A 72,089-nucleotide genomic window follows, 5' to 3' on the forward strand; every position below is an offset into this window, starting at 1 on the left:
ATGTATGTTATGACCAACACAAGGCCTGATATTGCATTTGCTATAGGAAAGCTTAGTAGGTTTACTAGAAATCCTAGTACTCATCATTGGCAAGCAATAAGGAGGGTGCTAAAGTATCTTAAGAAAACCATGGATTATAGTTTGACTTGTGTAGGGTTTCCTTTTGTCATAGAAGGATATTCAGATGCTAGTTGGATTAAAAATATTAAGGACCACTCTTCTACAAGTGGTTGGGTGTTTCTTCTTGGTGGAGGTTTTGATTTCATGGGCTTCTAAGAAACAAACATGCATCACAAATTCAACTGAGGAATCTGAATTTGTAGCCCTTGCAGCTGCTGGAAAAGAAGCATAATGGTTAAGGAATTTGATCTATGAAGTTCCTTTGTGGCTAAAGCTTATATCACCTATTTCTATACACTGTGATAATCTTGCCATGTTGGCAAAAACATATTGTCAAGTGTATAACCGAAAGTCGCAGCATTTAGGTGTTAGGAACAATATGGTACATGAACTCATTACTTATGGTATCGTTTCTGTAGAGTTTGTTCAATCTCAACAGAACTTAGCTGATCACTTGAAAAACGGATTACCTAGAGACTTTGTAAGAAAGTCTGTTATAGGGATGAGTTTAGGGCCCACCTGATATCTCTATGGGTGAGATACCCAATTCCCTTCTAATACATTGTTAGAAGTTGAATCCAATGTGGAAAGCTTGCTTATGGATATTGGAGCACATTTATGTTGTTACATCCCAATGTATGTGCTTATAACCTGTAGAGTTAAGTTTTTTTTTAAACGACAAATCTACACTACTCCTAACTACTCCTAATACCACCTATGTCTCCAATGAGACTTGAACCCTCAACCTCTAGGAGGGGGGGGGGGCAACATCCGGTACCACTGGGCTATAAGCCCTTTGGTACCTGTAGAGTTAAGTAGGTTGATTAAATTCTCAATAATTGTTGGGCTATGCTTTTATGTACTCATGAATGAATATGACATGGTTGTAATAGTGTCAAGTATGAAACATTAGGTTTTGTATAAAACTTATGTGTATGATATCTTCAGTTACTCAAATGAGTTGAAGGTTCCAATCCTTAGCACGCCCTGATTCTCGAGTATTTAAAATGTGTATTATACTAATGTGAAAATTCAATCTTCAAGACATTTACGTTTATGAATGAGTTTGGTTTTGTGTTGGCTTTCAGTTAATTAATGATTACACCAAAATGTGGGAGGAATGTTGGTGATTCTAGTATTATCAACATATTTTAGTATAGTTATTATTAACTTTAAGATAGACCGAGTTCTATTTATTCACCGAGGTTGGAGGTGCAAGGTGCACACCGAGGTTGCAGGGTCCAAGGGCAGAGCCCCCCGACCATGCATTTTCCCACGAAAACCAGGTCGTGACATCATTATGATGTAATAATTGGTTATGTCTTATAACCATATTTCTAACCACTATTTTGGTGCCAAAATGCATTTAACCATCGTTTAACTACTTTCTTCCCTGCATAAGAACATAGTGAATGTTCCTGAAAAGGGTTGGATTTTTCATACTCAAAAATTGATCATTAGATTCTCTCTGTCTCATCAAAATGCAAAACTGCAAGGTACTTTCTATGTTTCGGATTTAGAAGTGGCATGACTTCTAAATTGTCATTCTTAGATTATCCCAGACCTGATTTCGTGATACCCCAGACTATAGGGTCGGAATCATAGATTTTGGAAAGTTATTACAATCACGATTCTAGAATTATCCAAATATATATTAATATTCTTAGACCCAAAATCTAACACATAGTACAACATTTATATTGAGAGGCTACACTGATATATAACGACTAGGCAGGCTCTCAAGATGACTAGAAGAGTACAATTGCAACACAATGTTGCATTATCCTCCATCGAGGTTGATTATGTGGCTGACACAAGCTCATTCAACTCAAGTTTTTTGTGATAATCAGTTAGATGTACCATTAACCAGAAATCCAGTGATGCATGGAAGAACAAAACACAACTAAATAAAGCATCATTTCATTTGTGACTTAGTTGCAGAAGAAAACAATCACATTAGAAATATACATGATTGATGATTAGCTGGCAGACAACTAACCAAAGCGCTAGCTTCAATGAAGTTCAAAGAACTACGAAAAAGATTGTGTTTTAGCAGCTTTTAATAAAAGCTGATTTAGCTCCTTAATTGTAGTTCAAATTTGTTTCCTTCTATTTTAGAATCAGTATGTGTTCTCTTTTCATGTAAGCTATTTATAGTTGAGATTTCTATGAATAAGATCATCCGTTTTTAGGTCCCACAAAATATTTAATAATAATTTAAATTAAATGAAATGAAAAAAATATATATAAAAAATATCTATCACGGGCAAATTTGTCATTTCATTTAGGGCACTAAGACGTTTATTTGTTTTGTAAAAATAAAATTTATTGAACTTGATTTAGAGAAGACAACAAACCACACTACCATGAGAAGTTACATTAAATTGCTATATGAGTGCCCGGTTTTGTGCATCTCTAGTAGTGCTCATGCAAATAGTTTGCTTTTGAATCCTTGTGTATATATTCCAACTTAGGTTCCTTTTTTATTGCAAATGACTAGCTAGGCATTCCTGCATATTCTCAACTTCATGTACACAACCACATTTTTGAGTTCCAACACATAATATAGTTTCACATAAAAATCGTACTAGAGCTTAGAATTTCAACTCAAAACCAATTGACAAATAACAATCAATGTAACTAGGACTATATACACTCACCAGTCACCACATAACTTTTATAATTCTAACGTGTAATCACCTAGCCCCTTACACAACATTACAGTTACAATAGCAGCACTCAAGCTTAAAAAAATAATAAAAATCATGTGTAACAAGACCATTATTACGTGAAGGATGTAACAACCGATGAAGTTGTAACCAAACCCGATAAAAGCCCAACAATAACCGCACTATTATAAGTACTCGGTTCAGTCTGCATAGAATTGTTACGTGAATCCACAAATGTCTCGTTCAAAAACGGTCCTCCAACAAGCGCTCCGGTTGCAACATTAGGGTTCGGTGTATCAGATTCCAGCCATTGCCAACCATTAGAGCAATTTGTGGTTGCATCAACAGGTATCGAAGCTCCTCTATGGTGCACAAATTGTGAGTATTTGTCACCATATCCAACTAAATAACTCATCTTCATTGGATTGTCTCCCAACACATAGTTCGCCTAAAATCAATCAATTTAGGTTATATTTTATGTTTATCTCTAAAATGTCAAATAGAGAAGAACGAGTCAAACCTGTGACATGGCAAATTTTCTAAGATCTGCTGCTCTGAAAGAGTTGGAATCACAGTGGATTTTTTGAGTGCTAGATGTGAGCATGTAATCGCTGTAAATGACTGCTAAAAAAGCAGAAGCTACTGGATGCTGTAAAGCGTTCCATTGGCTGATCCACAAAAGGCCACCTGTGTTGTTGAGATTATAATGAGATATAAAAAGGATGAACACATATAAACATGAATATATATTGACATAGAATGGTAACATACCTTTTGTTCTGCTTTCTGTTGCTGTTGGGGATTTTGGAAGGAGGCCACACATGACAGCCTCAGCAGTTTTTTTGTACTTTTGGAGGTTTGCATTTGAAGCAACTTTTGAATCAAAGAAACTTACCCTCGATAAAAGAACCTATCAAGTTTAACGTGTTGGAGTTATAATAATCACCAAATCATAATCAGCCAATAATAAGACTGTGTTTGTTACATGGGACAATGTTTTTCTGTCCGTCCCACTTTTTTGATGGGACAAAAAGTTACAATTTTTGTCCCATCAAAATCAATTGTTATGCAGAACAATACAATGTGTTGTATTGTTCTGTAGTGCGTAACAAATTGGGACTTAAAGACTGCTACTGGGAACGGACATTACCTGGGTCCCGGGGCGCTTATCGTCCCAACTGAACCAAGTAGGACTTCCCCAATTAGCATAACTTTCACCGTTACTTCCCGTTACATAATCAAGATACGTGTGATCTTTTGTTGCATGATAAAGCCAACTAGCTGCCCACAAAAGCTCATCACCATAACCGGTTGAATTGTAATAAGTCTGAACTTCAGGGATGCTTTCACTATAAAGACCTCTATTTTGATCCGCAAAAGTAAACAGCTCTTTAGCATGTTTAAGAAGCGAGCTTGAATAACCAGAGTTAGACTTAAACACCAGTGAAGCAGCTGCCATTGCTGCTGCGGTTTCAGCTGCAACGTCTGATCCTGGGGAAGATGCGTTTATTTGTATGGCAGGCCTTTTTTCAGTCATATCTTCAGGTCGATCCCAACATTTGTGGTCAAGATCTGGATCACCGACCTGAATGTAGAGCACATTAGGTTCAGGGTGAGCATTGATGAAGTAGTCGGTGAGCCATTTGAGTGAGTTTCTGGCGGATTCTAATTGACCCGCTGCATTCATCTGATCTCCATACTCGAGGATTGCCCATGAAAGAACGGTGGCTGTGTAAGCCATCGGAAATTGAAACTTCATATGATCTCCGGCGTCATACATTCCTTTAGAAAGATCTAAATCAGCGTCTTTTCCGTCTTGTAGAGCTGAATCCCCCCTCCATGGTATTTCGTTATTCTCCAACTTACCAGCTACACAAAGCAATAAAAGGAAGAAACTTAAGATCTGTAGGGATTTGAATTGAGATATATCTTCGAATCTAGCATGAATAAGTAGTTGTTTTTAAGATTGCAAGCTTACATTTTTGGATATCGAAGAACTGTAGGGCAACCTCGAGAGCATCCCCGTATTTCTTCGTAACAGCTCCGGGAGGACCAGGAACGGGAGCATCACCGCCACCCTTGTGAAATTTGTTCCTCAGTGTGAGCCCTAATGCTAACGCGATAGCCCCCACTACAATCAACACAATAAACCACCCGAAACATCCACCGGATTTCTTCTCCTTCCCCATTTCCCCCCTCCGATCTAAAAAACAGTAGATCAACAATGTAACACTGTGATTAGGGGTTTAGGAGATTTGAATCGAATCAATGTTGCTTACTTTGAACGAAATCAAAAGATTTGACAAACCTGAAGTGAATTGGCAGGCGATAATGTATGGATCTGAAGATCTAAATCCAATGTGATTGAATATTTTGCCTTCAGATTCAGAAGATGGAGAGGTTTTAGGTGGTGGGTTTGTGTCCTTTTGCAGGGCACGGAGATGCTGAAATAGAAATGGTCACCGACAAATGGCGCGCCGCATTGGTTTTAAGCGGCTTATTGATTTTGGGAGTTGGTAGTGGACAGGAAACTATTGGAGACACTCGGCAGTTGAAACAATCAATCTTGGGTTGCCCCGTTGCTTTCGCTACCATTATTAGGTTTTGGTAATAAAGTATAAACCCAACATGTTGTGCGACAAGGTAACCCAAAATGTCCTGACCAATATTATTTGAAAGATAATATACAACGTAAAATGTTTAAATTTTATTTTGATTATACAAACATTAGAGGAAGTTATTCAATTTTAATTTGAGAGATCGAGTCTTCAGAGTTTCAATTAGGAAATGGTCAAAAGAACGGTGTGCGCTACGGTCCTAAAAAGTAGAAGTGACAATTGATGATACGATATGACAACGAATTGGGACGAAATTGGAATTTGAATTCATGTTTGTGTTGTGTTCGTATCTAGTGTAAAAAACACGATGTCATGTCGTGCCGTTTCGTGTTCAAAATTCGACATGAAATTGACACGATTTAATATTTTTTTGTCGTGTTTTTCGTGTTATGTATGATTAAGTATTATTTGGATAAACTAATTGTCATTCTATGTTATATTTTTCGTGTCGTGTTTATCATTTTTTATTTGATCCGTTTTCATGTTAGTTAAACAAAACACGACAACATGTTTGTGTTACATAAAACTTGTTATATTGTGTCGTGTCAAACAAAAACAATGACATGATTGCCCCATTTTCCACCCTTACTTGAATGGGGTTGTTTAGATCATCGCCAAAGACAAGGTATCTTCCCTACACCTTGTAAAAATGGAGAACCATAGTGAGCGGTGAGGAACTTATTTATTATGTTAAAATGACGGAAATACCTTAGATTTATTTAGTATATATAAACATAAAAAGGTAAACTTTAACGATCGAAAAAGGTTAAAAAAACTTGAAAATGGAAAAACTGTTGAGGAAGACATCGAAAAGTCATGTGTGTTGATCTTAAGGGGAGGCAAGGGCATAGGTGGTGCACAAAAGAGGGATGGGGTGAGTTGAATGGTGATTGTTTTTGATGAAACGTTTCTAACAGGTTTGGCTTTTTTGTGAATGGTAAATATTAAACTAGCAAGGTGCTAGAAATTTACATAGACGCTAGCTAATGTTGGGTTTTGTAACCATCCAGCCCAATTAACTTTAAAATTTGGATATCATATTAACCATTAAAGTAAATCTAATCTCAAATACTAACCATCATTTTACAAAATAAGTACTTTTGATCATGATTTTGAAAAAGCTAATTTTCAAAATCTGATTTTTTAACATAATGTTGGTTCAAAAATAGATTTTGTGAAGCTCGCTAAATTTTTGAACACGAATCAAAATAAAGTTTTTCGAGAGGGACTATGACATTTTGAGGTTTGATTTTTACATCACGAAGTTCATGAAGGTTCAAACGGGTTCCTTTTAGCCTCAATATGAAGATGAACATTTTTTAATGTAATTTTTGATGTGCATATTTAAAACTTAAATAGTTAATATTTAAATTTGATGAACTTATGATTTAAAATATGAGAGAATGTTACTAATTGATTATAGTTGGCAACAAATTATGCCTAATATGGCATATGATATTGGGAAAATGACACATACGTCCTATGAAGTTTTTAGGGTTTACCCTTTTAGTCCTTAAACTATTTTGATGACTTTATGAGGGAACCAAGTCCTTTTTGTCGGGTCGATTAAGTCTTTTTGGCCAAAGTGAAGGGGTCACCCGGCTACCCTTTTGCCACATTGGCATTTGTTGACCAATTCCCCTAAATTGACTTTGAATTTTTCCAATTTGTTGACCAAACTTTCCACATCACCAACTGTGCTCTGTTTGAGTTCTTTAATTTGGAGAGTTCAAGGAGGCTTCTTTGATGGCGGTGCTTTTGACTAGACCTCACTCCATCAAACCCTATTCATCGCAAAATCAAATCTCAAGGAAATTAGACTATGCTCTCGTTTGTCTCATTTGTCTAGCAGAAAACGTGAAAGGAAAAGGGCCAAGGCGGATCAACGGCTTCAGAGGGGGTGTTTGTCTTTGAAGTCGACCGGTAAGGTGGAGGGTAGGACAGAAACCGATTTCCGGAGATAAAGCTTTTAAATCAACGTTGTAGAGACTGAAAACGATAGTAATAGTCGTAGGGATTGTTCTGGTGACCTCTAGATTGTTGCCTTCCGGTCCGACCAACAGGAATGCGAAGGGAAAAGAGGCAGATCGGTGATGGGAAGACTGAAAAGACCGAAATAAAGAGGTGGGGAGGTCGATTTCCGGTGGCCTTCAACTTCGATTTGGCCATCGTCATGGTCGATCTGGTGTTTGAGGGTAGAAGCAGCGTGTTGCTCGGCAGGAAGAAGATGGGAGGGGCCCAAGTTTTGGGTATGTGACACTCAAATCGGTTATAGCAAGTCAAGAGGACTAAAAAAACAGGTAGACCATGAGTTTGTTCCCTCGTAAAGCCACTTAAAAAGTTAAGTGACTAAAAGAGATAACCCTAAAAAGTTTATAGGGCGTATATGTGATTTTCCCTATGATATTAATTGGTTGAAAGTATTTATCTATTTTCCATCTAAAGACGATACTTATATTAGGATATATTAGGTGCTCATTTATGATTTATGAATCGAGTGATATTTAGGTTATGTTTTGTAATTTGCATACCCCTTTGATATAATTTTTTTTTTTTCATATTTGACTTAAAAAATTGTTTTTTTTTCTTTTTCTATTTGTTGCTTTTTCATATATATATATATATATATATATATATATATATATATATATATATATATATATTCTTATTTTTGTTGTTTTTTATGTAATAAACTCTTTTCAATTTGATTTTTTTTTGTTTTATTATTATTATTATTATTATTATTATTATAGTTTATATATATATATATATATATATATATATATATATATATATATATATATATATATAGCTAGGTTCAGGTATTTAAAGTGATTATTGTGTTATTGTATGCATAAATGTGGGACAATCAAAACTTAAAATAAAAATAAATAATTAAATAAATAAATAAGGGTAAATAGGTAATTTGATAATTAGTTTCCACAAATAATATCCTATAATTATGGTAACCATTGACTTCTTTAAAACCACCTCCAATGTAAACCGTAACCCTAATCAAACCATCTCCAGCCGTCACCTCCGTCCTTATGCCTCCCACCATCGGCGCCACCCTACCCTCTTGCTCCTCCGACCACCGTATCCATGCCATGTCGAGGGTTGTTGTTGCTATATTTTCGCGAAGGCTGAAGACAGAGACCGACGAGGGGTTGCGCCATTTCAGTCGTGTGTAAGGAGGAATGCACCACAGCCGCCTATCGCTGCAGTTGCTGCCGCTCGGAGACGCGTCCATCGCCGGACGCCGCGACCTTCTTGCCTGAGAAGGGAGCTGTGGAGGAGTCGCTGCCATTGGTCGAAGTCCGCTGCCATCATTCTTCTTATTCTCTTCTTCTGCTAGCTGCCACCTGTGTCAATGACCTTCTTCTTATATGTAAAGTACAAAGTGAAGGTAGTTTGTCACTATTTTCATATCAAATTTACTTCTTCTTATATGATAAAAATCAATTTGTTTATGTAGATGATTCAATGGATGATATTGGTGAGATTCCAATTCTATTGAAATGGAATCATGAATTCCAATTCTGTTGGAATGAAATCACGAATTCCAATTCTGTTGGAATCACAGAAGTTGATGCTTGAAGAATGGACCACAAAATTGAAAGTGATTCTAAGCAACATTATTCTTTTAGAATGTATTAGTGTCGTTGTTAGATTTTGATGTTTTCTTTCCCGTTTTGAAAGCTTTTTTAGTTTTATTCTTTAACAATAAATGTAATTCTTAACAATTGTTACCCGTATTCTATAAGAAATAATGTATTTTTTGTTTTTATTCTTCAATTGATTGTTCAAGGATTTGTTATTCTACAAGAAGTTTTTAAAGTCATGATCAAGAAATAGGTTCAAGAATCTTTTTATTATTTATGGTTCAAGAATATTTTTATTTTTGAATATACTCATAAACATATTCTGTCAGAATGTCCGAATTAAAAGAATTATAATTCGTAAAATCGGATTTTTAAAATTAATAAAATCTATGATCCCTTAAAAAAATGCAATTTTCCTTTATTAAATCTATATTAATTGACTAAATGACTATTGTAATTAATTAAGATGATATTTTTCAATTATATTTAATTCAATAATATATATTAATCACTTTCTTAAAATAAGTAAATTTGATTGGCTCACATTTATGCATACAATAACATAATAAATACTTTGAATAAAATAACCTAAGCCAATATGTGTATATATATATATATATATATATATATATATATATATATATATATATATATATATTCAAAATAGGAATTACCATATGTATGTTTATGTATGGATTTTGTTTAATAATGATTGTATTTTATATATTGTCCAACGATTACAAAAATCGACACAATATAGATTAGGGGTGAACATGATACGGTACCGATTCGTTTTTCCTTAAACCGTGTATTGTACCAACTATAGTTGATACAAAAAAAATTCTACCAGTGTCTTACAAAATATACTTGGTACCAATATATTTTGCTACCAACAAGTTTGGTTGGTACAAATTGATAATAGTATATATCAGTTATTTTAATTTTCTATTGTTAGATTTAAATATAAGCAAAGAAATCGTGTAATTTTGACGTTTAGTAAATAAATTAGTTATATAGTTTTTTTTTTAATTTACTAAAGAATTCTATTGAAGTGACACTAATGTAACTTTTTTGATTTTGTAATTGAACGTAGTAATAACTATTTACTAATGCGACCAAATGGCTTATATCATATTTTAAAGTGTAAATACCAAACACAATTGACAATTAAAAATACGATTTCATTTATATATATATATATATATATATATATATATATATATATATATATATATATATATATATATATATATATAGGGAAGGGTTATTTGGAAAACAAAAAAACCCTAAAAATCATAAAAAAATACCTAGAGATCACAAAACTTTTTTTTGACATTTTTTATGAAAAAATCTCAGGTTTTTAAAGAAATTCACTGAAAAAAATTTTGAAACTTTCTTTTTTTTATAAAAAAAAAAATTTTGATTTTTTATTTTTTTTCAGCGAATTTTAATAAAAAGCTGCGATTTTTTATAAAAAAAATTCAAAAAAAAGTTTTGTGATCTCTAAGTATTTTTTTTATGCATTTTTATGATTTTTAGAGTTTTTTTTAGAGTTTTTTGTTTTCCATAGAACCTAAACCTATATATATATATATATATATATATATATATATATATATATATATATATATATATATATATATATATATATATATATATATATATATATATATATACCATTTTATCAAGAAAAAATATAAAGACATAGAATTTCATATACAAATAAATTTCATATTAAAATACAAATAGTTTTGCTTTTAGATAACGTATTTGCTTGTAACGAATTTTAATACTAGCTTTTATGAACTGTCTAACATCATGAATATGATTATTGTTTAAAATCGTACCTAGATTATTAGGTTTGTAAGAATCCTTGAGATTTTGCTCAGAATTATTTATAGATTCTTGGATTTGTTGTATTCTTACAAGAATATCTTTATTAGGAATACAATTCATCAAGATTTTATTAAACATATTTAAATAATTCAAGCATGAATTTGATTAATTTGATTATTAAAAACGACTACTATTTTAACAAATATTTCAAATCTTGTAGAATTAATGGTTAGAACAACTCGAAATGAAATTATCATGGAGAAATAGAAGCAATACAACAATTGAATAAAATATTTTAGATAATACCTTCTTGAATTAAGCTTGAATTACAATCAGTACATACATCTGGAGAAAGAATTATCTGAAAATCTAGAGACTTTGAACATCTGCTAGTAGAAAGAGAGACTCTTGGAGATTTTTTAGACATAGAATGAACATTTTTTAGAGAATGAATATTTTTGCCTGCCTTCTTCCACTAACACATGATGTCTATTTATATTGCTTTTGAAGTCTTCAAAACCTTGAAATCTTGTAGTGAAATCTTGCCGTAAGATTCAGTGGCCAATCAATTATTTTTAAGTGGTTGTCACTTTCATCTTTTTGAAGAAATTGTCGTTTGTAATCAATAAATATCACCTTTTGATAAAGCATGTCTTCATAGAGCATCTTCTAAAGTTTTTTGTCTTCATATTATCCATCATAGAGCATCTTGTAAAGTTTTTTGTCTTCATATAATTATTGATGATGAGAACAAATAATTTTGATAATAAATTTGATAATATTTGTTTTTTTTATACACTATAAATACATATAGTGTATAATCACACAGTATATACTCACTCGTATTTGAAAATAATGAATTTGATAAATAGAAGAAACGAAATACCCTACATTGAAGGTATTACACCAAATTTAATGATAAGAATTTCTTATTCTTCATAAGGATCATCAAAAGGGTCTTGAGCGTCTTGAAATAAACCATTCTTTAAAGATTTTGGAGAATCATCAGAAACTGATGGAGTTTGGCGGATTTCTTGAAGTAAGTTTTGAAGTTCTTCAGGAGAAGAGGTAGCAGCATCTTTAATTCTTGAAATTAAATCCACATCACTTTGAGGAAGACTTTTGATAAAAGTGGCTTCAACCTCCGATTTTTGAATATATATTTCTTGATAATATTTAATTACTGCTTGTTCACTGGCTTGAGAAATCTTCATTTTATCCCACCATTTTGAGCGAAATTGTCGATTAAGCCAGGGAGGAGAGGTATCCTTTGCTTATTGATAATGAAAAGTCCAAGACATTATCCATGGAACTCTGAATATCATAGTGAATTGTAGCATATATTCAAATTCTGGAATTTGTTGAATAAACAATTCCTTAAATTTGAGATATCCATCGTAAATTTCTTTTGGTAAACAATTTGGAAGAATTCCCATATATTTATACCAATTGATAAACCATCTTGGGTATTCACAATTGAAGTTTAAATCAAAGAAGATAAACCATGAGTGTGAATAATTTCGAATAAAGAACGCCTTAGTCCAGGCATCTTGATAATCATAGTAAGAAAATCTGGGATAAGCAGGATAACTTATAAGAGGTTTTTCAGAATGAAGGTTTGGAACCCAACTTTCTGGAGAAATGATTTTGATGATGCGAGCTTTGCTAAAATCAATGTTTCCTTCTTTTGAATTAGAACGATGAACAAAATTGACCGAACCAGACTCTTGCAAAATAGCTTGATAATATTCTCGAGTTTTATATGAATCAACATAAAAGGTTTTCCCTTGACCAAAAAGATGATTTGTGAGAATATGAAAACCTTGATGTAACTTATGGATTTGAAAATCTTCAAGAATTTGAACTCTTAAGAAATTTGGATTAAGAACATAAGGAGTTTTTGTAGGAGGGCTAGGAGTCACAGAATTTTGAGTTTGAGGAGTAAAAGGTCTTACAAAAGGGCTTATCGTGTTTGTTGAAGTAACTTTTGGAGTAACAAGTTTTGATTGAAGGATATTAGAATAAAGTTGTGAGTTCTTAGAAGTAGGGGTTAAAGGAGAAAAACGATTTTGATTTTGAAATGGAACAAGCTTTTGATAGACGGGTTTCTTGTCATCATGTTTGGAAGAGGACGATGAACTCATTTTCCCTGCAAAAATTCTCGAGAAAGAAAGTCAGGAAGCGAATTATTTTCGCCTTTTATGAATTCTATTTCGAAATCAAAGTTTCCTAAAAGGGCTTGCCATCGAGCAAAAATTTGTTTGGAAATAATATTTTTCACATCCTTTTCTAAAATAGTTTTTGCAGATTGACAATCTATTCTTAATAAAAAACTTTTCATAAATAAATCATCTTCAAATTTTTTAATACATAAAACAATGCTTAAAATTTCTTTTTTGACAGTTGAATAATTTTTTTGTGTATCATTCCATGCACCAGAGTAATATCGAACCAATTGTTCTTCTTTTGAATTAACAAATTTTTGTTTTAGAATTCCTCCGAATCCAATATCACTAGCATCGGTTTCAACTATGATATTGGCATTTGGATGAGGTAAATTTAAACATGGCAAAGTAGGAACCTTTTGTTTTATATATTTAATTATATCTGTATGTTTTTGAGTCCATGGTTCAGGATTATCTTTTAATCTGTTATAAAGTGGTTTACATATAATCCCTAAATCTTTGAAAAAATCATGGATATAATTTAAGCATCCTAAAAATCTTTGAAGTTGCTTTTTATCCTTAATTTCATCAGGAAATTTAGTGGAAAATTGCAAACTTCTTGTAATAGGTCTAATAGTGTTTTTGACAATATCATGCCCTAAAAAACGAATTTCATCTTTAAATAAATGCATTTTTGCTGCAGAGACAGCTAAACCATTTTGATAAATTAAATCATAAAATTGATTCAAATGTTTGAAATGTTGATCAATTGATTTTGAAAAAATTAGGACATCGTCAATATAAGCAATAGCAAAACCACTTATAGGAATTATGATATCATTCATAATATTTTGGAATTCAGAAGGGGCATTTTTTAATCCAAAAGGCATTACATTCCATTCAAAATGCCCGAAGGGAACATTAAAACCAGTTTTGTATTTATCTTCCTCATGAAGTTGTATTTGCCAAAATCCTGATTTCATATCAAACTTTGAAAATATATTTGAATCATAAAGTTTTTTTAGCAAGTCTCGTTTATTAGGAATAGGATAACGAATCCATTCTAAAACTTTGTTTAAAGGTTTATAATTGATAACTAGTCTTGGTGATCCTCTTTCTAATTCTGCGGCATTCATAACATAAAATGCTGAACAGGACCATGGTGATTTAGAATGTCTTATAAGTTTTTTATTTATTAAATCTTGAATTTCATTTTTACAATGACTTTCTAGTTCACTATTCATGTGAATGGCTCTAGATTTTGAAGGAATATCCTTTTCATCAAAAAATTTTATATACGGTAATTTTACAATATGTTGTTTTCTATTCCAAAAGGCATTAGGAATATTAGAACATACATTTTTTTCAAATTTTAATTTTAAACCTATTATTTTATTTTGAATATTATTGTCATTTAATTGATTAGTTATTCGAACATTATTTATTTCGTTAATAAGATATTTAGCTTGTTGTGTTTTATAATTAAGGACATTAATGGTTGAATATAGAGGAGGTTCACAAAATTTAAATATAATTTCTTTTCCAAAAACATTGGTTCTTATACCATCATCATGAACCATAAAAGGATATAGTTTTGTAATAAAAGGTGTTCCTAGAATTAAAGGGGAAGATAGATCTTTTACTAAAATTAGATGAGTTTTATAACAGTAATCTTGGTTATTACAAATATGAACATCGGAAACTTTATAATTTACAATTAATTTTGTACCTCCGGCACCAGTAAGTCTAGATGCAGTTTTTTCATAGAATTGTGTAGGAAAAATTCATTCTTGAATACAATTCATATCAGCACCACTATCAATTAAAGCAGTTAGGTTGATTTTAAAATTATCTTTGACTAAAGTAATTTGAGTGTTCCATTTTTGAGAAACTTGATTATTTATAATTTTTCCAATAGTTACATTTTCAATTTTATTTTCTTCTTCTTTATTAATTTCTATATTTTTGTTTTTAAAAATAGAAGGTTTTTCTTTTTCTAAAATTAAAATTTTATTTTTTATTTCTTTTATCTCTTGTTTTACTATTTTTAATTCTTCTTGAAGTTCTTGCATAGAGATTGGCTTTGCTTCAGTAAATCTTTCATATATATTTTTTAAATTAAAATTTTCATTATTATCAGGAGTTATGTTATTAGTTTTATTAAGCATCTGCTTTATTAATAATTCTTGGATATTTTTATCTTTTATAGAATCAAGAGAGTTTAAAAGATCTTTATCATCTTGTGAAAGAACGTTAATAGAACTACTAGTAATTACATTGATTAAATTTTTACAATGACATTTACCAATACATTCGCAAACATCAGAATCTTCTGAACTTGAAGTAGTATTTTCGAGAATATTTAAATCATTTGTTTGAAAATCAGAAATACTTTGATCGGAATCTGAATCAGTATTTAAAATAATTTTTCTTATTTGTTCTTTTAAATCATCAGAAACATTTAACTCATTTATTTTTGTCTTAGCATAACAATTATTAGATGTATGACCATTACGCCCACATTTATGACAAATAATAATGTCTTTTGATTTTCTCTTAGATTTTTTATAATTTAGTTTATAAGGTTTTTTGGATTTTGACGCATAATCTTGGCCTTTTTTATACTTTTCTGGAAGATTATAATTCTTTTTTCTGAAATATTTTGAAGGTCTTTTCTTATATACTTTAGATTTTGAAGTAGACGGACCATTCAAGGGCTGATAACCATATTGTTGGCAAAAATTTCCCAATTCATTTTTACTGTTAATTCTATCTTTTTTGAGCTTTTCTTTAAACCTAAGATCAGCACAAACTGCTAATCCCTCTTTATTAATGTAGTTTATTAGATCTCCATAAGTTAAATTTTGATAAGGAATGGTATTATTAAAGCTTTCTCTTAATTTTTGTCTAACTCTTTCAGCAAAGAGTTTTGGAAGGCCAGCAATAAAACGTTCTTTCCAATAAGACTCTTTACAATCAGGTATTGAAAAAACTTTAACAAGATAATTATCTTTATACCATCTAAAATCAGTAAGTTTTCTGCAATGTAAATTCATTAAAATTTCTGAAGTTTTTTCTTGAAAAGTAGTAGGATCTCCTACAAAGTTTTTGATAATAGCAAAAATTAAAGTGTTAACCATATCATCTTCAAACGTTTGTATTTGTTGATTATTTTCTTGTTTTATAATAGTTTTCTTAGCAAATAAAATATAATCTTTTTCTTCTTGTGAAATATAGAAATCCCACCATCCTTTGAGACTACCAGTAAAACCAGAAGTAATAATATTAACAATTTGAAGTTGAGTATTATTATGAGCTTTATAAGCATTAGCAGCCATAGTCATTTCTTGTACAATATTCATAATTTGATGTTCAGAATGGCCATCAACATTCCATTCATAAACAGAATTACCATCATATTGAGAACGATCAAATTGAAAAGTTCGTTCTTCTAGTTGAACATCTGGAAAAGAGGGCTTATTCCAATAATTTCTTATGGTTGGCTTTGGATTCTTTCCGAAAGAGCTTCGCTTTGATTGATGAATTTTATTAAGATTTGAAAACTCATTAGTGAGTTGACTGATATCATTATTTGAATTATCAAATTGTCGAGCAAGGGTTTCAAAATTTGTTTCACTATTAATATCACTATTTTCAGCTTCATCATTTGTAAGGGTATTAATACTGTTAGTGTTTGAGATATGGAGTTTTGAAAGTCTTTTTTCTAATTCGTTAATTAAATCCGTATTTCCTAGATTAAAATTACCATCGATTTGACAAGGAACAAAACTTATATTGCTAGTGCTTGCCATATCTTGCTTATTATCATTCTTGTCTTTGAAAATTTTTTCTTCAATTTTAACTAAATGCTCGGTAATACTAGATAAGGTTTCGTTTGCATAATTATTTTGGTAAATGATTTTTTGAAGACCCTTTTCTGTAGTTAATTGATTTGGGGCTTGAACTAAAGGAGTCGCAATAAACATATCGTTAATAATAATTTCTCCTTTTGGTGGAAAATTAGCAATAATTTCTTTATTAGAAATAATATCTTTATATTTTTTTCTCTAAAATGGGAGTGATATAATCATTTTTAAATGGGTAATTTATTTTATGTTTAGGGGCATAAATTAACTCAAACCATTGAAAAAAAGGAGAATGAATTTTATTTGATAAAACATAATCTTCCCAAAGGCCTAAATGGAGAAATCTTAAGTAGTATGAGAAATTTTCTTCATGCCAAGCTCTTTTTTTATTATTGTAATCTTTGTAATACTCAATATTTTTTAAGTAATCAAAGTCAACTTGATATTCTAAATTCGAGAAATTCATTTTAACAGGTTGTTTTTGTTAGGATTGAAGAAATATGTTTTATTGATTCTAAATTATGACTTCGTGATTTTTCGTATTTTTTTATTCCTATCGTTAGCCTAGAAATTTTTTCTATTTTTTTATTATATTTATTAGTATATGGAAGTATTTTGTATAAATTATAATCTTCATGAGTTCTAGTTTCTTCTAAATGTTGAATGGTTTTGCATATATTAGAATTTATCTTCCAATGTCTTTTTAACATATTAGCCCAAAACTTATTATTTTTTGAACAATTAATTTGTACTTTAGAACTCATATTTGTTGTTTAAAATTTTGAAGTTCATCAATAAAATCTGATTTAGTAGGACTAGGAAAACTATTTTCACTATTTTGATCATCTTGATATAATGGTTTGGGAATAGAATTAGTATAGTCAACAGTTTTTAGTTTTAAAGATCTTGACTTTGATAACGGAGATTTTGAAGAGCTTGTTTCTGGGATAAAAGAAGTTGATAATCTGGATGATGAAATTTTTAAGGACGAAAAATTTATATCTACTGAACCATCATTATATTCTATAATATTTGAGATTTGTTTTGAAGAGTCTAGTGGTTTTGGATCGATAACATTTTGTAAATTCCAATTACATGATTGAGTTATATCAGACCATTTTAACCTTTTTGGTGTGTGGACTTTGGTATGGTTAGTATTTGCTTCAAAAATAATTGTTTCATTTTTAGGACTTGATAAACGTGTTTTTGGTTCAAGTGTAGTTGTCATAGTTTTGTAACAGACACGATAAATTATTGCTAAAGGCTTTGTATCATCTTTAAATTCTAAATTTTTTGTTTCTACAGTTAACACTAAAGTATCTAAAATATTTTTATCAAATAACCCTACAGAAAAATTTGGATAACAATTGAAATAAATAGGTCCGTTAGCAATATTTGTTTCAGCCATAGCTAAAATAGAATTTTGATAAAATGGTATCAGAGCCAAGAAAATTTTTTGGGGTGGTTATGCATGATATATTTATTTCATATTTATTTAATTTGGGTTTAATATTCTCTAAGAAATTTACAAGTTTTAATAAGTATGATTCAGAGACAAGACCAGTGATTGGTTGGATTAGCGTAAAACGCGCAGATAAGGACGTAAGTCGCGGTGCCGGACCACAATCATCGTCGAGACAATTCGCCTCTGTTCATCGTTATTAAAACAAGTAAGTTTTCTTAAAGAATTTTAAAGCAAAATTATTTAAATATGAGTAAATTTTCACGCATACTATCTAAAAAATATATTCCTGGTAAAAATATCGATAATGAACAAGATTATGATAATCAAATAAATTCTATTGAAGAAACCGTTAATGGCATAGAACAAAGTTTGAATGATTGGACAATACCTAAAACTAATGTTAATACAATATAGAATATGAACTTTTGACTATTTTCAAGGTTATTCTATTAAAATGACAGAACAAACTTTGTCTATTGGTCAAAACCAACAAAATTTACATTTATTATCATCACGATCTATTCTAGAACATAGAATGAAATATAAATTTTTACATGTCGGTTTAGTCCAAATTGCTATCAAGCCTCTATTCAGACTTGGAATAGATGCCCCTGTTCTCCTTATTTTAAGAGACAAGAGACATAAAGATTTTCAAAATTCTATTTTAGCTATGGCTGAAACAAATATTGCTAACGGACCTATTTATTTCAATTGTTATCCAAATTTTTCTGTAGGGTTATTTGATAAAAATATTTTAGATACTTTAGTGTTAACTGTAGAAACAAAAAATTTAGAATTTAAAGATGATACAAAGCCTTTAGCAATAATTTATCGTGTCTGTTACAAAACTATGACAACTACACTTGAACCAAAAACACGTTTATCAAGTCCTAAAAATGAAACAATTATTTTTGAAGCAAATACTAACCATACCAAAGTCCACACACCAAAAAGGTTAAAATGGTCTGATATAACTCAATCATGTAATTGGAATTTACAAAATGTTATCGATCCAAAACCACTAGACTCTTCAAAACAAATCTCAAATATTATAGAATATAATGATGGTTCAGTAGATATAAATTTTTCGTCCTTAAAAATTTCATCATCCAGATTATCAACTTCTTTTATCCCAGAAACAAGCTCTTCAAAATCTCCGTTATCAAAGTCAAGATCTTTAAAACTAAAAACTGTTGACTATACTAATTCTATTCCCAAACCATTATATCAAGATGATCAAAATAGTGAAAATAGTTTTCCTAGTCCTACTAAATCAGATTTTATTGATGAACTTCAAAATTTTAAACAACAAATATGAGTTCTAAAGTACAAATTAATTGTTCAAAAAATAATAAGTTTTGGGCTAATATGTTAAAAAGACATTGGAAGATAAATTCTAATATATGCAAAACCATTCAACATTTAGAAGAAACTAGAACTCATGAAGATTATAATTTATACAAAATACTTCCATATACTAATAAATATAATAAAAAAATAGAAAAAATTTCTAGGCTAACGATAGGAATAAAAAAATACGAAAAATCACGAAGTCATAATTTAGAATCAATAAAACATATTTCTTCAATCCTAACAAAAACAACCTGTTAAAATGAATTTCTCGAATTTAGAATATCAAGTTGACTTTGATTACTTAAAAAATATTGAGTATTACAAAGATTACAATAATAAAAAAAGAGCTTGGCATGAAGAAAATTTCTCATACTACTTAAGATTTCTCCATTTAGGCCTTTGGGAAGATTATGTTTTATCAAATAAAATTCATTCTCCTTTTTTTCAATGGTTTGAGTTAATTTATGCCCCTAAACATAAAATAAATTACCCATTTAAAAATGATTATATCACTCCCATTTTAGAGAAAAAAATATAAAGATATTATTTCTAATAAAGAAATTATTGCTAATTTTCCACCAAAAGGAGAAATTATTATTAACGATATGTTTATTGCGACTCCTTTAGTTCAAGCCCCAAATCAATTAACTACAGAAAAGGGTCTTCAAAAAATCATTTACCAAAATAATTATGCAAACGAAACCTTATCTAGTATTACCGAGCATTTAGTTAAAATTGAAGAAAAAATTTTCAAAGACAAGAATGATAATAAGCAAGATATGGCAAGCACTAGCAATATAAGTTTTGTTCCTTGTCAAATCGATGGTAATTTTAATCTAGGAAATACGGATTTAATTAACGAATTAGAAAAAAGACTTTCAAAACTCCATATCTCAAACACTAACAGTATTAATACCCTTACAAATGATGAAGCTGAAAATAGTGATATTAATAGTGAAACAAATTTTGAAACCCTTGCTCGACAATTTGATAATTCAAATAATGATATCAGTCAACTCACTAATGAGTTTTCAAATCTTAATAAAATTCATCAATCAAAGCGAAGCTCTTTCGGAAAGAATCCAAAGCCAACCATAAGAAATTATTGGAATAAGCCCTCTTTTCCAGATGTTCAACTAGAAGAACGAACTTTTCAATTTGATCGTTCTCAATATGATGGTAATTCTGTTTATGAATGGAATGTTGATGGCCATTCTGAACATCAAATTATGAATATTGTACAAGAAATGACTATGGCTGCTAATGCTTATAAAGCTCATAATAATACTCAACTTCAAATTGTTAATATTATTACTTCTGGTTTTACTGGTAGTCTCAAAGGATGGTGGGATTTCTATATTTCACAAGAAGAAAAAGATTATATTTTATTTGCTAAGAAAACTATTATAAAACAAGAAAATAATCAACAAATACAAACGTTTGAAGATGATATGGTTAACACTTTAATTTTTGCTATTATCAAAAACTTTGTAGGAGATCCTACTACTTTTCAAGAAAAAACTTCAGAAATTTTAATGAATTTACATTGCAGAAAACTTACTGATTTTAGATGGTATAAAGATAATTATCTTGTTAAAGTTTTTTCAATACCTGATTGTAAAGAGTCTTATTGGAAAGAACGTTTTATTGCTGGCCTTCCAAAACTCTTTGCTGAAAGAGTTAGACAAAAATTAAGAGAAAGCTTTAATAATACCATTCCTTATCAAAATTTAACTTATGGAGATCTAATAAACTACATTAATAAAGAGGGATTAGCAGTTTGTGCTGATCTTAGGTTTAAAGAAAAGCTCAAAAAAGATAGAATTAACAGTAAAAATGAATTGGGAAATTTTTGCCAACAATATGGTTATCAGCCCTTGAATGGTCCGTCTACTTCAAAATCTAAAGTATATAAGAAAAGACCTTCAAAATATTTCAGAAAAAAGAATTATAATCTTCCAGAAAAGTATAAAAAAGGCCAAGATTATGCGTCAAAATCCAAAAAACCTTATAAACTAAATTATAAAAAATCTAAGAGAAAATCAAAAGACATTATTATTTGTCATAAATGTGGGCGTAATGGTCATACATCTAATAATTGTTATGCTAAGACAAAAATAAATGAGTTAAATGTTTCTGATGATTTAAAAGAACAAATAAGAAAAATTATTTTAAATACTGATTCAGATTCCGATCAAAGTATTTCTGATTTTCAAACAAATGATTTAAATATTCTCGAAAATACTACTTCAAGTTCAGAAGATTCTGATGTTTGCGAATGTATTGGTAAATGTCATTGTAAAAATTTAATCAATGTAATTACTAGTAGTTCTATTAACGTTCTTTCACAAGATGATAAAGATCTTTTAAACTCTCTTGATTCTATAAAAGATAAAAATATCCAAGAATTATTAATAAAGCAGATGCTTAATAAAACTAATAACATAACTCCTGATAATAATGAAAATTTTAATTTAAAAAATATATATGAAAGATTTACTGAAGCAAAGCCAATCTCTATGCAAGAACTTCAAGAAGAATTAAAAATAGTAAAACAAGAGATAAAAGAAATAAAAAATAAAATTTTAATTTTAGAAAAAGAAAAACCTTCTATTTTTAAAAACAAAAATATAGAAATTAATAAAGAAGAAGAAAATAAAATTGAAAATGTAACTATTGGAAAAATTATAAATAATCAAGTTTCTCAAAAATGGAACACTCAAATTACTTTAGTCAAAGATAATTTTAAAATCAACCTAACTGCTTTAATTGATAGTGGTGCTGATATGAATTGTATTCAAGAATGAATTTTTCCTACACAATTCTATGAAAAAACTGCATCTAGACTTACTGGTGCCGGAGGTACAAAATTAATTGTAAATTATAAAGTTTCCGATGTTCATATTTGTAATAACCAAGATTACTGTTATAAAACTCATCTAATTTTAGTAAAAGATCTATCTTCCCCTTTAATTCTAGGAACACCTTTTATTACAAAACTATATCCTTTTATGGTTCATGATGATGGTATAAGAACCAATGTTTTTGGAAAAGAAATTATATTTAAATTTTGTGAACCTCCTCTATATTCAACCATTAATGTCCTTAATTATAAAACACAACAAGCTAAATATCTTATTAACGAAATAAATAATGTTCGAATAACTAATCAATTAAATGACAATAATATTCAAAATAAAATAATAGGTTTAAAATTAAAATTTGAAAAAAATGTATGTTCTAATATTCCTAATGCCTTTTGGAATAGAAAACAACATATTGTAAAATTACCGTATATAAAATTTTTTGATGAAAAGGATATTCCTTCAAAATCTAGAGCCATTCACATGAATAGTGAACTAGAAAGTCATTGTAAAAATGAAATTCAAGATTTAATAAATAAAAAACTTATAAGACATTCTAAATCACCATGGTCCTGTTCAGCATTTTATGTTATGAATGCCGCAGAATTAGAAAGAGGATCACCAAGACTAGTTATCAATTATAAACCTTTAAACAAAGTTTTAGAATGGATTCGTTATCCTATTCCTAATAAACGAGACTTGCTAAAAAAACTTTATGATTCAAATATATTTTCAAAGTTTGATATGAAATCAGGATTTTGGCAAATACAACTTCATGAGGAAGATAAATACAAAACTGGTTTTAATGTTCCCTTCGGGCATTTTGAATGGAATGTAATGCCTTTTGGATTAAAAAATGCCCCTTCTGAATTCCAAAATATTATGAATGATATCATAATTCCTATAAGTGGTTTTGCTATTGCTTATATTGACGATGTCCTAATTTTTTCAAAATCAATTGATCAACATTTCAAACATTTGAATCAATTTTATGATTTAATTTATCAAAATGGTTTAGCTGTCTCTGCAGCAAAAATGCATTTATTTAAAGATGAAATTCGTTTTTTAGGGCATGATATTGTCAAAAACACTATTAGACCTATTACAAGAAGTTTGCAATTTTCCACTAAATTTCCTGATGAAATTAAGGATAAAAAGCAACTTCAAAGATTTTTAGGATGCTTAAATTATATCCATGATTTTTTCAAAGATTTAGGGATTATATGTAAACCACTTTATAACAGATTAAAAGATAATCCTGAACCATGGACTCAAAAACATACAGATATAATTAAATATATAAAACAAAAGGTTCCTACTTTGCCATGTTTAAATTTACCTCATCCAAATGCCAATATCATAGTTGAAACCGATGCTAGTGATATTGGATTCGGAGGAATTCTAAAACAAAAATTTGTTAATTCAAAAGAAGAACAATTGGTTCGATATTACTCTGGTGCATGGAATGATACACAAAAAAATTATTCAACTGTCAAAAAAGAAATTTTAAGCATTGTTTTATGTATTAAAAAATTTGAAGATGATTTATTTATGAAAAGTTTTTTATTAAGAATAGATTGTCAATCTGCAAAAACTATTTTAGAAAAGGATGTGAAAAATATTATTTCCAAACAAATTTTTGCTCGATGGCAAGCCCTTTTAGGAAACTTTGATTTCGAAATAGAATTCATAAAAGGCGAAAATAATTCGCTTCCTGACTTTCTTTCTCGAGAATTTTTGCAGGGAAAATGAGTTCATCGTCCTCTTCCAAACATGATGACAAGAAACCCGTCTATCAAAAGCTTGTTCCATTTCAAAATCAAAATCGTTTTTCTCCTTTAACCCCTACTTCTAAGAACTCACAACTTTATTCTAATATCCTTCAATCAAAACTTGTTACTCCAAAAGTTACTTCAACAAACACGATAAGCCCTTTTGTAAGACCTTTTACTCCTCAAACTCAAAATTCTGTGACTCCTAGCCCTCCTACAAAAACTCCTTATGTTCTTAATCCAAATTTCTTAAGAGTTCAAATTCTTGAAGATTTTCAAATCCATAAGTTACATCAAGGTTTTCATATTCTCACAAATCATCTTTTTGGTCAAGGGAAAACCTTTTATGTTGATTCATATAAAACTCGAGAATATTATCAAGCTATTTTGCAAGAGTCTGGTTCGGTCAATTTTGTTCATCGTTCTAATTCAAAAGAAGGAAACATTGATTTTAGCAAAGCTCGCATCATCAAAATCATTTCTCCAGAAAGTTGGGTTCCAAACCTTCATTCTGAAAAACCTCTTATAAGTTATCCTGCTTATCCCAGATTTTCTTACTATGATTATCAAGATGCCTGGACTAAGGCGTTCTTTATTCGAAATTATTCACACTCATGGTTTATCTTCTTTGATTTAAACTTCAATTGTGAATACCCAAGATGGTTTATCAATTGGTATAAATATATGGGAATTCTTCCAAATTGTTTACCAAAAGAAATTTACGATGGATATCTCAAATTTAAGGAATTGTTTATTCAACAAATTCCAGAATTTGAATATATGCTACAATTCACTATGATATTCAGAGTTCCATGGATAATGTCTTGGACTTTTCATTATCAATAAGCAAAGGATACCTCTCCTCCCTGGCTTAATCGACAATTTCGCTCAAAATGGTGGGATAAAATGAAGATTTCTCAAGCCAGTGAACAAGCAGTAATTAAATATTATCAAGAAATATATATTCAAAAATCGGAGGTTGAAGCCACTTTTATCAAAAGTCTTCCTCAAAGTGATGTGGATTTAATTTCAAGAATTAAAGATGCTGCTACCTCTTCTCCTGAAGAACTTCAAAACTTACTTCAAGAAATCCGCCAAACTCCATCAGTTTCTGATGATTCTCCAAAATCTTTAAAGAATGGTTTATTTCAAGACGCTCAAGACCCTTTTGATGATCCTTATGAAGAATAAGAAATTCTTATCATTAAATTTGGTGTAATACCTTCAATGTAGGGTATTTCGTTTCTTCTATTTATCAAATTCATTATTTTCAAATACGAGTGAGTATATACTGTGTGATTATACACTATATGTATTTATAGTGTATAAAAAAAACAAATATTATCAAATTTATTATCAAAATTATTTGTTCTCATCATCAATAATTATATGAAGACAAAAAACTTTACAAGATGCTCTATGATGGATAATATGAAGACAAAAAACTTTAGAAGATGCTCTATGAAGACATGCTTTATCAAAAGGTGATATTTATTGATTACAAACGACAATTTCTTCAAAAAGATGAAAGTGACAACCACTTAAAAATAATTGATTGGCCACTGAATCTTACGGCAAGATTTCACTACAAGATTTCAAGGTTTTGAAGACTTCAAAAGCAATATAAATAGACATCATGTGTTAGTGGAAGAAGGCAGGCAAAAATATTCATTCTCTAAAAAATGTTCATTCTATGTCTAAAAAATCTCCAAGAGTCTCTCTTTCTACTAGCAGATGTTCAAAGTCTCTAGATTTTCAGATAATTCTTTCTCCAGATGTATGTACTGATTGTAATTCAAGCTTAATTCAAGAAGGTATTATCTAAAATATTTTATTCAATTGTTGTATTGCTTCTATTTCTCCATGATAATTTCATTTCGAGTTGTTCTAACCATTAATTCTACAAGATTTGAAATATTTGTTAAAATAGTAGTCGTTTTTAATAATCAAATTAATCAAATTCATGCTTGAATTATTTAAATATGTTTAATAAAATCTTGATGAATTGTATTCCTAATAAAGATATTCTTGTAAGAATACAACAAATCCAAGAATCTATAAATAATTCTGAGCAAAATCTCAAGGATTCTTACAAACCTAATAATCTAGGTACGATTTTAAACAATAATCATATTCATGATGTTAGACAGTTCATAAAAGCTAGTATTAAAATTCGTTACAAGCAAATACGTTATCTAAAAGCAAAACTATTTGTATTTTAATATGAAATTTATTTGTATATGAAATTCTATGTCTTTTAACTTTTTTCATGATAAAATGGTATATATATATATATATATATATATATATATATATATATATATATATATATATATATATATATATATATATATATATATATATATATTAGTTGGTACGGTATTACCATTTTATTCAAAGTTTTGTACCATTACCAACTAAGATTGCTTAATTGATACAGTACTACTAACATCTTGGCTACCAAACATATTGGCTACCAACTTTCTTGTTTCGGTTGGTTGATTTTCCATGGTATAATTTTGACTATCCTAAGCATTTATTCTTTTTGTCTTTGATATATATTTTTAAATTCTAAAAATTATTATCGTCGTCTTAATATATTGGTCCACGAACAACACAGGGTGATCCGAACTAAATTTTTCTTACAAACAATTACATAAGTGTGTATTGTATTTTAGAAAATGTTTTTCTGTATTTATACATTTTTCTATAGAACTATTTCTTATATATTTGTTTTTGTTTTAATTTTTTTATGAATAATTATGTGTGTTTGTGTGTAGGTTTTATCCGGTGGGTATAAAAATCGCCAAGAAAATAATAACACCTGATAGTTTGGATTAAAAAATAACACAGTGATAGTACGTACAAAAAAATGGCATATGGATAGTTTGAACGAAAAAATGACAAAATGAAATTCCAAACGAAAAAAATAACAAAATGATAGTCAAAACGAATAAAATAACACATTAATAGTTCGAACGAAAAAAAAAACGGGTAGTCAAAACAAAAAGAATAACACAGTGGTGGTCGAAAAAAAAAACACATAGATAGTACAAACGAAAAAATAACAGAAGCATAGTCCGAACGAAAACATAGCATGCGGATACCGAACGAAAAAATAGCATGCGGATAATATGACCAAAAACTACAACGTAATGATAGACTGAACAAAAAAAAATAAATAAACCGTGATAGTCTGTATGGAAAAAATAACGCAAAATAGTCCGAATGAACAAAAAATATATTTTTAATTTTAATAACAATAATATATATTTATTAAATATATTAAAAAAAACACATAAATGACAAAACATCATTTCAAATGGGGTAAACTAAGCAATTTGGGAGGTATAAAAAGAAAATCGACTATTTAATAATTAGTTGGTGGTTGATAAAAAATAACATTTAGTAAAACTAGATGACAAGATAGTCGCCAATGTAAAATAATATAAAATAACATAAAAAATAATTAAATATTAAAAAAAGACTAAATAAAAGTTTTCTAATTATTTATGTTTAAAAAAACCAAAATCTTGTTTTCTATGTAATAATTTTATATTTTTCATATAATCGTAGTAATATAATATAATAAAATATACATTATGATAAAATTAAATATTATGAATTACAGTTGGTTTTGTGATAAATAGGTTTACTGAAACATATTTTTCAAATGTAACTATTGAAAATAGTTAAATACGAATTAATGCAATGATTTCTATTTCTTATGTTAAAATAACCATTTTCAATAAAGACTTATGTCTTATGTAGTTGGCCATATATGTAATGGTTAAAAGTTGGTGTGTCATGTTTATTTGTTTAAATTGCTTTTACTTATCATTTTCTTTTTCAATTAGTCATGTGACCTATGTTTATTGTTATTTGCATATAAGTTAAATAGAATAATTGGCTTGAAAATATCAACATTATTCGTGATAATAATAATAATAATAATAATAATAATAATAATAATAATAATAAGGTAGAAATTATAAATAATGTTAAATGTTACATGGCAGGTATGTAACATTTTGTAGCCTATTCCATTTTCCTTGAATCGATTTGCTTACTAATTACGTTACTGTTTCATCCTTTGATTTATTCTAGAAAGTATATGAATTCACCGGCATTTTCTTCTTCAGAATTCTTTTGGGCTTTTTGGATTCATTGTATCTACTTTAGGATTTCATGTTCTTTAAAAACTAGCAACATACTTATATTGGTTTGTTTATGATATCATTCTACTTTCATTTCCTCGTATTATAGCAGCCTACTTATATTGGTTTGTAAGAGATCCTAGTTTTATTATATTAGTGCATAATCTTGCAAGAACTCCTAGTGATAAATAGAGATGCATATGTTGAACTTCTTGTTGCTGTTATACACATAAGGAGAAAATGAATGAGCAGTAGTTATTAGCACAACACGAATGAAAAGAATTCATTCACGAAATTTACAAAAAATTTAATACTGAAGAGAAATATATATTATTCTTTATATGAAAATGGAAGAAACAAAGATGTTCATTCATCTTTCACAGTAAATGAAGTTAATTACCCTTTGATCATAATGCCTCAATAAACACTCTCTAGTCATCATCCTTGAATTCTCTGGCAATGCAAATCATAATCATCATGAGTTACAATAAAACAAATTATATACCATTTTTTCACATTTACATACACTAATAGAAGTCTCTACCATAAAATACAATTAAAAACACATATTTTCACCATTTTATCGATTTAGCCGGTTTAAAAAGACCATTTTCTCATTATAAAACATCACCAACAAAAGCAAAAAGTATCTTTTTATGGGTAAATTACATTTTTGATCCATGTGTTTATGATTCTGGTCCCTAAAGGAATCTATTTGCAACTTTGGTCCTTATTTTGATGTTTATAACGATTTTCGTCTATCTCCCAAGTGAAATTACTATACTTCCCTTCATCTTTTTTTTTTTTTTTTTTTTTTTTCAATATATATGTTTTTTTGAATTTATATTGTTATAAACAAAATATATTTAATAAAAAAAACTATATGAAGGGCAATGTAGTCATTTTACCTGCGGTCAAGGTATCTGGGTTGAATGCCACTGCCTTGACAAGTGGTGCAGGTCAAAGAACCAGCACCATCACAGTTTATGCATCTTGAGACTTCATTTTCACCACCTCCAAGCGCCACTGTTACATTACCACTTCCTGTGCAAAATCTGCATGACTCTGCAACAACAACAATAAACACACAACTTTCACATCCATCCAGATTAGCATTAACAATAGGCTAATCAATTCTTCATAAAAATTACATTTTTTTATGCACTTTTTTTTACCAATTTGGGAAACGAAAGCATAAATTGGTAAAGAGCGACTTACGTGCCCCAGTTCCACTGCAGGGGAAGCATGGCTGCGTGTTATCTCGTTTTGCCTGCACCACATACATTTTTCTCCAAATATTCAATTTAGATTCGGTTTTCAATACTACTAAGTACTAATACCATATTTATCATCACTTTGAGAATCATCTTCAAAATAATAGGTCATAGCATGTAAATCCTATATCATCTCTTATAAGTTAGGGTTATTACCGCAATTTCAATATTTCATAATTATATGCCTAATAATTAAGTTACAACATATTTCGGTATATTTGGACATTAGTTAAAACGAACACAATCCAAGCGTAATTCTCTTATAGATAAACAATAAATTGGCAAAGTGGCAGCATTTGGGGCTAATCCAATCGAAAAAAACCATCCACAAATCAAACGAAAATGAAAGAACAATGATGAAACGAATTACCGCGTTATCAATTTGAGATTCGTAGAAAATGGGTAAACCAATTCCAGCAGCGACGCTCATCACCCCAACCGCTACTGCCACCACCTACCGCCACCAACAAAAGCTCAGTGTAATCAAAGCGTAGCATAAAACTTAGTTATTTGACCAAATTGTATTAGAAATCATGATGCTGTTACTAAGGAATCAAAAATTAGAAACAAACCGTGTTCTGGTCGAGCTCGGCTTTGATGAGGTGAGGGTAAGAAGCAGGGGAGCGTTGATTTCTTGAACATTTGAAGGAAAGCGAGTGAAAATGAGAAGACGATGAAGAAGAAAGCTTCGATGGAGAAGAAGGTGAGAGGAATGGAGAGCGAAGGGAAGTTGCAGATGACATTTTTGCTGCGTTTCTGGCCCTCCCCGAATGTCAAAAATCAACCATCACAGAAGAATCTGTCATCCACCATCAACGTTGGAGGGAGTTTGGATCATGTGGGGTCAGACCAATTTTCAACCAGATACATTTGCACCTCAATTCAAGTGTAAAAACAAGTTATATATTCATTTTAGACCATATTTTTCAAACTTAAATCACGCTTTAACCATATTTTTCTTAAAAAAAAACACCGATATTACCGAAATGTTCCAAAATAATGTTTTCGAAAACAATGATTGTAATACCTCTATATATAAAGTTCAAATATTTTCATAATAAACACCACTTTGAAATCTTTTTTTCAAAATTTCTCTTTATATATAATCAACGGGCTAATGCCCTAAAAACCCTCAAATTTTCAAGAAATGTTCGGTTATATCCTAAGTCCATTTTTATATCCACAGAAACCGCACATATTGATAAAAATTGTCGTAATTGCCATCTTTTCCGATTTTACCCTTCTATGGCATTAGGGGGTGTTTGGTTACAGATCAACACATGTTAACGGATGTTTGGCATCAGGGGATGTTCCGACGACCTGCAACTTCTAGCGACCCTTCGTAGTCGCTCGTCATCAGCGACCACCAATCGAGGGGAAAAGGAAACAACGACGGGGTGGATCGGGAAAGCACCTCTAGTGCTCGCCTGCTTTGAAGAAAAAGAAGAAGAATTGTGCTCCTAACGATCACCTCGTCCTCCTTCCTGCTAAAAGAACCGCCGTCAACCACCACACCTGAAACTCATATTCAAATCTGAAATCTAACCTTAAAATTATATTCAAACCTGAAATCACATGAAATCAAATATCAAAAGCTCATCTGAAATCAAACCTCAAAACCAAACATAAAAGTAAAAAACACTAAAAATCAACGATTGTGTGCATTTCTGGTTAGCCCAAGGAAATCACAAACAAGTCGTGGATACAAGGAAATGGAAGAGGGGCGACAAGATTAGGGCATCTTTGTCATTAGTTATCACGCCACCATCATCTCCTCTGTTATGTTTTTCTGTCAACATCTGCGCAAGAACAACCATGACGTTTTAAAGATCATCATATCTTTTCATCTATCTAGACACCATCTGGAATCATCCTCTTTACTAAAGAAAAGAGGATTCCTCATGCCCTTCGTTTAATTTCGATTTTGGATTTCCTCGTATTTGAAAGCAAATACAGCTTCAACACAAACCCAGGAAAAAAACCCAGCTCTGAAACTTTAATAATCAAATGAAATCAGATTTGCATATGGCCATCAAACCCTAATCAAGTCCACCAACTAATATGGGGATTAAGTAGAGAGAATAAGAGCTATAGAATTGGCCTACGGTAGCAAACCTGATTGTTCTCCGGTGATTTCTTCGAAGCAGACGATGAGCACTGGAGGTGCTTTCCCAAACATCCCCTAATGCCAAACATCCCTTAACATGTGTCGATCTATAACCAAACACCCCTTAATGTGAAGGGTAAAATCGGAAAAGAGGGCAATTATGACAATTTTTGCCCAAATATGCGGTTTTTGTGGACATAAAAATGGACTTAGGATATAACCAAATAATTCTTGAAAAATTGAGGGTTTTTATGGCATTAGCCCATAATCAACATGTTCGAAACTTGTAAATATTTGTAAATGTTATTATTTAACCGGTTTTCACAAATAGAAATAAGCTTTCCTCGGATTCTTTAGCTTTTTGGACTACCATCAACAATGAAGGTTGAAGCCGGGGACAAGTTATTTGTTAACATTCTGCATACAACTTTGGTGTTGACATGGTATGTGGCGAAAAATCTCTTGGTATTTATTAACGGACTGATGAGCCCCTCTTGCTATTCACTCATTGAATAGTGAGAGTTTTGTTGATGTCTCGTAAGATGTTTCAAGAAAACCGACATCTATTATATATCTCATTCTTTGATGATAGGTTTTGTCGAAAACTAATCTTTTATGTGGGTGATCAAAATCAAAAGATAGAATTATTTTATATTTTTTTAAGACAACGATATAGATTATGTACAAAACGTATAAAACTTTCTTTAAAGATAAAAATAATGAGATTATGTAATTAAGTAGTATGTGATAACTTGTATTTTTTTAAAGTAAATTCTTTATACGAAACAAATGTCAAATATTAAAAATAATAACTTATAAAAAACATAATATTATTGAAACTAATGCGTACATATCACAACTGTTCATTTAACAACAATTTCTTTAAAAATCTATGAATGACTAACTACTTCTTGGACGATGGCAACTACATGAAAGATTAGTCTTCAACATACTTTCACCCAAGTTTCCATCGAACAAATAAATAGATACAGATTCTTAACTTTGGTAGCCATGATGTCTCCTCTACCGTCCGGCATCAGCCAACATCTAGTTGGTTAACAAGTTGTTTCTTGGCTTTATGTCATCTTCCAACTATTTGTCAAATCATATGTGAAAACCTACATGTGAAGCTCTTTAATGAGGAGAGAGTCATTCTCTTCCAACTCACTCAACTCACTGCCACATTAATTTTTCTCTTTCGTCTCTCTTCCATCTTTCTCAACTCATAACACTCGTCTCTCTTCCATCTTTCTCAACTCATAACACATGGAAACACTATATTTCTCAACCCACTTGCCACATCATTCTTTTTTTATTTAATTAATTTAGAAAATATAAAATAAAATAAAACATAACATTTCTTCGTTTAAAAATAAACTTTTGCTAATTTAAAAAAAATCTAATATAATATTAAAAATAACATTTAATTAAAAAACCACATTACAAATAAAAAAATACACGATAACTAAAAAACACACTTAAAAAGACAAAATAATTAAAATCTCAATACACTAAAATTAACTAGCTATCTAGAGTTGAAATGTAGACACATAAGATCAAATCAAAGCTGGTGGTGGGTTTCAACATTGCGCAATTCATGTACTATTTTTGGGTCATCGACTTCGTTGTTGGGGAGTCGGGCTAATGCACAAGAGATATCGCAACACCCTCATCTTTCAGTATCATATTGTGCAATATAATATAATTGTACATTATATTTTTTTGTTTTCTTCACTGTCATAGCCCGTGCCGACATTTTTAATATGTCACAACGTCCTTTAAGGACCCCAAAAGCACGTTCTACGTCATTTCTTGTTGATTCTTGTGTCGTTTTGAACCGTTGAAAGCGTTATATTTTTTTTGTAGGTCATTCCATTTTGATGCAGTTGAAAGCATTAAATTTCTTTTGCAGATCTTTCCATTTTGAGTTTACTTGGTTCCGTGACCGATCCAAACCTCCCATTTGAACATTAAAATGTTCTAGAACCCGATCCCAAAATCCATTTTGAGTTTATCTTGAGAAACATTGACATGTGCCCTAACCAAAGCCAACTCTTCGCATTCCACCAATTTCTTTGATTTGTGGGAGTTTGTATAGTTGCATTTTTTCTCAACAACGGGTTGCAACTTCTCGTTGGCTCTTCTTCGTTTCTTTCGAGAACCGGGTCGTCACTAGAACTGTCAGTTTCTACGTTATGAGAATCATGAAACAGGAAATGCTTGGGTTGAGAATATTGGAATTGAGTTTCTAGAACCCTTTGAGAAAATTGTTTACTAGGATTATAACTCAGATTTTCCTCTGAAAGCCTAAATATGTTGTAAGATTGTTACACCGGGTAATAATGTTGTGGATAGTTTTGATATTGTTGATAGTTTGGATTTTGAAAGGTTGGGGGAGAAAATGGAATATCTTGACTTGAACCGTCTTGTATGGATTTGCATCTTTAGCTAGAACCGGTTTGTTTAGCTTTGTCCTGAAAATCCATTGAAGGCAACTGAATGAATTGAGCGAAGTATAAAATTTCTCATAAAAGGCATACTACAAATGAGTGAATTGTGTATTCATCTTTATAAACTTATAAAACAAAACAAAAAAAAAATAATAAATAAATAAATAATGGCACGCACTAATAAAGTTGTCAAAAACTAACTTTCATTAAATAAAAAAATAAAGTTGAGAGAATCAATTTTCTATGCATGCATATTAAATTGTTTGTCATTGAACCGTCAATAAGGTGACATGCATCTACAATACTCCCGAGTTCACCAACCTAATGTAATCCAATTAATACTTCAAACTGCTAAACCTGCGGTGCTAGGTGACGTAACCCGACGGGCCGGTACCGCCCTATCCCATTTCCAAACCGCATGACGACTCCGCGCCCCCTTACCGATCGTTCAAGATTCAATTATCGTACTCCATATGTTACAAGTCAAAGACTTGAAACTGCCTATTGGTTATCCTCTAAACATGATGACATCTATTGATTTGATGATCACCCGCCCACAAGGCTCTATTTCGGATAACTTCGTCATTAATTAATAGAGAGTTTCACCCACTCACTAAGTTGTTCTTCTAGACATGACTTGCACATCTTTGGCATGCAATTCGCTTGTGGCTAGTGGCGTTAACAGATAACATCTCTTGATTTAATTATAACTCTGGAAAACGGAAGATAACATCCTTGTACACACTTATATCTCTATAATTATAACATGGTTTTGCTCCAAAATGGACAGACATCAAATGACATTAAATGGTAGTTGGAAGTAGTTTTGGTGCCACAAGGGTATCAACACAAGGAAAAGGCATATCGATATGCAACATCCAACATAGTTGCACATTACAATCGTCCGACACCATTTGGGTCTTGAGGCTTGGGGCACTGTCCTTGACCCATAACCCCATATCAAATTAGCATATACAAATGTGCACTCCGCACCAAGCTTAATCTAATTATTTTTTGGCCTCATGTGGACATGAGTTATATCATATCAATTACGTCATTTTTGTATAAATTTAATCAAAGAATGCCCAAATGGCTAGTCTAAGGTTTTTTAAACAATCCTGTTTGTACCGATGCATGTCAAAAATAAGTCACCAATGATTGGAGAAACAATTGCTTCATTGAAGATGTTTCAAGGGTTTTGGAGAATTCACAAATGTCGCACTCTTGTCGAAACCTTGGAGCAAAAGAATTCGAATTGCTTCGATGCCAGTTTGAAAGGTGAAATCCAACTGCAAAACACAAGGTAGGGTTGTGTCAATGGGACAAAATTTTGCAACTTTTTCTCTCTCAAAATCTTGTGTCTAGGAAATATGTGAATGCTTTGAAATTAACTTAGAAAAGTTGTTTTATGTTACATACCTCCTCACTTTCTTGTTTGTTAAATCGTTTAAGAACATAAGCTGCAGCTTCCATCTTGCCTGGAGGCCTCCCAATACCTATAGACCGTTGACCAAGTCAATACCACATTAGAATTATAACTTTTTTTTTTTGTAGAAACCGGTCAAAATATGGTCAACAAACCTATTCTTAAACGGGGAAACTCACGGTTGCCTTTAAGGTGATTGATTATACTCTTCATCCTAACATAAATATCATCACGAATTCACCATCATCACAATTATTTACAACTCGTATGCTAAAAAGTTGAAAAAAATAACTAGGAAAATCATAATAAAAGAGTCCCAATTTGTGACATGGCAGTTACCCGTTGTGTCCCCCATGTCCACCTTTTGGTAATAGACGCAACTTTCCAAAAGGCAAATCCAAGTCATCATAAATCTAAAAGTGAAGCATTATTAGTTCAAAGCATTTAGAAAGGTGTTGATAAAAAAAAGAAAAGACAAATTAGACAGTTTACCACAAGTACTTGCTTTGGTGGAATCTTACAGAAAGAAACAATTGCTCCAACCTTTGAAAAAGGATCAAGAAGTTAATTGATTGTAGAAAACAAAAAGGAACATTTATAGCATCAGATTAGTATACATACAGACTCCCCGCTAACATTCATGAAAGTTTGTGGCTTGGCAAGCATCAATGGAGTATTTCCAATACACCCTAAAGAGAAAGAGAAACCAAATCCATTTTTTAAATCAGTAAATGAACATGTATCCACATAATAAGAAAAGAAACAGGGCTTTAGATGATGCATTCTTTGAGAATAATAATAAGTTAAAGGACCACAAACCTTTCCCAAAGAAAGCTTTGAAGGAAACATTGCTCATGGAGATACCTTCAGCCTCTGCTATTGCATCTACCATCTCAAAACCCACCTGCAATTACATAACTTTCATCAAATTTATATCAAAATAATCATAATGAATAGCTAATTTGGAACAAGAGGAGGGTTGTTGATGATTAGGGTTGAATAATTTGATAAGATTGGACAAATATGATGTAATTGACATGATTATGGTTTATGAACTTTTTGTTCATATATGTAATCACAAAATTGTGATAACCTAATGCCCTTTTCATCTATTTGCTATTATTCAAGATTTACAAAATCAGTTCTTATCATCTCTCTCAATCCCACCTTATCATTATTTCGCCCAAATCTGCCCTACTTCAGAGGAACTGAATTTGATCTCAATTCCTCAATGCAAACAATCTTCATATACTAATAATAAAAGTAACTAAATAGAGCGAGAGTACGAACATTGTGCCTTGTGCGGTTATACAATTTTCCAGGGTTTCCAAGACCTACAATCAGCCACGGTTGTTGCTTTGACGGCTTGATTTTCTCCTTAAACGTCTGTAGCCCTGCGGCAACCGACGATAATACAGTAGGCTCAATTTTGGTGGCGGATGCACCGCTATAAAGGGATGAAGACGAGGACGAGGAAGAGGACGAAGACGAAGACGAAGAAGAAGACGAAGGTGGTGATGAATTCATTGGCATGCTCCTCCAGACCCTCCTTTTCCAAGAAGATCGAATGTGGGTTTTATAAGATGAAGTAAAGGACGAGATGACAAATTGGTGACATCGATTGTAGTTGAAGAAGGTAGATGACGAAGATGATAGTATTCCAGTCGCAGTATTCATGGTGGTCGCCTCGCAGCACTTGCTGACGTTGTGTTGCTGTTCATATTGAGGCCGAGAAGCTGGGTGGAAGGGTAGGGGATATTGTTTCGTCCAGGAAGGAAACGGGCGGAATAGAGTTGGGCTGACCCGTAAATTTTCTATTGAAAAAAACGGATACGACTTTAAATAAGACTCCAAAGTCTAAAGTCCAAAGTCCAAACCAATTAGAGTTTTAACTTTTAATCAGGCTACCTGAGCCCATTTTAATCAAATTTATTGAATTTGAGTTCGAAATATAAAGAGTTCAAAACATATAATAATTTTTTTTTTTTTTAGCAGCAGCTTGACTGGTTAGAGATTAGTTTGAATACTCCAATTCATGTTCCCATTCTCCCAGAGGCTATGCCTGTACCAATTGGCAAAACATAAAATAAGTTGAACATATAAGAACTTCCATTTTGAAATCAGTATATTTTTATTTATAGTTTATAAACTACCTTATCAAGTTATTTCAAACAGTTTATAGTTTATAATTATAAGCTATGATAACTGTTTTATAATCTCACCAAACATTAAATTGCAATAAATTTAAATAATAGTATTACTTTCACAATTTGAATAATTATATATTTAGTAAAATAACATAATAATAGATTGTGAAGTCGTTTGCTACGAAATATGATCGCAAAGCATTATTTTTAAATTTTCTGTAATGAAAACCATTTATAAAACAATTTCACAAAAAATAATTATTTGTGAAGTTGTTTTTTTGTGAAATATATGATTACTTGGAAATAAATGTTCAAAAGATGGTTATAACTGTCATGGTTATCCTGTGATAGAAATAAATGGTTATTTTGTGATAGAACTTCATCAAACTTACTCATTTAACCAATAGAACTCAAATTGATTCATTAAGAAGTACTCGATCGAAATAATTGCCACTATCCTCAGCCGATACTTCATAGGGGTTGATTAATTTTGAATATAGCATGATGATAGCTCCAACAACACTTGAGTTATCAATAATGATATTATTACATGAAAAAATAAAATTACTTATACACCATACATAGAACTTGTCGAACACCCAACATTATGTTGAATCTTTAATTAACATACACATCCAAACACTATCTTTCACATCATGCTCTATCACTACAAATTATGTGATTATAGTTACTCATATTATATAATCATTTTCAAAACTCTCATCCAAGCGCCAATCTTGGTTCTGGATGACAATGAGTGAGGTATTTGATGGATTGCTTTTTGATATTTAATGATCAATTAATTCACTTTTATATTGACAATGAATATCAAACCTATAAACAATAACGAAGTCAAAAGTGCCACGTCATCAAAACCCTTTAAATTCCCTATTATTATTATTATCCATAACTACTGGTTTAAAATCCTCGATACCAACATACAGACCTAGCTAAAATGACACTCATATATTACAAAGCTTGAAGCTTTCTTTCACACATAGAAATTGGCACCCCAGGTGTTAAACCGCCATTAAAGCCTGCAATTCCGCCGTACTATTGTTCAAAAGCTGCATTCCCTCTTCACCCATCTTCCTAACTTCACAAGGCGACAGAATCCTGATACATCGCACACATCCCACAAATTCCCTGCATTTACACCTTATCCATATTAGAACTATAAGTCTATAAGGGTTAAATATCACTTATATGACCCTTCATCTTTTTCACATAAATTCAGTATCTCAAATACAGCTAAAATCAACTTACTCCCATGGATCATCTCCAACTAGAAGAACATCGTTCTCAAAATCCACATACACCAACTTCCATCCAGAATATACTGCATCTTTTAGCAGCCCCTCAAGCCCAAACATCCTCTCGATCTCAGAACGTAATTCATCATAGTTTTTGAAACCCGAAACATCAATCGATCTTCCCACTGATCCCGCCTTCTGAATCTGCAGATAACACAAGAAACTTAGGGTTTATGATTTAGAGTTTAGGGAAGTCTATAGGAATGGAAAATTCTGACCTTTGTATAAGTTCTTACACGCGGAGGCGGGCCCACTTGTTTCCATGAGCCCGTCTGCACGAGTCCCGTGTCAAACTCTCCGTTTCCAGGCGAGGTCCCGCCCGAGTGGTCGGGCAGCTCTTGCCCGGAGTATGCCCGAGAATCAACGAGGCTAGATGATGTGAACTGTGACTGAACATCTTGGCTCGGGCTAAATTTGTTGTTGACTATATAACTTGAAGGATCTTCGAAATCATCATCTTTTAAATTGCAAAACTCATCCAACACTGCACTCGAAACCGGATCAACATTCACATTGCCCGTGTTACTGCCCTCAAAATTAAGACAATTATAAACATCATCACACGGGTCCCACTTTTCCTGCCCCAGGTCAGAAAAACCGTTATTCGATGTGTTATTCTCTTGGCCCGGGAATACCCCACTAAGAGACGGATCAGACTGAGGGTCGAGAGGCGACAACTGGCTAACAACCGGAAGCTCGTTTACAACATTTTGAGGAATAATAACAGTCTGCAGTTTGCCCGACTCTTGGATTACGGGCAAACTGCAGCCCGTTAACGTGTTAACACTGTGGGGTTTTGTTAATGTCTTTAGGAGGTGTTCTGACCATAGGTTAGATAATGATGGGTTCATAAAGTTTCCATTTATAGGTTCGGTAGCCCGAATAAACGGATGGGCTACCATATTGTCCCATTCGGTTTGGGCTTCATAGAAGCCCAAACCGAATGGGCGTTTAAGGGTTGATGTGAGCGAAGGGAAAATGAATAGATTTTCAGGGCTTTCGAGTTCCCACGGGCTCACTCGGGCCCGCTTATCACCACACCCGGGCTCATCCCACTCCACCTGAAGATTGTGCCACTTTGACCCGGGCCACCTTAACGGGTCAACATCACTTATGCCAGTAATTGTACCCATATACCTTCTTTTTCCGGATTCCTCGGTTTCAAACATCATTCCGCACCTCATACCTATGGAAAGCTGGATTCCGTACACCGACTTCCGGAATTTCGCCAATGGAATGACAAATTCCGACGGACACGCCCTAAAATAACAATGGAGATACAGAAATGCTTAGGGTCAGAGATACAATTACGGAATTACCCTTTTGTGTTTAATAGTTATACATATTGACGTACCTTGGATTATAGAATACTGTAAATGGGCTTCGATTAGCAGCGGCATGAGCTGCAGCAGCAAGAACTCCTATATGCATGCTATCAGCTGATAAAACCGATGATGATGAAGCTGTTTGTTGACGATTTGCACGCCTCACACCCAATAATAATTGCGATCTTTCATCCCTATCAAAATTACATGTACAAGATACATTACAATGTCGGCAAAAAGACCTAGAAAGTTCGTGTTTTGTTTTAGGGGTGTTTAAATGGCCATTGAAGCATCAATCGGCTCTCACCTGACAAATAGAACAGCGTCGCCTGCTTTCAGCCGTTTTGCACCGACAAACATACTCCAACCCGTAGTCAAAAGGTGTCGCTTTGGTTGCCCTGTGTAAAAGAAGAAAACAGACAAATTTTTTTGGTAACTAATGTCGCATATCGTTGCTGAAATTGGAATTAGGGTTTGTTTACAAGTCTCACCACGATATATATGACGGAATGTCCATGTATTATCATGCAAATCTCGAACAACAAGCTCTTGTGTCGGAGGTTGCATTGAAAAATCCTGGAAAATCAAATATGATTCAATCAAGAATTGTAACTATGATCTTGTGTCAAGAACTAAATAAAATCTCACCAATTGTGGGAAGAGCTTTTCTGCTGCTCTACGAGGTACAGAGAATCCACCATGTGTGCTTGTATCACTCGGAGTCAAAGTCTTGCAGAAGAACTCACTTGGATGTTTGCTTGGCTTCATTCCAATATCTGGTATGGGAAAAACATCTTTTTCCTGAATTGTAAATGTATCAACCAAGGCATTGATCAAACACAAGATTTTAGTTTTGCAAAAATTACAACGGTTTAATGCAAGAAATAGCAGTGTATTTTCATTCATTTATTTGTTATAGCATACCATTGGGTAGGTTCTTAAAATTATAATGTTCTAATAAGAGAGAACTGAAAGTACAATGCTATAATTAGGTTGACTTTTCAAAGTACAACGCCCTTATAAGAAAATTATTGAAAGTAAAATGCTGTAAAAGAACGAAATGCACGTAGGATGCTATAATACACAAATAATGAAATAAATGAAAGTACAATGCTATAATTAGTAGATTTTTCAAAGTGCAATGTCTTAATAAGAAAAATATCGAAAGTACAATAGTGTAATAAAAAGAAACGAATGTAGGATGCGATACTACACAAATAAGTAAAAGTACATTGCTATTTATTACATTTATCCCGAATTACAAAAAACTTACTGAGTTCAAAGGTTGAAGGCTGATTTGTGCATAGATCTCATCGGTATCTTTGTCTGTCTATTCAAATAAAAAGAAAATTAAGAGCCAAGAAAATGGACAAAAAAAGCAAACAAGCACTTTTTTTTTTTAATAAATTTAGATGAAACACATCATACATGTAGGGTTGTGTTTTGAACTTGGCATAACAACTGTGAAGGAAGATTCGGGTAGTTTGGAACTTGTGTTGTTGCAGTTCTATTCGTCGTGGCTGCCACCTAATAAGCCAAATTTGAGCATGAGTTAGTAGACAAAGTAACATGTGACATGTCTTCATTTTGTGGGTTCCGCTTCGACCAATGAGGAATTAATGCAAATAGTTGTTATAAACATGAGCATCATATATGAAATATCTTGAAATAGAAGAATTGACCTATAATGAAACTCATTTATACACATGTCCAGTTACAATGTTGATGAATGATTGTGACTTTAGTTTCTAGCAAATGGTAACCTACTTTTCCTAAGATTATCTAATTATTTATGGGTAAAAAATTAAAAATAACCTACATTCTTAAATAACCATGATTTGGTAAATACTAAATAGTAAATACAATTTCAAGCAAATTAAGTAAAGTGATGAAAAACGAAAACAAAACCAAACCTGTTCAATGTGTCCTTGTGGGAAATAATAAACAAGGCTTCCAAGTTGGGGTAAATTTACCAATGGCCCAGCACATGCATGCCATAGCTCTGAATTTATTGACTTCTTTTTCCCTACAAAACAAAAATATTAACTCTCCCTTTCTCTCTCCCCCACTAATTAATGTCATCACGTAGACCCAAAACAAAAAACCTAACAACTATCAGAATTGACCAAAACATCAAATCTTTGTGGAACCCTTTATATTATAGGGTTTTTGTCTTTTGATACAAGATAAAAGTGTAAAATTTGACCACATTATAACTAAAAAAAGTAGTTAGGTCATCTCAAGTCTCATCATTTTTACACCAAAATGGTGTAGAGTATAATTTTGGCGTTAACTTTCGTTAACACTTTGGTTCTTCAAGTTTGAGCTTTTGTACTTTTAGTTACTTTAATTGTATAGTTAGATTTTAAATCTAGTATATGTTACTTATAGTAAGTTTTATGATATAGCTTATAAAGTTATTGTAATAAAAAAATTTGTCTAAAGATAGTAAATAGAAGAATGTACTTTGGAACTTGGAATATTGATATTAATTAATCATATATATTAAGTTTAATAATATAATTCTTAAAGTTAGTGTGATAAAAATTTGTCAAAAGATATTAAATATATGAATTTTTTGGTGTAAAAAAAGGTGTAATGGGTTCGAGATGAATTACTATTTACATCAAATACTATATTTTTGTGCAAAAAATAGTGTTAAGTGTAATTATGGAAGCAAAAAGAAGTAGCAAAGCAAGTGTTCTTGAACACCTAAAAATGTTATTCCAACATTAACAATTTGAGCATAATTTACTTTAAAAAACTCAAAGATTTTGCTAAAAAGTTAAAAGAAACTAACCACAATGATCCTGCATTTCCTTCAACAAATTCATATCCTCAAGTAAACTGTAAGCCCCGGTCTTCTCTTCAATGATACTCATATTACAGTGTGAAAGGACTCTTCAATAATCATCTAATAAAGATCTCATTGACTCCTCCACAAGGGCATAATCGACCAAAACCCAACTAAATTTTCACCCAAAAAACAAAGAACCCCACATTAGATTCTAGCTTCTTGAACAAACCCATTTGCAAAAAACCACTCATTTGATAGAGACAAACGAAAGAAAACAAAATTTTTCGATAATTGAGTGTCGAATTAGGGGGCAAACTCAGTCACACAGAACAGAATATAAAGAACAATCGAATAGAAAAAGAGGACATGCCCTAAAAATCCAAAACCAAAGAACAAAACCTGCAAAATCTATGTGGGGCTCCCTTCGTTAATCAAAAACAGCAATGGCATAAAGGAAAAACGAAGAAAAAGAAGGCTGTTTTCTGTGTCAAAGCACGCCTATCAAAGCATAAGAGTGCTCTGTTTATTGAGTGCTACCTTTTATAAAAATAAATAAATATATGTATATACCATAATACATCTTCATATAGGGTCCTCCATGAAAAACAAATCACCTTTCTGTGAAAGTGGTCATAATACTACTGATTTCATTCTTTCTCTCACTCCACGTACAAACAAAACTTTCTCTCTCTTTCAATTTCTCGTCAACTCTTTCTTTGTGCATTACAAATATAGAAATTGGGGGAATAGACTTTCAATCTGCTCTCATACGCAGTTTTCAGCTTTGTGGGCGATGGCATTTGCAGCTTCAAAGTGTGATTTAAAAGAGATTCCTTATATTTTAATCAGCAGATGAAAGCATTTGCAGAGGTTGAGTATGGATACACGAAAACGAAGTCATACATTGAAGGTCGAGATAATGTATTTTAAAATATATTTAGCACCGAATATTGTACTTTCGTTTAAATAATAGGGTTGGCCGAAGATAAAAAGATAAAAACTGCAGTTCTTATCAAAATATGATAAAAATATATAGTTGATTTTCTTATATGATCAGTCTATTTTATTTAATATAAGATATAAGATAAGAATAAAAATAAGAATATGATATCCTGTTATAGATTACTTTTCGTTTTAATCGACGAGTTTGTAAGACTTTTAGTTTTTATCTTTTAGTATTTTAAAAAAATCAAATTAAAAAAATATTTGGAAAACAAACTTAAAACTTTTATTTGAACCAAAAAGTCCTCACATAGCTTTTACCTTTTCGTTTTTATGTTTTAAATTCTTTTGTCTTTAAATACCTTACAGTTTTTTATGAGAAAAATTATATAGAATTAACAGTTTTATGAGCTAGTTTTGTCTGTCAAACATACAGTCAAACAGTCTGAATAGTATCACATCATACTTAACCTTTTATCAGACAAAATAAAAGACGTATAGTTTAGGTATAAAATTTAAATGTAGACGATGAAAAAAAGAAGTTGTTTGTTAACTAACTCATGTCAAATATCAACTTATTAAAATGTTAGAACTGGTGGAAGTTCGCCTGCCTTTGGGCCGTGTGCAGCATACCAAACGGTGGGGCCGCCAGCATATTGCATATACCCATTTTGCAAGATCCAACGGCGGATAGAGGTGATCCAGATTAGCAAGCTAACATGGAAGACTTTGAACTTTCGGCTTTTTTTTATGTTGAAGTTTTATAATTATACAGTTAATATAATAAAATATAGTGATCCATAGATAATAATTTTTGTATGCATAATAATTTATATTTTATGAAGTTGTACGGTACAAATATATAAAACACAAATAAAATGATTTACATAAACTTCATAAATCAATTGAACTACTAAACTAGATATTAGAAAAATGAAACATATGTCGTTTACGAAAAGTCAATAAGACATTTCATTATTTAATATGGCGTTCAATTTTTTCTTCTTTTTTAATGGCAACTTGTGTCAACAAAGCCCCTTCTCATATAATAATAACTAGGAAAAGGCCCGTGCGTTGCACGGGTGAAAGTTTAGTGACAAAAATATAAAGAAATACAAATAAAGTGCGAAAATTATAAAGATGAAAAGTTTGTTGAAACTTTAGTGGCAAAATTAGTAAAAATAAAGTACCAAAACTATAAAGAATAGAAGTTTGTTGAAACTTTAGTGACAAAATTATAAAAAAGTAAAAATAAATTCGTAAATTATAAAAGAATAAAGAAAAAGGGTTTTAAAGAAGTAAAAGTGAATGTTTAGTAGCAAAAATATGAAGAAGTAAAAATAAAGGGCAAAATTATAAAAAAGAAAATGTTTGTTGAAACTTTAGTGACAAAATTAAGAAAAAATAAAAATATAATGTTAAAAAATTATAAACATTGAAAGTTTCCTGTTGAAACTTCCCATGTGTTTTAATATATATATATATATATATATATATATATATATATATATATATATATATATATAATTAAATTTATTATTATTATAATTATTATTATTATTATTTTACATCATAACAATTAAATTTTATTGTCTAAATAAAATTATTTTTATTCTAATTATATGCTTATAAATTGGTCAATAACCAATTTTTAATAATTTTTCATAGATCCAACAAAATTATATATATATATATATATATATATATATATATATATATATATATATATATATATATATATATATATATAAAAGGTTCATTTGAGACAATGTTAATTTTATAAAACATGAGCACGCGATCATAGACATTCATCTCGGAGATAAAAAAAACAAAAAAAATATAAATTGCAAAATAAATGAAAAATCCAAAAATTCTTTTTTAAAATATTATTTTCGTTATTTATTTTATCCAAGAAATATTAAAAAAGTAATAAATAAATAAATAACATCATTGTTTTTTTTTTTGAAATATAAGTGAAATATTCAAATAGAATATTACACTGTAAATAATCAAATCGAATTTTTAGAATGTTAGAATATTCTAATATTCTACTAAAATTGGTAAATATGTTAAAATATTCTAATATTCTATTTAAATTGTTAGATTTGTTAAAATATTCTAATATTCTATTAGAATTTTTAGAATATTTATATTTTAATATTCTACTAGAATGTTCTAACATTCTAAAAATTCGATTTGAATATTTACAATATAATATTCTATTAGAATATTTCACGTATATTTTGAAAAAAAACGGTAATTTTTTTGGATAAAATAAATGACGAAAATAATATTTAAAAAAAATCGAAAATTTTCATTTATTTTTCATTTTAAAAATATATATTTTTTTAATATCCAATATATATATATATATATATATATATATATATATATATATATATATATATATATATATATATAGAGAGAGAGAGAGAGAGAGAGAGGTAAGTTCAATTGAGAAAATAAAAAATGTTGAGAATATGAGAATCATTCTCAGCTACTCAATTTTTTTTGCCGCAAAAGCATCCATTGTACCGGCGGAAATGGAAAAGTAATACACGTGTGTTTTCCAATAAATTAAACTATGTTAATTATTACCTTAATATATACAAAAATATAGTTTTTTTTTTCATTTTTTTTTAATTTTTAAGGAGCTTTTATATCGAAAAATGATTTTAAATATATCAAAATTCATAATTTTTTATTCTCTATAAATTGACATCTATATTGATATAGTTTTAAGATAAAATAAAAATTTTATTTTTTTATAGTTTCAACTATCGTTATTCATAAGTGAATAAAAATGACTCATATTTTTACTGCAGTACATTCGTTATTCACTTATGAATAAAAAATATGATTAATTTTTTTTACAGTTTAAGTATCATTTATATATGAATATAACATAGTAATAAACTTTTTTACAGTTTACATCAAATCTCGTCACATGTTATATTCACATATGAATAAAATGTGTATTAACTTTGTTCACAAGTTATATTCATCAAGGTTGTAAAAATCGTTCGACGGTAGCTCGACAGTCGATTGGTGTTAAGGGATTAATCGGTATTGGCGGGGATTAATCGTGGATTAATTGGAGACCATAGATCATTAATAAAATATTAAAATTAATCAAATATTAATATATCTTAAGAAAAACAAGTACTTCAAAAATTAGAAAATAAGAAAATTTGTAATTTGAAAATTTGAAAATACGAAAATATGAACATTTTGGTAGAATATTTGAAAATTTGAAAATTTGAAAATTTTGGAGTAAAAAGAAAGTTGATTATTTTTAAATTTTTTTTTAATTTTTAAAATTTACCTTTTTGACTTCTTTTTTGACTTTTTTCGATTTTTTTACTTTTGTTGACTTTTGTTGACCGATTAATCCCGCCAAGACCGATTAATCCCGCCAAACCCGATTAATCCTAAATTTTTGATTAATATCCTAATCCTCGACGGTTGGAGAACGCCAAGCGATTAATCCACGATTAATCACCGATTAATCCTGATTTCTACAACCATGATATTCATATACGAAGAACACATTTATCATAATTTTGTTACAGCTCATTTGTTATTCATATATGAATAAGTAGTTCAAATTCTCAAAACACTTCGTCTTTTATTAACATACTACTTATTCATATATGAATAACAAATTAACAGTAACAAAAATTTGATAAATGTTTTATTCATATATGGCCTGCAGAACGAGGGAGCTCGGGCCAGATTGGTACTGTCAAGGCGTGTGGAGGGCCTGAGTTCTTCGGGGACGTACAAGCTTTTGCCCCGAGGCGGCAAAGGTGGGGTTCACATCTTGTATGTTGAGGGATCGAGCAAGAGACTGGGGGAGCAGGTTACCCGCGAGATGGGATTAGAAGGTGTGGCTGAGATGAAATGGGAGGAGTTTGTGAGGAGGTTTGATCAGGAGTTTGCACCATCCATCGAGGTGCAACGTTTAGTGAGAGAGTTCCAGGATTTACAGCAGATTACCAAGACTGTGGCGGAGATCACCGCCAAGTTCCGGGAGAGGGCACTTTTGATTCCGCAGTACGCTGCAAATGAGGAGATGAAGAAGACGATGTATCATTCCATGCTGAGGGATGACATTCGGGAGTTTGTGAGCTTTTCGGGGTGTAATACCATGAATGAGATGGTGGAGAAGGCTCGGGAACGGGAAATTGAGTTGGAGCTCTGCACGAAGCGGAAGCCAGAGCAGGTTCAGGCAACAGTAGGTCAGGCCAAGAATCCTAAGACCTCCGATCCTCCCAACAGAGGCCAGTAGGGTCGTGGCCGTTGTGCCAAGTGTGGTAAACCGCACAGTGCAACCTGCCGAGCAGCAGGCTCAGCATGTGATGTGTGTGGCCAGCCGGGTTACATGAGCAGGGATTGCCCCAAGAAGGACTTGATTTGTTTCCACTGCAATCAGACCGGTCATAAAATGGCCGATTGTCCGAGGTTGGTTAGAGGAGGAGGATCAATGGCGGCGCCTGCGCCCGCCACGATAAGGATTATTGATGGCCACCCGATCAAGGAGGAAGCTCCTGCGTTAAAGAGTCGCACATTTCAGCTGACTACCGATGAGGCCCGAACAGGGCCGACCCTAGAGCATGGGCAAGCTGGGCGACCGCCCCGGGCCACGCCAAATCTTGGGGCCCCCGAAAATTATGATTTGTTTATATATACATATAGATTATATAAGATATAATATGCAACGAAAAACCAAAAGCAATATTGGTTGAGGTGGCTGACATCCATAAGTTTAGGTTTGTGAAGTCTCGTGTTCGATCCTTGTTTTGGTAATTTTTTTTTAACTTTTACTTATTAATCTATTAAAGGCTAAAGGCCCAAGAACGTATTCCAAGAGAGGACGCTTCGGTTTTACACAACTTCACACAACAATTTTCAAGAAGGCAAAGACTTAAATGGGTGAGAAAGAAACCGAAAAGCTGCCATATTGTTTCTCTATTTGTTTAGAGGGTGGTTCGGTGATTATATTTTCATGTTATTAAATTGTGGTTGCTCTTTATCATGTTGATGGATTTTTTGTCCACGTGGACGGTTTTGCTCCTGCCACCATTTGGCTCCAGATGTGGTTTGTATGTCTCTCCAATGTTTTGCTCTTGATGTGGAAGGGTTTATATGATGTTGATCTTTATTTTGGGATGATCTATACTCTGGCTATTAGATTTTTTTTGCCATTATGGACAGTTTTACCCCTTGCTCCAATTTTGCTCCTGCTGTGATTTTTCCCCTATTGTCGTCCTTGCTCATTGTTTTTTGATTGCTTGCTGTTTTCACGGTGCTTACAAATAAAGTCATGTAAATGTTTTTTTGTTCTCTTTTAGCTTATTGTTTGTTGTTTTTAACTATGGTTTGTAGCTTTTAGTTTTCCTTTTCCTTTGTTGTAAGCTGCTTTGTTTGTTTCTAGCTTCCGAATGTTGTTTATATAATATCTGCTATGTAATTTTTTGTTTCTCTTAAGTGCATCAGCCCTTTTTTATTTGTTGTTTGTAATTTTTTTTTCTGATTTACGTCTTCTGTTTTTTTTCCTTATTTTATTGTAGGTAAATTGAAAGAGAAAAAGTAAACACGGAGATGGGAAGAGGGATGGGTTTTGAACTACTAAACTTACGATTTAGTAATTGATGATTATTCCCACTTTACTTACTTTGCCAATTTTCATATACATTAGTTCTAAAAACCAAAATAATATGATTTTGTTTGTCATAGATGAAATTTTTGATGTAAATGATGGACAACAATAAAGTTCGAATAAATATAATTCCTTTTAAACTGGTGTGTAAGCTTACACTATGTACTTTGATGATGAAAGAAAAAAATGGGATTATTTTCTAATTGTTTTAAACTGCCCTTATGTATTCTATCCATTTTGAAGGTCAAAAAGGGGCCTCATTTTCGATTTCGCCTCGGGCCTCAAATCGACTTGGACCGGCCCTGGGCCCGAGCAGCGCCTGACGTCGTGATTGGTATCTGATCTATTTATGTCTCGTTTATTTTCTTGTTATGCTTATGTTGTTATGATCTTATATAGGGATCATTTTGGTCAATGGTTTGTCGGATCAGATTCCTTTTGATTCGGGGGCTACCCGATCATTTGTATCTCTTGCGCTCAGCAATAAGTTTCGAGATGCTCCGGGGACTTTGGATTCCCCACTCGAGGTGGAGATTATGGATGAATGCACCGTGAGCGCAGCGAGAGTATTTCGTAGGAGCGTTCTGGATATGTTCGGGGAGAGTTTTTTTATCGACTTGGTTCTGATCCCTTTGCAAGGATTGAAGGTGATCATCGGGATGGATTGGTTGGGGCCCAATGTGGCCATGATAGATTGCGAGCGTCAGTTGGTGAGAGTTCGAACCCCAAGTGGGGGAGAACTGGTTATTCATGGAGAGAGGGCCCCGTAGGGACCAACTCTCTGTTCGGCTGCGAGGGCTAGTGTAACAACGTAATTTTCAAAACAAATTTTCATTTTTAAAACATAATTCCATTCATAAGATATCATAAAAATACATTATATCATATGTCATCATAATAAAACAAATCCCAAGATCTCTAATACATAAATCCCATCGGTGTGTACAGATCATGCCGGCGCCTTCCCGCGATCCTCACTGGTACCTGAAACACATCACACAAACACTGTAAGCATAAATGCTTACTGAGTTCCCCAAAATACCACATACACACATACGCCACTCAAGGCTATAGCTCTACAAGACCTTCCGATCAATGTGTCTGAGGGGACTTCTGTCCCACAATCCCAGTAGACCTTCCGGCCCTACCCGTAGCGACCTTTCGGTCCATATCATCTTGACCTTCCGGTCCATATCATAATGACCTTCAGGTCCACATCATAACGACCTTCCGGTCCATAGCTTACTATGCATACATAGCATAGCACATACATATCCAATAACAGCATACAACACATACTTCTCATAACATATAAGACCTTCCGGTCACACATATTACCACTCTAGGTAAAGTATAGTGAGAAGACTCACCTCGTATGATGTCTAGTAACTCACGTGCTCGATATCCCTGAATCTCGAAACAACGACCTAGCCCCGCCTAATCACATAAAGTAATTATTTCAAATCATTAATGGCTCTCAAGGCTAGACTAATCCCTTCCTATGTCCTCTCAGAAGGCTAAAAGACCATTTTACCCCTCAATGGTCCCAAAAGTCCAATTGTTTGACCAAACCCTAAAAGTCAACGAAAGTCAACTGAAGGGTGGTACGCGGCGCGTACCAGATCTGTACGCGGGGCGTACTCCGCGATCATCCAGAGTTGGGGAACTCGAACCCCTACGCGGCGCGTACTGGGATTACGCCCAACGTAAGTCCCAGATTCATCCTTTCTTCATTTTTGGTCTGAATAGGTTAAGTCATGGGCTCATATCACAGATCTAGGCTCTCTACTGCCTCTTAAGTCATAAAGTCGAAACCTTTAAGCCTTGCATGTCTATAAAGGTCACCAACCACTTCAAACATATAACATATTTCCCCATTAAGCCCTAATCTCATGCATGTCTTAATCTTAACGTCCAAGATTGGATTTTTATGAACCCACAACGCATATTACACTGAAATAAGGCAGATCTAAGCTATGGAGGCCATTTGCTCATAAAGTCTCCATCTTGGGACCAAAAACCCTAAAAGTTGGTCCATCAAGCACAAAACAAAAATGATAAGGAAAGATTCGAGCTTTTTACCTCCAAGTGAAGCTCCACTCTCTATAGAACTCAGATCCAAGCTTGTACTCCAACTTCTAGCCTCCACAAGAACTTCCTCTTCTTCTTCACTACCACACCAAGACACTTTCTAGCTCAAACACACACACACACAAGCCTAGAACGATGGTATTGATCTCTTAGGGTTTCTTTCTCTGTGAAATGGTGGCTGAGGATAAGACCATATCATTCCTTTTATAGTCCTTAAGTCTCATTAGGGTTTTGCATCTGGGCCGGTTACGCCCGGCGTAACCTTGGTACACCCAACGTACCTACTCGAGTCCGCATCCAACTTAAGCGCATGAGTACGCGCAGCGTACTCTTTAGTACGCCCAGCGTACTCATTTGCTATAACTTTCTTTTAAGGGCTAAACTTGACAACTTGGAAAAGAAGAAGGGTTTAAGATATGCACCTGAATTTCGGGATGTTACAGCTAGGAGGCTCCTTCATCAGGGTTGTTTTGGTTTTTGGCTTTTGTTTCAGATACGAGGGTGGAGGCCCCGCTAGATATGGACAGGGTACCAATTGTGTGAGATTTTCCTGTTGTATTCCCAGAGGAGTTGGCTGGGGTGCCTCCCGAGAGGCAAGTGGAGCTCTTTATCGATTTAGTGCATGGTGCGGCTCTGATAGCCAATGCGCGGTATCGTCTAGCTCCGCCTGAGATGCAGGAGTTGTCTATGCAGCTTCATGAGCTGCTTGACCGGGGGTTCATTCGTCCGAGTAGTTCCCCATGGGGAGCACCGATCCTGTTCGTGAAAAAGAAGGATGCGTCGCACAGGATGTGTATTGATTATCGGGAGCTGAACAAGCTAACGGTGAAGAACCGTTATCTGCTCCTGAGGATTGATGATTTGTTCAATCAGCTTTAGGGTGCATCGTGGTTTTTCAAGATTGATCTTCGGTCGGGGTATCATCAGATGAGGATCCGAGATGAAGACATACTGAAGACGGCATTCAGAACTCGTTATGGTCATTACCAGTTTATGGTGATGCCATTTGGGCTCACTAATGCTCCAACAACGTTCATGGATCTCATGAACCGGGTTTGCAGATCGATGCTGGATCGGTCTGTGATTGTTTTCATTGATGATATTCTGGTCTATTTTAAGACCAAGGTGCAGCACGAGCAACATTTGGGAGAGGTGTTAGAGACCTTAAGGAGGGAGAGGCTTTATGCTAAATTCTCTAAATGCGAGTTTTAGTTGCATGAGGTGCAGTTTCTGGGGCACATCATCAATCAAGAGGGTATTTTGGTAGATCCCACCAAGATTGAGGCGGTAATGCGTTGGGAGGTTCCGAAAAACGCATCCGAAATCAGGAGTTTCTTGGGATTAGCGGGGTATTATCGGAGATTCATCCAGGATTTCTCCAAAATTGTTGTACCCTTGACCCGTTTGACTAAGAAGAGTGTGACCTTTCGGTGGGGTCAAGATCAGCAGTCGGCTTTCCAGACATTGAGGCAGAAATTATGCGAGGCTCCGATTCTAGCTCTACCCGAGGGATTGGATGATTTTGTGGTGTATTGTGACGCTTCAGGGGCTAGTACGTTAAGCGTACTAGAGTGGTACGCAGGGCATACGCACTCATTTGGGTTTGGGCTTTGTTTGGGCTTGTTAGCTGATTGGGCCTTATTCTGTTTTGGGCCTGATTCTATTTAGAGTTTTGGGTTGATATTCTGTTTTAGGTCATAGTTGTTTTGGTTGGGCCTTATTGGGCCAAGCGGCCCATTAATGGTCTTTATCATGGGCCTTAGGTCCATTAGCAAAGGGGAGACTTTTGGGCCATTATGGAAGGACTTAGACTTAGTATTTAGACTCTTTAATCAGGTTGTGTATAATCCTAATTTAGGTTTAATTGTATTATTGTTCAGCGTGTGGTTTAAGACTGTTAGGCGAGCAGCTTTTGTGTTCAGCAGATTGGGGTGAGTCTTCTCACAACACTCATGGGTCGAAGGCACCAAGGCCGACCCATTAATTGATATGTATGAGATGATTAGTAATGGAGTATGTGATTGTGGCTATTTGATCTATATGTGGATTTATGTGAAGACCATGGGAGGAGCCCATGGCACATGATAAGACCATGGGAGGAGCCTATGGCTCGGGGATATAAGACCATGAGGGTAGCCCATGACATTCCAATGAAGACCATGGAGGAGTCCATGGCAAACTTATATGTATATTTGTGTGCATGGTATTATGTGATTATATGATTGAAGTGTTTGGGAAACTCACTAAGCTTGTGCTTACAAATTTATTGAATTTTTCAGGTACCTCTATTGATAAGGGCAAGGGCTCGACTTGATGGCACGACGTGCATTCTCCAGTGTTTTCACATTTGGTTTTCATACTTTGAATTTTAAGATAATATGGATATGTAATGGGATTTTTGGACACATTGTGGTTGGTATTTATGAAATTAAAAGTTAAAAATTTTCTGTAAAAATCTAGGCTATTATATGTTTACATAATATTTTTTCTATAATATGGTTAATAAATGGTAAAGTAAAGTGGTCGTTTGAAATGGTTGTACTCAATTTGCGATAATCAGTACAAAATCGCCATTTGATTACCAGACAAGTGATAATTTTTTCACAACTTGATGTCCTTATGATTGTGATGTCGACATTCTTTGGAATGGTATGTGGTACACTAACACAAATATTGTCAGAAATTAGGTATATAGTTTCAACATCTAACCACTTTAACACTTCTTTCTTCACATCTTCATGCATATTAGGATTCGATCTTCTTCGCATCTCTCATGATAACTTTGTGAATGGCTCGATAATGATCTTATGCATGAAAACTGACAAGCTTATTCATTTGAGATCAATAGTCTTCTATTCAAATACGAATTTTTATATGTCAAACACCTTCATTAATGTTTTTTTCCTTATTCAAATCTAATGTAGTTATTACCGGAAGTGTTTGGTCTTGGCCTAAAACGAGATACTTTTAAGTGAGTCTGTAGAGTCTTTAATTTGAGAAATGAAGTCTTTTCCAAGAAGGAATTTATCTTTGACATGATCAAATCTGGGAGATAATCAAAATTATTTATTCAAGTTGACGCATGACCATGCATAGCATTTAAGAACTCTCTTCGATCTTCAATTGCTTCAAACCTATATATCACTATCACAAAAAAAGCATTCCCTATATAGTTGGCTATATCGAAGAGCATATTTGTAGTATGATCGTGAACACAATAGCCAATGATATAAATCACAAAACTTGCGTATGTCAAAAGGTATGGAGTCTCAATTTGCAATTGTTAAATGTTATAATGATCACACCATCTCGACAATTAATTTGGGCATTAGTAATTGCCAAAAAAGAACAAGTATGATTTATGGTTGTTTATCCTTGTATTGTTTAGCATAATCCATGATTCTAAAATCAACCGTGTAATAGAAATATTTCATCTTGAAAATGACAGTAAGTAAAAATGTCTCTATCAGTAGTTTAAGTGAAAAACTGGTCACTGAAACTGTGGTGTCGATTGCTTGCAATGGGCCGAGGTTATATTAATCATATCAAATTCTAGGGAGGGCATTGATACTTGATCCAAGACCACGAAACATCCTATGTATATTAATGTTTCCAACTTCAGTTGCAATCAAGGGTGTTGAGAGATCTTTTAGATATAGTGGAAGTCTTTATGTTAAATAGGATTGTTCATTAAAACCAAATTAGATAATTAGACAATTTGGATTGGACTATTTAGTTTGGATATTCAGATTTTTTGATTGATTTTCAACCAAACCAACTTATTATTTTGGATTTTGGATTGATTTTGGTTTACAAAATAAAAGCCGAATAGTAAAAAAAAAACGAATAGCAATTTATTATTTATTTATTTTTAATATATATCTATAATTATTTATAAACTTATTTTTTTTAAATTGCTTTAAAAAGTTTCACCTAACAAAAAACATTAAGATGCATCTTCTCTAAAAAAAATTATCTATAAATATTAAACTATAATATATATATTTTTAATAGTTTATAAATTTTAAACCACAAATAAATAATTTTTTTTTGTTTCTTCTATAAATTTGACTAATACTATTATTATATGTGGTTTTAAAATGTTTCGGTTTTTTGAAAACCAAATTATAAAAACGATCAAACCAAATTGTAATTTGGTTGGATCGTATTGGATTTGAATTTAATTTGTACTATTCAGATCCATGTTTTTAAAACCGAAATCAATTTATATTCGTTTGATTGGATCGGATCGAACCGATCCATCCAAACGAACACCCCTAACAGTACATATCAGATAGATTTCAGACTTCTCTAAATCTTACGATCTTCAACAACTCATCAGAGGGATCAATCACTGGTGCAATAGCGTATTCATTTCGATGGCTGATAATAACTGGACGAAAGTCAATCACAGGAACGTGCATGAAAAACGTAGGTTCAACACATTAGTCAAGATTCACGAACCAGTCAAGCAAGGTCAGACATAACCTCCATTTTTATCACCAATTTTCCTGATTCTGTTCAAGTTGGAGACATATGGCGGGTATGTGGTCGAGCCTGTAATCGATTTGGAAGGATTGTAGACGTGTTTATTGCAAAAAAAACTATCAAGATTGGGGAAACGGTTTGGTTTCATTAGGTCTTCAAATGTGGGCAATTGTGATTACCTGATTAAAGTTCTTTGTGATGTTTGGTTTGGCTCATATAAAATGTTCGCGTCCCTTCCACGTTCCTCGAAAAACACTATTCGTAAACCCCACACTGTTGTTAATTCCATAGTGGTTCATAGAGACACGACTGTTAAGTCCTACGCAAATGTGGTACGAGGCTCATCCAATAACATCACCAACATCAAAAAATTAGGAGATATTATTGAACTCACTCCCGTAGATTTCATTGTAGAAAGAAAACAAATGGCCTGCCTTGTTAAGGCAATAGACTTCTCTACCCTTCCCAACCTTCGGGTGCTTTGTTTGGATGAAGGCTTTGACAACTTTGAAATAAGATACGTTGGTGGCTTGTGGGTGTTGATTGAATTTACTTCTACTAATGCATGTAATAACTTTATGGAAAGTAATGCAATGGATCATTAGATATTAGAAAAGAAAGCATGGGATAGATACTTTGTTCCTTCGGAACGGATAGTATGGGTTGATGTTGAAGGACTACCCTTTTCTGCTTGGAGTAAAGAATCTTTTAGAAAAATCCTTTCTAAGTGGGGAACAATCGCTCAGTTAGATGATAATCTCGGTGAAGACATATACAAGAATAGAATTTGTATCTTGTCATCTTTTCAAAGCATTATCTCATAGGTGATCAAAGTTCGTGTTGAGGGGTCTACATATTGGATTAGAGTTAAAGAGGCTCCGGGGTGGACACCCTCCTTTGTCTATGACCTTCCTGCCCCTGACATGACTGAAAGTTAAATACAAGACCAGAATCATAATGAAGGACATTCTCATTACTCTGATGGGAATAAGGATGTTACATCGGACCCATTTGGTATTTATGATGTAATTGAAAAAATGAAAACGGATGAGTTGAACAATGATATTCCTAAAGGATTCAATAGCTGGGGTAATGGCAAAAAGAATAAAGATATTAAAGATGGTCTCCGGGGGCAAAATGGGAACTCAGCAACAAAAAAGTTCTTTTATTCTGCTCCACATAATCAGAGATCTGACGGAAATACCCCTGCTGCCTCACACTCATACTCTTCAACTAATCTAGGAGAGGCCGTCAAAAATCCGGCTACTGCTGCCACTATTCACACTGTTGTCACTGTTCCAGGTGCTGAGGAAGGTGAACCGCAAGCAGCAGCCCTTGCTGCTGCAGTCATTTCGCAAGCAGCCCCTGCTGCGCCAGTCAATTCGACAGCAACACCTGCTGTTTATTCTGAGACTCCTTCCTTCAGCATATGTTGTTGATACAGAAGCTTCTAAAAATTCTGCTCCAGTTGGTTTTTCAGGTGGCTATATTCGTATGGAGGGCATTCAATCTTCGGACAACTCTTTATCTCACCCACCTGGTTTCTCTAGTAAAATTTATGGAGAGAATGGAATGTTCTTTGAAGGTTCAATCAACAATGAATCTAATGAGATTGAATCCAATAAAACAATTTAAATGGGAGAGGTCATTGGTTTCAACATGAAGGCTTGTGTTGAACAAGTTAAAAATATTGTTCAAGGGGAGCGTTCAAAAGAATTTCAATTATGAACTGTTAATCTATCAATATCCAAGGAGCGGGTTCTTTAGACAAACGGGTTTGGATAATATCTCTTTGTGCTAAATTCAAGATTAATTTTTTGGCTATTCAAGAAACAAAAAAGGAGCTTATTGATCTTTTCATTGTTCGTTCTTTTTGGGGTAATCTCGCGTTCTCTTATGCTTTTTCTCCCTCTCGCGGTGCTTCGGGTGGCATTATGGTCATTTGGGACCCAAACATTTTTATCCATAATAAAGTGATCATCTCTGATTGGTATGTGGCGGTGGAGGGTGTTTGGGCTATCTTTGGAATGGATGTTTTGATGATTTCCGTTTATGCTCCTCAAAGAGATGACTCCAAAAGACAACTTTGGGATGAAGTATCCAGCATGATCGCTTCTTTTTCGGGGGACTGTGTGGTTATGGGAGATTTCAATGAAGCTAGAGACGAGTCTGAAAGACTTGGTTCTCAGTTCCATCATATTCCAGCTAGATCCTTTAATCAGTTTATTGTTCAGGCTGAGTTACTTGATATTCCTATGGGTGACCCTCGTTATACTTGGAGTGACAGATGGGGATCCAAATTTTCTAAACATGATCGTTTTCTGGTCTCTGGTCTCTGAAGGTCTTCTGGTTCACTTTCCTCATCTTACGGGTTTTGTCCTAGACAAAAATATCCCAGACCATCGCCCTATTATTTTATTGGAACATCGTGTGGATTATGGGCCGTCTCCTTTTCGTTTATTTCATTCCTGGTTCGAGCTGGAAGGTTTTGATGATGTGGTTCATGATTCTAGGAACTCTACCATTAATGGGAATATGATCGATAATCCTTGGGTTATTTTTAAGAAGAAACTTCAACTTCTTAAGTCTAACCTAAGATTATGGAATTCTAGTACTCGTGATCGTTTGATTAGTAAAAGGAAAATGCTTCAAGATAAGGTTGAATCGATTGATTCTTCTCTTATGATTGATGGGGGTAGTGCTGATCTTCGTGAACAAAGAGTCTCAGCCATTAAAGATTTGACATATTTAGAGCATCTTTCTAGAGCTGACCTAACTTAGAAAGTGAAAGTTCAGTGGGCCATTGTAGGGGATGAGAATTCTAGGTTTTTCCATGGTGTTATTAACCAGAAGAGACGTCAGAGTGCTATCAGAGGTGTCATGATAGATGGTATTTGGGTTGATGATCCCGGGAGAGTCAAGAAGGAGTTCCAATTTTATTATCAAAATCTTTTCATGAAGAAAAGAGGAAGTCGCCCCTCTACTAATCCTAATCTATTTCACTCTCTCACGGAGGATCAAGTTCTTTTTCTTCAGGCTCCTTTCTATCGTGAAGAAATAAAAAGGGTTGTTTGGGATTGTGGTTCTGATAGAGGTCCTAGGCCGGATGGATTCTCTTTTGGTTTCCTTAAGAGATTTTGGGATCTTATTTCCGATGATTTGGTGGCTTTTATTCAACATTTTCATGGTCACTGCTCGATTCCAAAAGGTTGTAATGCTTCTTTCTTTACGGTTATCCCCAAGGTTCGAGACCCTAAGATCATCAAAGATTTTAGACCTATTAGTCTAATAGGCTGCCAATACAAAATTATTGGTAAACTATTAGCTAATAGGTTGGCTGAGGTCATCTGTTCTGTTGTTAGTCTGGAGCAATCTGCTTTTGTTAAAGGTAGACAAATTTTAGATGGGTGTTTCTTCTTAATGAGTTGGTTGCCTGGAGTAAGGCTTCGAACCATCCACTTATGATCTTTAAAGTGGATTTTGAGAAGGCTTTTGATTCTGTTTCGTGGGAGTACCTTTTGGAGATTATGCAGATTATGGGCTTTGGTAACTTGTGGTGTGGTTGGATTATGGAGCTTCTTAGATCTTCCAGGGCTTCTGTTCTTGTCAATGGCTCTCCGTCTGATGAATTTCAACTCCAATGTGGCTTGAGACAAGGTGATCCTTTGTCCCCCTTCTTGTTTATTTTGGTGATGGAAGGGCTCCATGTTACTTTGCTTAAAGCTCATACTGCAAATGTGTTACGAGGCATTTCTATTAGTGGGATTGATATTTCTCACTTGTTTTATGCCGATGATGCTATCATTATGTCTTCATGGGACCCCGTTAATGTTTCCCGTATCATTCGTATCCTGTGATGTTTTTACTTAGCCTCGGGTCTCAAGATCAATTTGCAAAAAAGTAAGTTGATTGGAGTGGGAATTCCTTATGCTCAAGTTGAGGCGGCGGCTAGTAAGGCTGGTTGTGCTCCTGATTCGTGTCCTTTTTTTTCACCTTGGAGTCCCGGTTGGTCAGAATATGACTTTGATTTCTTCTTGGTCTTCTGTTGTTGATCGTTTTCGCTCTAAACTTTCGGGTTGGAAAGCGAAAAGCCTTTCGTCTGGAGGTCGTCTTTCTTTGATCAAGTCTGTTCTTGGAAGACTCGGCAGTTACCTAATGTCTATCTTCATGGTGCCGATCTCAGTTGTTAACACCTTAGAGTCTCTTCGGGCCAGGTTTTTTTGGGGTGCTGACTTAGATGAGAGATGCATGCATTGGGTTCGGTGGGATAGAGTTTTAGCTCGGAAAAAGGAGGGGGGGGGGGGCTCGGTATTGGCAGTTTGTTTTCCTTCAATCGGGCTTTACTTTTCAGATGGTGCTGGAGATTTTTTCATAATCCGGATCTGATTTGGGCTAAGGTTGTCAAAGCTATTGTGACATTCCCATTTTCACGGCCAGAAAAGACCGATTTTGTTTATGCTTTATAAAAATCAGAGTACTTCTTTTAATAAAAATGTTGCGGAATTTGTTCCCAGAAAAACATGATAAATACGTTATCAAAGCATTTTCGAAGAAATGTATTTCATTCATTTTCAAAACATTGGGATGTCATCGTCAATACAGAAACATAAGCATAAACAGAACTTACATTCATTTACACTAGTGATCTACATCTCTTTTAAATCTCTCAGTTTAAAGTAGCTTCATATCGACACCTGTGATACAAATAAGCTTGAGTGGGTCAGGTTGGGAAACCTGGTGAGTACATAGGGTTTTCAACCCACAATAATATAATTATTATGTTTAAACAATCAAACAATCAACCCAATTACCCATCCCCGTTATCTTCTTTAATATTCCTTAAAGAATTATCTTAAGGGTCATCTCCTATATCATATTTACCTCTCATCTTTTTACCTCACATTTCCTTATATGCTCGTTCCTAAGGCATGAACGTAGTTACAACGTCGCCTGAACTCGTAATTCATAGTAAGGGTTAGAGTATCATCACATGAATATACAGTCACAACATCACCTGGACTCGTAATTCATCACCTACAGGTTATAAGTATGCTGGTGTTTCCACGGGTTGTCTAGAATAGTCCGTGGTCGCCATCTATACTCTAGTAGATGACTACATCTCCAAATTGTCGGACAAGGTTATAGTATATTTCATCCTACATCACCGATTCATCATCACCTATCCATCACCTAATTATCATCACCTTCCTATCATCACCTATCTCTCATCATTTTATTTCATCACACACCAACTATTTCATCTACCCATGTTTTATCCCAACATATTTGTAGATATAAAATAAATATATATTTAAATCATTTAAAACATGTATAAAATCATTCATCCATCATAGACAGCAAGTATTCATATAATATGCACACATAGCACGTAATTTATATAAAATACTTCATATCTATGTGTAAGATGAAAGGGACCATGCACTCACTTGAAAAGGTGGTGAATCCGAACTCAGACAGCGCTTCGCTTCTAAAAAAATAATTTCCTTCGACGAAACCTAGTATTATTACCACTAGAGTTTAGTCTATAATTCGTCGAGACTAATTAATAGTCTAGCTATTATTACTATTATATAAGCGTTAAAAAAAATACTTATATAACCCATAATAATAGCCCAAGTACTTATTATAAGTTCCTAATAACGCTACTATAATTAAATAAACGATATATTAAAAATAGCGTAGGCGTAGCTCACTTACAACGGGTTTTATAGAAAATCGGGCTTTGCTTGGAGCAGCGTTCCCGAGCCGAAAAGCTCTTCTTCTTGGAGCCGTCGAGCACTCCGGGGCTTCCGCCTCGTGCTAGGGAGGTTCCCTAGGCTTTTCGGGGGGTTTCGGGGCTAGAGAGAGGTTCTAGAGAGAGAGAGTAAAGAGAAGAAAGAATGGGAAAGGTGTGAAGAAAATGAGGGTGGGAGAGGTTCTATTTATAGGGTGAAAAATGGCTGAAATTGGTGCCACATGTCACCATCTAGTGGCAAGACTTGGGGAGAAAGCAATAGCCAAGATTGTGCCACATCACCCATTTTCGCACAGCACACTTCCGACTTCTAAAATCCGTAACTTTCACATACGACCTCTGTTTTTGACGTTCTTTATATCCACGCGTAGGTAAAAATAAGATCTACAACTTTCATTTAGACTCCATTGGCTAATTCTCGACCGATCTTAAATTTAACAGTAGAAGGAGATTAGACTGTTAAATGACCGCGGAAAATTCGTATCTCCTTCATACGGACTCCGTTTTCGTCTGTCTTTTTACCGTTGAGTTCCTATTAATGAGATCTTCAACTCTCATTAAGGTTACGTAAGCCAAAAACCGCTCGAACTAAAATTCGAGTTTCGGGCCGTGCACTGCTATACCAAATATTAGAAAATTAATAACTTCCTCATACGAAGTCAGATTTGGGCGTTCTTTTTTTGTATTTTCTCAGTTTAACATATTCTACGACTTTCGTTTAGATCACTAAGGCTAAAAGTCATTCCATCGTAAATTCACTATTTACGCTTCCCGGTGCCGTGCCGGTTTTGCCGTAAAACGTCGACGGGTCGTAACTTCTTCGTTATAACTCGGATTTCGGCGTTCTTTATATGTACGGAAACCTTGAGACATATTCTACAACTTGGTTAAGATTATTTATTCTAAATAATATTTTGTCAAAAAGTCGTTTTCGACCCCTATTATCTCTAAGTTGACTAGCCCGGATCTACGGGCGTTACAATTATCTCCCCCTTAGGATGATTACGTCCCCGAATCATCAACGAAACAGGGCTCACATGATGACTTCATATGTTATCTCTTCATCCTAAGTAGTAACCGTAACTTTTATGTTTCTTCGAACGAGTATCTAACTCTAAGACTTCCTGACTGTAGGCGGTGCTCGATCTTGCATCTGCTCCCTATCTCACGTTGGACTCCAAATTATGACCTTCAAGTCACAATCTCAATCCTTACTGGAGACTGCTTCTTCTTCTTAACAATCTTAGGATTACTACCATGGACCGATGTGTCATATTGTAATGACCTATCATCGTATGTTGCAACGCTTAGACTCAGGTCTTTTAGAGTCAAATTTCAGAACAGACTATACCTTCCTTTATGTTCTAATGTGATACAATCACATCTTAAAAGGTAGCATTTCTAGCTACAATCAACTTTTCGCGATACCTCTACCGATCGCTTTGATTATCTTTTATTTCAATCTTCCGACTTAAGTCAGATGCTACATCGAACTTGGTTCTCTGAACCACGTGACATCTTCAGTGTAGTCGGACTCAATTTGATATGACCACTAGGGTCGGAATAACAATCATCTTCTTAGTCATTACCGAAACGATGGTAACGACATACTTGAATAAAACAGAATCAACTACTAGCTTCTTGGTAACCTTGTGACTTTCCCTGATCCATGTGTGAGTCCTGTGCTTCCGGTAGTATATGCATCTACTACCTTTCACACCTACTCATACTCGTCCCAAGTATTGTCTCGCAGTCCCCAAGTCCTAAAATCACAAAACAATTTAACACATACGAGTGTCTCCAAATAATCAAAAATTTCCCTAGACTCTACTAGGACTTCTTCCATGCACATCTTCAATCATAAATTCTGCTTCAACTCGGTTGGTATTGGAAATTCCAGACCATGGGATAACTTTATGGATTATACCAGAAATTCTTTCTTTCTGCCAATCGAAAGCGTACTTCTCCCGTACTAGACGTATTATTTATTAGACGCGTTCTAAAGGCAAGATACCTCTCTTACGATATCTTCTGATAGGTATCATTCACTATCGTAAGCCTTATCATTTCCTCTATTTTATCAGTCTATCATGGTTCGCATCACTTCCTGAACTTCTGCCATTGTGATAGGTTTGGGTGCAGGCGCAATGACCGATGCATGACCCATCACATTCTTTGGCTCAGGTTGTCATCTTCCTCGAATATTTCCTAGTCTGTCTTCACCATGACGTTTTGTACACCAAAGCAGACATTTGGTGTACCGAGGCGAGAATTTAAGAGAGGAATGTTTTATTTACGATAGACGTATAAATCTCCCTATTACTCCGAAAAGTTACATGCCAGTTCTAATACTGTATTTAAACGTTTAGAAATCTGAACACATAAAGTTTCAAGATCCGGTCGGCAACAGACCATAGATCTGATCATATAATGCATATCATAAATCATTTAGCACACAAAAGCATGTTAGGTATTTTCCCTAAATAAGCTAGTGCTTGTGTCTATTCAGGTGTACTACCTAAAATATATTAGACACACTCCTCACAATCATCGCTTAGCATTCTAAGTTTAAGTCTAGAAATTTCCTATAAATTCCTAGTTCGCTTAAACTAATGCTCTGATACGAACTGTGACATCCCCATTTTCACGGCCAGAAAAGACCGATTTTGTTTATGCTTTATAAAAATCAGAGTACTTCTTTTAATAAAAATGTTGCGGAATTTGTTCCCAGAAAAACATGATAAATACGTTATCAAAGCATTTTCGAAGAAATGTATTTCATTCATTTTCAAAACATTGGGATGTCATCGTCAATACAGAAACATAAGCATAAACAGAACTTACATTCATTTACACTAGTGATCTACATCTCTTTTAAATCTCTCAGTTTAAAGTAGCTTCATATCGACACCTGTGATACAAATAAGCTTGAGTGGGTCAGGTTGGGAAACCTGGTGAGTACATAGGGTTTTCAACCCACAATAATATAATTATTATGTTTAAACAATCAAACAATCAACCCAATTACCCATCCCCGTTATCTTCTTTAATATTCCTTAAAGAATTATCTTAAGGGTCATCTCCTATATCATATTTACCTCTCATCTTTTTACCTCACATTTCCTTATATGCTCGTTCCTAAGGCATGAATACGTAGTTACAACGTCGCCTGAACTCGTAATTCATAGTAAGGGTTAGAGTATCATCACATGAATATACAGTCACAACATCACCTGGACTCGTAATTCATCACCTACAGGTTATAAGTCTGTTGGTGTTTCCACGGGTTGTCTACAATAGTCTGTGGTCGCCATCTATACTCTAGTAGATGACTACATCTCCAAATTGTCGGACAAGGTTATAGTATATTTCATCCTACATCACCGATTCATCATCACCTATCCATCACCTAATTATCATCACCTTCCTATCATCACCTATCTCTCATCATTTTATTTCATCACACACCAACTATTTCATCTACCCATGTTTTATCCCAACATATTTGTAGATATAAAATAAATATATATATTTAAATCATTTAAAACATGTATAAAATCATTCATCCATCATAGACAACAAGTATTCAGATAATATGCACACATAGCACGTAATTTATATAAAATACTTCATATCTATGTGTAAAATGAAAGGGACCATGCACTCACTTGAAAAGGTGGTGAATCCGAACTTAGACAGCGTTTCGCTTCTAAAAAAATAATTTCCTTCGACGAAACCTAGTATTATTACCACTAGAGTTTAGTCTATTATTCGTCGAGACTAATTAATAGTCTAGCTATTATTACTATTATATAAGCGTTAAAAAAAATACTTATATAACCCATAATAATAGCCCAAGTACTTATTATAAGTTCCTAATAACGCTACTATAATTAAATAAACGATATATTAAAAATAGCGTAGGCGTAGCTCACTTACAACGGGTTTTATAGAAAACCGGGCTTTGCTTGGAGCAGCGTTCCCGAGCCGAAAAGCTCTTCTTCTCGGAGCCGTCGAGCACTCCGGGGCTTCCGCCTCGTGCTAGGGAGGTTCCCTAGGCTTTTCGGGGGGTTTCGGGGCTAGAGAGAGAGTAAAGAGAAGAAAGAATGGGAAAGGTGTGAAGAAAATGAGAGTGGGAGAGGTTCTATTTATAGGGTGAAAAATGGCTGAACTTGGTGCCACATGTCACCATCTAGTGGCAAGACTTGGGGAGAAAGCAATTTCCAAGATTGTGCCACATCACCCATTTTCGCACAGCACACTTCCGACTTCTAAAATCCGTAACTTTCACATACAACCTCCGTTTTTGACGTTCTTTATATCCACGCGTAGGTAAAAACAAGATCTACAACTTTCATTTAGACTCCATCGGCTAATTCTCGACCGATCTTAAATTTAACAGTAGAAGGAGATTAGACTGTTAAATGACCGCGAAAAATTCGTATCTCCTTCATACGGACTCCGTTTTCGTCTGTCTTTTTACCGTTGAGTTCCTATTAATGAGATCTTCAACTCTCATTAAGGTTACGTAAGCCAAAAGCCGCTCGAACTAAAATTCGAGTTTCGGGTCGTGCACTGCTATGCCAAATATTAGAAAATTAATAACTTCCTTATACGAAGTCAGATTTGGGCGTTCTTTTTTTGTATGTTCTCAGTTTAACATATTATACGACTTTCGTTTAGATCACTAAGGCTAAAAGTCACTCCATCGTAAATTCACTATTTACGCTTCCCGGTGCCGTGCCGGTTTTGCCGTAAAACGTCGACGGGTCGTAACTTCTTCGTTATAACTCGGATTTCGGCGTTCTTTATATGTACGGAAACCTTGAGACATATTCTACAACTTGGTTAAGATTATTTATTCTAAATAATATTTTTTCAAAAAGTCGTTTTCGACCCCTATTATCTCTAAATTGACTAGCCCGGATCTACGGGCGTTACAGCTATCTACGGTCCTGACGGTGGTTGCAGCTCCCTTTCTCAGAGGAGAGGGATGATCGGTCCTTAGAATGGTGTTATTCAGATGTTGGTCCAGCTAAAAAACCGTGGGCTTGATCTCCAATCTTTTTGTCCTATTAGGATTGGTGATGGGAATAGAAGTTCTTTCTGGGAGGATGTGTGGAAGGGAGATGTCCCCCTTGTTACTTCCTTTCACAGGATTTTTGCTCTCGATCCTCATAAATTTATATCGGTCCGTGATAGAGTTCTTCTTGGATGGGATTATGCTCTTCTAAGGAGAACTCCTAGAGGGGGCATTGAGGAAACTCAATGGGTTGTTTTTAATTCATTGATGCAAGATGTCATTCTTCATTCCATCCCAAACCGTTTGGGGTGGACTATTGACGCTTCTGATTCCTTTACTGTTTCTTCTCTCAGAACTTTTTTGGATAGCCACACGTTATCTTTGGGGGGTTTTGAAACCCGTTGGAATACTTGGGTGCCAATCAAAGTGAATATTTTCAGTTGGAGATTGCAGCTTCGAAGTATCCCTACTAGAGAGAATCTTTCTCTTCGCGGGATCACTATGGATTCGATTCTTTGTCCGGGTTGTTCCAATACCGTTGAATCTAGTGATCATCTTTTTGCCGGTTGTAATCAGCTGATTGAGATATGGACTCGTGTTGCTATTTGGTGGGGGCGTCCAAACTCCTCATCTGTGCTCTATTGATCATCTTCTTTCATGGTTTGATTCTCTTTCGTTAAAAAGAGGGCAACGTCAAGCCTTTGATGCGGTCATCCTCACTACGTTATGGTGTTTATGGAATTTTCGTAATTCCATAATTTTTGGAATGGCTCATCCTAAGAAATCATTTATTTTAGATGAGGTTATCGATAGATCTTTTTTTTGGATCTCTAATAGGTGTAGAAAAGCTAAAATTAGTTGGACCTCCTGGTTACATAATTATCTTTCAGTTTGTAATTTGTTGTGATGACTTTCTTTTTCTAGCTTCTTGCTAGTTTTCTTATAAAATCTGCCATTCAAAAGAAAAAAATACATATCAGATAGAACTAATGAAGATGCCCTTATTCTTGTGATTTTTTTTCACGCAAGTTTTGATCGAAAACTAGTACTACAAACCGGTCCGGTTGTTGTACTCTAAGAACCAAACATAAGAAAACATGTATGTTTTAAAGGAATGATATCCCAACAATACTAACATAATTTTCCAGGTTATCTAGTAGCTTCTTATAGTAAGCTCATCTTTTGAAATCAAAACAATATGGTAATCTCACAACAACAAATTCAAACACCAAAAACAAAATATAAGATATTAATTTGTACAGCATGCTTTTTATAACATATTATAAAATATAATATTTAAGTTAACTTTTATATGATCGTGCAAACTCGGTGAATGTATTTTTATACTTTGGATGTTTGCAAGATGTTATTTCAAAATCAATATTTATGGAACTCATATTACCAAATTATAATTAAATAATAGTTATTATTTGATTATCAAATCTCTAATTATATTATAAATTGAAATGTTTAGTTTTAAATTGTATGATATTATATTACAATATTATTTCAAATACAACTTAAAGAAAAAACAATGAAAAACTTTGAGAGCACGAGATTCGTGGCCACTTTTGACCTTCGGCTACTTGCCACAATCTCACTCCCCAACCTACCAAGCCCCAACTAATATTCTCCTAGTCATATTTTAAAATGAAAAAGCCAATATTTATGTTCACGTTGACAGAGTTTTTAACCAAAAGCTTGTGTTTCATAAAACTATTTACCAAATACTTGTGTTTACATATTTATTTACCTCTTAATTGTAAAGTTATTAAAAAATTACCTAGACCTCTCACACGCTAGTTTCTCAACACTTTGAATCCTCCCTTGTGAGCGTCTTCTTCCATGGGCTTCTATTTTTGTCACCGGGTAGGCGGTTACACGACTACACCTGCCGCTTACGACACCCCTTAGCGATTTCTCCTGTCATCTTCACCCTTCTCCACGTACCATTGAATAATTTCTTTTTTTTTTTCTTTCTCTTATTTGCACCATCTTTGCTAAATCGTGCTATATTACATTAAATGTTAATAGTTTAAAGGGGTAGCCACAATCTTACAAATTCATGGTAATCAAGAGAAGACATTTTGTAACATCCTAAAAATTCAAAGTAAAAATTTCATTTTAAAAACACTTAAACCATGCAATTGATTTTTCCCAAAACCAGTTACAATAATTAAATCATTTTATCATCAGAGTAAAAGTTATAAATAACCACTACAGAAAACACAGGGGGGTGTTGTGCAGTCACGTTAGACTCTTTACTTTGCAACCGGAAGTACCTAAAACCATAAACACATAACCGTAAGCACACAACTTAGTGAGTTCCCCAAAATACCACATACCATACATATCATTGGGCTTAGCCCGCAAATTGGGCCCAACCCATAATAATAGGCTTAGCCCTTCCTAACCCATGGGCCCATCCCATCATACAAATGGGCCTAGCTCATCATATAATGGGCCTACCAAACATACAATGGGCCTAGCCGACTCATGCAAATAGGTCTAACCCTACATGTATGCCAATGAGCCCAGCCCAACATATAATACGAGAGTCTCAAAGACAGCTAGCATCCAACATAACACATTCCAGTGGGGCCGATATTGGTGCCTTAGACCCACGAGTATAGTGAAGAGACTCATCTCGAACTGAAGATAAGTGAATCACACACACGCGACTGCTACAAGGGCTCCTCACATTGAACATATCCAAAATCATCCTAATCAATAATTAGGGTAATAACCCATAAACAAAGGTCCAAATCATATTCTATCATGCTAAGGGGTAAAAGACAATTTTACCCTTCCCATATTTGACCCAACAATTCATGGCTAAAACCCAAAATGACCCAAGGCCCAAAATGGCCCAAATGGCCTTCTGGTGAGTACGCTCATCGTACCACCCCATTACTCCCATCATACAACTTGATCACCGAGGGGGAAATGGGTTGATACCCGTTACGCACAACGTACTAGAGAGGTACGCCCAACGTAGTCCAGCTGAAGCCAAAACACCTTTCTAAGCTCTTAATACCTTAAGTCCTAATATCCAACTCCCAAATCTGACTCTAAGGGACGTCTTAAGTCATAAAGTTCCTGACTTTACGACTTTGCATGGCTTAATGGAGTTCAAACCAAAGCCCTAGATTCATATCTTCACTAAAGGACCAGTAACTTATGCATGGAAGAGATATACACCTTAAGATTTGATTTTTATGACTTAATGACCTAAAAAATGATTAGAAATGAGGCTTAAAGGTTCTGGAGAAACTTCTACTCACAAGATCTAAGCCATGGGACCAAAACATGCTCAAAACATAACCCACAACTAGATCTACACTAAAGAGCCATAAAGTTTGAAGCTTTATACCTCCAGAAGCTTGCAAAAATGATAAAAATGATGGATCTCCAAGCTCTAGCCATAACAATCCACAAATATGAACTTCTCTTTCTTCCACAAGGCACCAAGAACACTTTAAAGGTCCAAAATCAATTTCTCAAGGATTAGGGTTTCAAAACTAGGGTTGGGGAGGATGGAGGCAGGAGATAAGAAGGGTTTCCAAGGGGTTAAGGTCTGTAAATAGGGTCCACGACCCAAAAACTAGGGTTTGGGAGCTGCATGAGTATGCTCAGTGACATGCCAAGTACGCCCGTCGTACTCAAGGATGACCACGTCACCTTTAATGATGTATGCCCAACGTGCATGCCATGTACGCCCATCGTACACACCAATTCCCATTCTCATCTTAACTTCTAACGAGCATAACTTCTTCGCCCCAAATTCGTTTTCAACGATCTTTATATGCTCAGAAATGTATTGAAGAGCCCCAAAAACCTATCTTATTACTTTTGACTAAAACCATATCGAACTAAGATTTTTAATTCACGCAAGAAGCCCGAAACATCACTTCTTCCCTCATTACCCCTTTGACCCCAAAACACGAACTGAGGGCTTGGATCACATAACCTACATTTCCCACATCCAATTTGGTCCAAACCTTTCCTCCCTCAAAGCCCAACGCCTTATGATAATCGATCTTCAGATCACAATCCCGAATTAAGAAACGAATCGAAACAAGGTGTTACAATTCTTCCCCACTTAAATTAGTTTTCTTCCTCGAAATCATCCCTTACTACTTCTTCTGCCACATTGGCCGATCCAGACATAATTTTCCTGAAATCCAAATAGGGTTGCGATGTCGCCTCATACCGATGATTGCTCTTCCAATAATGCAATCAAACCCCAGTCTTAGTAGAAATCATAAAACCTGACAAAGAAACGAGCCTTGCGAAACCAATTTTAACCAATGAAGTGTAACCATCACTACTCTTCCCAAAATTCAGAAATCCAATACCTTGTCTGACTTCCCGACATACAAATCCATTCTGAAACACAATCAATACAACTTCACTTTGCAACATAAACCGAACAAGCCCATCCGATCTTGAATTATCTTGTTGATTTCCCTGGAAAACAGAATTCCTGACCATCCATTGCTGCCGAAAAGTCTTTTCATTTGAAAACAAGGGTGACTCCCAGCGCGAGTCTCATCCATATGCGCCAACCCAATACATGACTTACATCCCAATATCCAAGGATTTACATATACATTCTGTCTGAGATCTTCTGATCCCATGATGACCTTCTACTAAGCTGAGATATAGAATCCCCAATCATCCGCTACATCCAAAAATCTCGCGCACGGTTACACCATGAGACTCTGCCCAAGAATTTATCTGTTACAGGCTACCTAATCCTAAGTACCACACGGATCCCTCTCGTTGATCACAAAGTCATC

The 72,089-nt window shown here is 33.5% G+C and overlaps 4 protein-coding genes across 5 annotated transcripts; all 4 read right to left on the bottom strand.

Moving 5' to 3' along the window:
• Positions 1-2,686: 2,686 nt before the first annotated feature.
• LOC145136971 (endoglucanase 2-like) lies at positions 2,687-5,332 on the bottom strand. The gene is made up of 6 exons (XM_079071110.1): positions 5,098-5,332; positions 4,768-4,992; positions 3,940-4,658; positions 3,561-3,699; positions 3,310-3,476; positions 2,687-3,237 (listed from the first exon to the last, which is right to left on the bottom strand). The coding sequence occupies exons 2-6, from the start codon at positions 4,976-4,978 to the stop codon at positions 2,905-2,907; spliced, it is 1,569 nt and encodes a 522-aa protein (XP_078927236.1). The 5' UTR covers positions 4,979-4,992; positions 5,098-5,332; the 3' UTR covers positions 2,687-2,904.
• Positions 5,333-28,724: 23,392 nt separating this feature from the next.
• On the bottom strand, positions 28,725-30,605 carry LQY1 (DnaJ/Hsp40 cysteine-rich domain superfamily protein). The gene is made up of 5 exons (XM_079074515.1): positions 30,334-30,605; positions 30,132-30,215; positions 29,706-29,757; positions 29,396-29,552; positions 28,725-28,940 (listed from the first exon to the last, which is right to left on the bottom strand). Exons 1-5 carry the CDS (start codon positions 30,502-30,504, stop codon positions 28,919-28,921), a joined length of 486 nt encoding a protein of 161 aa, XP_078930641.1. The 5' UTR covers positions 30,505-30,605; the 3' UTR covers positions 28,725-28,918.
• A 4,556-nt stretch (positions 30,606-35,161) lies between these two features.
• Positions 35,162-37,492, bottom strand: LOC145140951 (peptidyl-tRNA hydrolase, mitochondrial-like). Its single transcript, XM_079074324.1, has 8 exons — positions 37,035-37,492; positions 36,564-36,648; positions 36,366-36,433; positions 36,237-36,287; positions 36,084-36,157; positions 35,900-35,958; positions 35,738-35,814; positions 35,162-35,607 (listed from the first exon to the last, which is right to left on the bottom strand). Exons 1-8 carry the CDS (start codon positions 37,419-37,421, stop codon positions 35,494-35,496), a joined length of 915 nt encoding a protein of 304 aa, XP_078930450.1. The 5' UTR covers positions 37,422-37,492; the 3' UTR covers positions 35,162-35,493.
• A 1,265-nt stretch (positions 37,493-38,757) lies between these two features.
• LOC145138691 (auxin response factor 5-like) lies at positions 38,758-44,210 on the bottom strand. Of its 2 annotated transcripts, XM_079072731.1 has the most exons (12): positions 43,941-44,210; positions 43,330-43,496; positions 42,443-42,555; positions 41,958-42,056; positions 41,803-41,859; positions 41,178-41,330; positions 41,021-41,105; positions 40,837-40,927; positions 40,559-40,723; positions 39,423-40,464; positions 39,158-39,348; positions 38,758-39,037 (listed from the first exon to the last, which is right to left on the bottom strand). In XM_079072731.1, exons 2-12 carry the CDS (start codon positions 43,409-43,411, stop codon positions 38,911-38,913), a joined length of 2,205 nt encoding a protein of 734 aa, XP_078928857.1. In that variant the 5' UTR covers positions 43,412-43,496; positions 43,941-44,210; the 3' UTR covers positions 38,758-38,910. The 2 variants fall into 2 exon arrangements, with proteins under 2 accessions (XP_078928857.1, XP_078928858.1); XM_079072732.1 differs by lacking the exons at positions 43,330-43,496; positions 43,941-44,210 and having other exon boundaries at positions 41,803-41,855.
• Between the last annotated feature and the right edge of the window lie 27,879 nt (positions 44,211-72,089).

Source organism: Lactuca virosa, chromosome 9, assembly GCF_052849685.1.
Source record: "Lactuca virosa cultivar CGN04683 chromosome 9, Lactuca_virosa_CGN04683_v6, whole genome shotgun sequence".
NCBI classification, from domain to species: Eukaryota; Viridiplantae; Streptophyta; class Magnoliopsida; order Asterales; family Asteraceae; genus Lactuca; species Lactuca virosa.

Excerpts from the sequence above, each read along its gene's own strand:
- LOC145138691 (XM_079072731.1), bottom strand. The coding sequence starts at position 43,411 with ATGAGTATCATTGAAGAGAAGACCGGGGCTTACAGTTTACTTGAGGAT. Across the intron at positions 40,724-40,836 it reads GACGCTGTTCTATTTGTCAG|GGATGAAAGATCGCAATTAT; the intron begins GTGAGAGCCGAT and ends TAATTTTGATAG. Across the intron at positions 39,038-39,157 it reads GTTGGAGATGATCCATGGGA|GGAATTTGTGGGATGTGTGC; the intron begins GTAAGTTGATTT and ends GTGTAAATGCAG.
- LQY1 (XM_079074515.1), bottom strand. The coding sequence starts at position 30,504 with ATGTCATCTGCAACTTCCCTTCGCTCTCCATTCCTCTCACCTTCTTCT. Across the intron at positions 30,216-30,333 it reads CCGAGCTCGACCAGAACACG|GTGGTGGCAGTAGCGGTTGG; the intron begins GTTTGTTTCTAA and ends TGGTGGCGGTAG. Across the intron at positions 28,941-29,395 it reads CCCAGATACCTTGACCGCAG|AGAATTCAAGGATGATGACT; the intron begins GTAAAATGACTA and ends TTGCATTGCCAG.
- LOC145140951 (XM_079074324.1), bottom strand. The coding sequence starts at position 37,421 with ATGAATACTGCGACTGGAATACTATCATCTTCGTCATCTACCTTCTTC. Across the intron at positions 36,649-37,034 it reads ATAACCGCACAAGGCACAAT|GTGGGTTTTGAGATGGTAGA; the intron begins GTTCGTACTCTC and ends ATGTAATTGCAG. Across the intron at positions 35,608-35,737 it reads ACAAACAAGAAAGTGAGGAG|TTGGATTTCACCTTTCAAAC; the intron begins GTATGTAACATA and ends TGTGTTTTGCAG.
- LOC145136971 (XM_079071110.1), bottom strand. The coding sequence starts at position 4,978 with ATGGGGAAGGAGAAGAAATCCGGTGGATGTTTCGGGTGGTTTATTGTG. Across the intron at positions 3,700-3,939 it reads ATAAGCGCCCCGGGACCCAG|GTTCTTTTATCGAGGGTAAG; the intron begins GTAATGTCCGTT and ends TAAACTTGATAG. Across the intron at positions 3,477-3,560 it reads AACAGAAAGCAGAACAAAAG|GTGGCCTTTTGTGGATCAGC; the intron begins GTATGTTACCAT and ends TCAACAACACAG.